A 63,515-nucleotide genomic window follows, 5' to 3' on the forward strand; every position below is an offset into this window, starting at 1 on the left:
ACGGATTCCTTGTTTTGCTTTGTTTGCGTGCGCGGCTTTTGCTTTCCCTCTTGAACTGTCTTTATCTCAACCCATGAGTCTTCTCACTTTTACTCTTCTGATTCTCTCCCCTGTCCCACCGTGGGTGAGTGGGCAAGTGGTTGCGTGGGGCTGAGTTGCTGGCTGGGGCTAAACCACAACACCCCCTTCATAGGACACCTTCACAGGGTTCATTAAGTCCAACAGGGAATATAGGAAAAACCAGTCTCCTTCCCTAGGGAAATGCAGCACTGTGACCTTTCACACCAGTCTGGGATGCAAACATCTGGATGAAGACTTTTTTTTCTGTTCAGGTAACCAAATCAAAATATTATCATTCAGTTCATTCTGCAGCTGTAGAGGCTAGAGAGGGCTAGAAACTTCTTCAAGTTGTTGAACTGTCATTGTTTTAATATTTCTTAGTATCACTTCACTGGAGTGACTGACCAGTTGAAACTGTTCACCACTTCACCAAATGTTTTCAGAAAAAAAAAAAAGCACTGTGAAAAACTTCTGTAACAAAATGAAGGCTTTGGGCATCAAAACATGCCCATGCTCCTCCTGTTTTGCTCCAGACCACTAGAATGTGTTAATTTCATGAAATAACAGAAACTAATGTTATATAAAATCAATATGTGTTTTCTTAGAAAACGCAGTTTTGGACCAAGTAACCTGTCTTAAAAATATAGATGAAAAAGGAGTTCAAAGAACACAGCTTGTTGTAGTACTCAATATAACAAATTTAGAAAGCAAAACAAAAAGCCTGAGATGAAGACACATCTGATGCTATTAAAGTTGCACTGTTGCACTCTCTTTCCCCCGAGATGCTGTTGAATCTCGGCTCCTAGATGACTGTAAGCAGGAATGGTCTCTTAAAATTAAGACCAAATGTGAAAGAAATGCAAAGCAGTTCGTGAACTCTTTCCGTCCGCAGAACCAATTACATCATTAAAGACTGCCAAAACGTTCTGTATTTTAATTGTTGTTCAAGATTTCACTGCAACCTGAAAAATAAAATCGTTTCCTTTTCAATTAGTGCCCAAGAGATATTTAAGAACAAACCCGCATGAAAACAGTGATAGATACTATAGGTTTTACTGAGAAGAGTGCCACTTAATTTCCTTAATTTTGTGCATTTCCCAGAAGAGCATAACGTCTAATTCTTTGCCCATCCCATGCTCTTGTACAATTCACAAACATACCCCATTGATTTTCAGTCTGCAGAGCGCAGGGTGAAGATAAACAATAACTTTATATAGAAAATATTGATTTAAAACCATTGATTCAAAGCCCTAGGGTATCAAAAGATTAGTTACTTTTAAGGAAAGTACTAAAGGTGACTTTTGGCTACTTCGTTATTGAAAACGCAAAGCAAATAAACCTGCTAGTCAAAGCAGCGAGATACCAATGCAGAAGCTGTTACAAAGCAAGCCAGTTTGACACACAAGACCAACAGAAAGAGACCAAAACAGGTATTGCTGGCAACTGTTTCAGTGATACAATATAAACGTTACCTCTTCCAACGTAAAAAATCCCAGCAGTGTTTTATCATAATCTCCAGATGAGAAAGGAACAGCACAGAATAAAACTCGGTTGTGATGCGAGATCCCACAAGGATGTCTTCAAGCATATGACGGACCAGATAAATAGGACCATGTGGCTGCACGCTGGTGGGTATCACAGCCACCTCCTGAAGTCGCTAGCATCCAGGGACCCTCAGGACCCACAGCCATGATTTGCTGTCGTGGTTTAACCCCATCCCAGCAACTAAGCCCCACGCAGCCGCTCGCTCACTCTGCCCCAGCGGGATGGGTGAGAGAATTGGAAAAGTGAGAAAACTCATGGGTTGAGATAAAGACAGTTTAACAGGTAAAGCAAAAAGCCCACGTGTGCAAGCAAAGCAAGACAAGGAATTAATTCGCTACTTCCCACGGGCAGGCAGGTGTTCAGCCATCTCCAGGGAAGCAAGGCTCCATCACGCGTAATGGTTACTTGGGAAGACATTGGGAAGACAAAGGCCATCACTCTAAATGTCCCTCCACCCCTTCCTTCTTCTTCCCCCAGCTTTATATTCTGAGCATGACGTCATACAGTATGGAATATCCCTTTGGTCAGTTGGGGTCAGCTGTTCCAGCCGTGTCCCAAATCCTTGTGCACCCCCAGCCCACTCGTGGGTAGCGTGGTGTGGGAAGCAGAGGCAGCCTTGACTCTGTGCAAGCACTGCTCAGCAAGAACGAAACACCTCTGTGTTATCAACACTGTTTTCAGCACAAATCCAAAACGCAGCCCTGTACTAGCTACTGTGAAGAAAATTAAGTCTACCCCAGCCAAAACCAACACAAACACCGACTCCTTAAATACCCTGCCTCACACCTGCACGGCCATGTGGCCCATGCCAGGTGCTGCTAACAGGCAGGCTGGCAGGCTCATGCTGAGGCGTGGTCCCGGGCGAAATGGGGAGAGGAGCCGGGGCACGAGGCGTGTTGGGTGTGCAGAGCTGCACGGAGACGTGTGGCCACGTGGCAGCGGCTCTGCTGGGGCAGGCACTGGGTGCGCCTCACCGCTCTGCGCTCGCTGGAGCTGGCCCTGGGGAAACAAAACTCCTGTTCAGGACTGGAATAGTGAGGGAGGGCTACCATAACTAGACCTTGTGTTGTTCTTTAACATAGGCATCTGCTTGCTCAGTTTTAGTGAGTCTTGCTTTTGTCAACATTTTCCTTTTCCGGGCACATTCTGATGTCAGAAAGAAGTTCCAGATTTCAGCTTCAAAGGGAATCCGTGCCGAGAAGAAAAATGACCTGAAGAAAAGCAGCCTGTGGTAGAGTGGTAATCTCTTCTCAAAAGTACCTTTTCTTCAAGTACAGCAACCTCACAAGCATTTCCATCTGTATCAGCAGACTCCTTTAAATGCTGAAAGAGGAAGACAGCTTATCCCTAAACGGATGTTCTTCACAGTCTATTTGCTGTTTATATTCACATTCACATTGTGCCAAGAATACAGACATGCTTAAACTCACAGACCTTTAAACATCTCATTCCCCCTGCACATGGCTTGAAATCTGTTGATTCTCCTGGGGGAAATCTCCTGTACCGAGTTGGTTAGCCTGCTTCATATCCCGGTGTGCACACACAGTGTCAAAGACTGGAAGCAAAGGCATTATCTTCTGGAACAGTTCATTACAGTTTTGCCCAACCTGGAGGTGAAAAGACGCGGAGAGTAACGGCAGATACGCCAGCTTTGTCCAGTACTCCAGCTGGCAGACAAGCATCTTGCAGAGTGACACAAAGATGACTGTGCCACGGTAAGTTTCAGCAAGATAAAAATAACAAAAGGTAAAAATTACAAATTACTAAATTTTGTAGGAATTATCATCATGTTCATACTGCAAAATTGACAAGTATTACATCTGGGGGGAAAAAAATCCCTGCAGCTGACAGGACTAAGGATACAATGCTGTAATTTTTGGAATAAACTATGAACAAAAGAAATAAACCTGGTTTCGCTACTACTAATAATGTTGTTGATAATGCAAAAACATTCAATTCTTCTGCATTCAGAAATAAAATACGTTTGCATTACATGAGGATGTTGAAATACTTTCCTTTCCATTAGCAAACCAGAAGAAAGATAAACAAACATTGACCAGGTATAAATATTTCAAAATCAGCAGATCAGCTGATCATATCAGCTGATTATAATATTCTGATCAATTTACAGTAGGAAACAATGAAAGAATTTCATGAAGAATGCTGCTGCTACTACAATAAATCTTAGTATTCCCAGAAAATTCCAGAAGATAACCTAAATAATTTTAGTATTATTCAAAATACTAAGTTATTTGTAGTCAGACTACTATTAGACTATTCCCACAAAAAAATAATTACACAGGTTGCAACACAATTAACTGGAAGAGAATTAAAAGCAAATACTACAGTCAAAAGCAATCAGTGTGGTTTCCAGGAAAATAAAGCGTGCCAAAAATATCTGGTATTTATTCCAGAATTTATTTTTTTTGTTGTTCCATGAAGTTGAATTTATGCTATGCAGAGAAAAAACAGAAACGTCAGACTCTCGCAAGGTTAATTCTCAACAAATAAGCTTTTACAGAAAAGTGTTATCAAAGAGCCGTTTCCGGTGATGTTATAAAGGACGTAACATTATTAAAAGCTTTCATTGGTGATCTGGAAGTAAATAGAAAATTGTGGCTGCTGAAGTTTGCAGACGACAATACCTGGCAAGATGATAAACTGTGGTAATGACATCAGTTGCACCGATGAATCTGCATTATTGTGGTGAAATGGCTGAGCTCATTTTAATGAAGACAAATGCCACCACATCAAGGAATGTAGATCTTATCCCAGGAATGGAAAGTGAGCTAACATGAGCATTCAGTATATAAAGTCACAAAGGACTAGGAAAATTTTACCTATGTACCAAAATTACCAAGTCTGTAATTATACTGTACAGTCCTGTACACTGTCCTGGTGCCCATATTTTCAGGGCGACTCTGGAAAATTGATGTAGTTACCAAAAAAAAAAAAAAAAAAAGGAGCCACAAAACTTGGAGGACACATGTTTTAGTGAGAGAGAGTTCATGAGCTCAACTTGTTTGGTTTATCCAAAAGGAAACCGAGAAGTGATTTGATCACATCGAAGTACCTCCATGAGGAGAAACTGCAGGATATTAAGGAGCAATTTCCCCTAGAGAAGTGAGGCATAAAAAGAGTCAATGGCTGGAAGCTAATGCCAGAGAAATTCAAATGAGACGCGAGGCACACACTCATCACCGTGAGAATGATGAAGAACCACCGCAACAAAATGGCAAAGGGAAGTATTTTCCGTCTTTATGCCTTCAAACCAGGACTGGACATTTCTCTGAAAGGTATGATTTAGCTGGACACAAGTTATGCTTTAGTCAAACAAATTACTGGGTTCAGTACAGAGGTAACAGGGAGAAATTTAATGGCTTGTGATATATGACACATGAGACTAGATGAACTAACACACACCCCAAGGCTAAACTCTATTAATCGATTTATTGGTGCTTTATGCTGCCATCCATTGCTACAGTATCTGAGCACTTTCATATTAAATCAATAGCAGCAGCGAAATCCCTCATGGACTTCAAAGAGCTTCTGGAACTTTTGCTTTTAGGAGTAAAACTAATTAGGGGAGGATTTTTGAGGTTTTCTAGAGGTGGTCAGAAGGTCCATATTTATCCTTCTTGTTATAGACTCTACTGTATTTCTTCTGCGCTTACATAGTATTTTGAAGCAGTGAGCTAGTGATTTCGGTCAGGCACAGAACTGCTAAATGCCTCTGTTGAAGAAACAGGTACGCTTGTCTCCTCTAATGCTTACAAATGTGCCAGTGGGTGTCATGACAGAACCGTCTCAGAGCTCTGCTTTTCAGCGCTGTTTAGGGTAACGGACACTTGCTTTGCTGATACCAAGAAAAAATGTTTGCTCCCCAAAGAGTCATAATTTAGATGAAAAGGAAGGGTAGTAGCGGGCCCAACACACCATATAATCTAATCCTTTAAAATTACATATTTTCAGAGACAAGATACCGCTCTAAGAGGGTAACGTGTCTGTTCTACAACAATTCTCATTCCAAAGCAATTGGATTTTTATATCTAACAGTTACTGTAGACTTACGCTATAGGATGTGGTGTTCTCAAAACACATGTATTTTGCAAATAGGAATTAATTCAACTTTAGACTCTATAAAATACAAGTCTTTTTTTGTACAAAAGTACAAAAGTTCTTCCCAGTGTACTACTTGACAAGTGTACATTAACAAAGCAACTTCTAATTAATTTAGATGCTGCTTGAGGTCTAACACACCAAAACTTCTCTAGATGTTTCATTTTTCTTACAATTGCAAACTGTTAACACTTTATTCTTCAAGCTAAATCAATTTTCATTAATTACACTCTATCCTTCTGGCCAAAAAAAGATCAAGGTAGGCAAATAGGATTACTGCAAAAATACGATATTGATCTATTTTGAAGCAATATCCTACCATTAATTATTTTTGCTGTTTTATTCATTGTTTATATGAACCAGAGAAGATACTTCTCAAAAACCTGTGCATTCAATGGGCTATTTGCAGCCATTAATTTTTCCGCTAGAACAATTTTACATACTGTGCACTCTCTATTGCATTCCATAATCCCTCTAAAATTTGTTTGGGCTTTTTGATGTCATAAGTTAATTTTCTCTCTTTGTACGCGTACAGAAAGAAGAGTTGACTGAAGATCGCTTTTCCCTCCAAGGTTGTCCAGCACCTACCAGAACAGGGCAGAGGCCAAGCCCCTCACTGCACACCAGGTGCCCTGGCACTTGTCGTTTGTTCACGCTCTTCTCCGAAGCCCGGCTGAGCCTGCGTGCCTCAGGCAAGCTGAATAGCTCCATCATCAGCCAAGCTTTCTTCCTGAAAGGACGCCTCTAGTAAAGAAGATTAAAAATTTTGTAATAGTCTACACAAAGCTGAAAGGAAAACCAAGTTTATTCCCTGGGCTACAACCAAGAAACACATGGCACTTCTTCAGACCTACTTTGGGTCAGTAACATGCTTGCATGCTCAGACACGTGCTCATCCATTAGCACTGTGGAGAAAGCAGCAAGCCCACACCAGGATTCCCTTTTGTCCGGAAACGGTGCAGTTAGCTTATCACAGCAAGCAGCCCAGTTCTGAAAGCACATACCTGGTGGCAGAAGCAATACCTGGCTAATGGGCATACCAGCCACCAAGATCCAGAATGAGCATCATGAGAAGCGCAGATGGACCGACACCAACTCCTGGAAGAGATGGGCAGCAAGACGACCGGAGGGGTAGCGGAGAAAGGAGGCAAGCAAGAAAGGGCAAGCAGGAAAGACAAGTACCCCAAATACATCAAGTTTACCCACTAGACTAGTAAAAAATATAAAATCAAAAGACAAATATAGTATATCACACACCCTAGGTAGTAAAAGTGGGTTTTATTTCTTTGGTTTAGACCTATAATCCCGATTCACTTTGGATAAAACTAACCATGCCATAAAAATATAAAACAAAACAATAAGACACAACAGAACATTTTCAAATTAAAAGAAGCACCAGTGACTAGTCAGAAACTGCATGACATCATAATTCTGTAAGTTTCACAATATCCAACAACCAAGCAGAGTGTCTTCTAGGCACCAGCTGCTCGGTGAGACACAGTAGGTTAGCATTTTAAGGCTAGACCATCAGTTTTAATTAAACTTAATTTCCTAGTCTTAAATCAGGAGTTAAAACTGATTATATTGCTTTCCTTTTCTTGGAGGCCTAAATACTCATTAATTCAACCACAAAGATTTGCAGTTTAGGGTAACTTCTACATCTACTTCTGTATTTCAAAGCAATTCAATATGAATGTTACAGACTGATTTAATGTGAATTGCTCTAGTAAAATGTGTACACAAATGACTGGCAGATCATTGAGATTCATACGACATAGATATAAAAGAAAAAATGAACCTGTTGTACACAGATTATAATTCTGAGAATGAGGATATGGTATTAAATGACCCAAAGAAAGAATAGGAGAGAATGTGACCTCTCAGAATATGAAGGTAGTAGGAAATACATGAAATTATTCTAATAAATTGTTCATCTCAGTTGGCTTAATACAAATAGATAAAATAGAAAGGCCCCTTAGGAAGCATTTTTATAAATCAGTGTTCGATGCTAGAAGTGAGGAAATTAAAGACAGCACAATCTAGCAGCACTTTTCCAAGCAGTGAGGAAGACACAGGCAAGTTCCATGTTTGCACTCCATGAACTTACAGAAGTCTGAAGCACAGAAACAATTTACTAGCAAACAAACTTCACAGTCCCTTTCCTTCCTAGCAAAATTTTGTTGGTTTCAAGTGGACATTTATTAAAGTAAACTTCCAAATTTTTGCTTTGCTCTAAAAAGACAAATAAATCAATAAGTTAGCTGTGGAAAATAGTATAGAAGGAAGAAAGGGGAATTTGAGTGAGAATATCAGTTCAACAAGTACCTTGAAAAGCAGTCACAAGACTGTAGACTTAAGATTGATTATACTGTTACAGGCTTCTAACAGACTTACTTTGGGAACATAATATACCTGTATCTTACAAGTTTGGCACTCTTAAAACAGCAATAAACTGTATCAAAACCTGACTAGTTCTGCTCTTGCAGACCTGTTTTGATAAACAGTGCAAGGAAAATGCCTTGACTTAATCTATGAGTGAGGGCCAGAGCCAGGGAAAGTGCATTCCTAAATGAAGGTGTTAATGTGTCAGGAGAACCTATCAAGTTTATTCTCTTCTGGCTTTGACCCAGATGCAGAAAGTTGGGTTTTGGTTGGTTTTTCTAAGTGTCATGTGGAATTCTAAAGACAGCAGGGCAGGAACTAACAAGGAGATCTAAAGAACTTCATCATTTTCCCTCCCCTTTCAGCATGACCATTAGAAAAAACACTAAAAACAATGTTACTAAATAGCAGCAGTGGGACAGTTATTACTGGATTCAAACAGTTTAGATAGGATACAGAGGATCTACAGCAATGACTTAGAGTTCAAGAGCTGCTGTTCCTTTCCCTGGAGTTCAAAGGAAACAAGGAATCAGTCTTTGAAGAGATATCCGGCTGTCCCTCTACGTAAACCCTGACACAGGAAAAGTCAAATGATTTGACTGAACGAAGGATGCTAAGCCTTACATCTACCAAATCAGAAGTTAGGCTCAAGGATAGAATACTATTTCAAAATTGTTGATTATTTTTCAGAAATCTAAATCTCAGTATTTTAATCCCTGTGGGCCCAGCTGGAAACTAAAACACGGAAATGAAATCAAAGATGGACATCTAGAAGAGGAAAAAGGTTAGGTCCCTGGTTTGTGCAATTAAGGTGGCGCCCAGATATGGGATGAGTCTTTAAAATCCAGATCTAGAAGTGACAGTCACCGTTTTGATTAAAGGAACTTGCAAACATATAGATCAAGTAGGCAGACAACAGCCAAGCATCTATCATAGAGGACAGCGATATTCATTGATTCAGGGAAGAAACTACTACTTGATCACTCAAGAAACATAACAACTTTACTAAATGCTCAAAAATTCCTCCCACCTGAACAGCCTCAAATAGCAATACGAAGGAAAAAAAAAAAAAATTCAACCACAGTAGGACTGCAGGTCCTCCTTTAATTACAGGTCTCTGCAAAGAGACCTGTAGTAACATCTCCTGTCATTTTTATAAGCATTCAAATGAAAGAAGAGCTTAGTGATTATCTTTTAAAAAGCAGTGCAGGGAAAGGAGAGAGGGGAGAAGAAAGAAGCCTTGTACAAATTTGCTAGCAAATATACAGGAAGATGCACATTCGTAAGTTTAATTGAGGACTCTAAAGAATTGAATGCAGCTGTGCATAAAGCAACTGCAAAACTGAAGAGACACTACTGGACTTCTTCAACGCAAGAATTTCTGATTGCTTAATATTCCTTCAAGAAATTTAAAATTTTAATAGACCCACAGAGGCTTAAAAATGCATTGGAGAAACACAAATCTTAAATTTTATGACAACCTTGGAGGACAAGCTGTTCTTACATAGATCCACTAAGTGGTTACAAGAGAGACATTTTGAGAACTACTTAAAAATTATATTTCCCCTCACTTCCTGAAGTGGAAAATTCACTATTACCTCTGCAAACATCTTCTGTTTTTAAAACCTGAGTAATAGTTTCTAGTAGTCTACTGGGACTACAAAGCAACTGTGAGGCAACCTGCATTTCTATAGAAAATTATCTCGCATTAAGATGTGGCAGTTAAATACAGTAAGCAAGTTGTTAAGTGTTTCTCTGTAAAGCTAAAACTTGTATCAAACAACATTTTTCATTTTTCTAAGGGACTTAAAAGTATATACACTATTTAGTTTTTTTGAATTTTACTTGCTGGGTTCATGCCTTGCCCACTTGAACAAATAACTTGGCTGTTATTTGTGCAAAACTTTGTAGAAATTTAAGTTATTCTTCTCAAATATATAGATAAATTCAGCTGGATAGAACTTAAGTGCCAAAAAAGAAACAGGACAGAAGATATCCAAAGAAATTAGAAACATGACAGAAAAACACCTAAGGTTCCTTTTGAAAAATACAAGTTATGACATCACTGAGTGTTTCTGTGCACTGAAGTACTTAGACTGACAGCAACAACCACATAAGATACATCTAAGTTCTGTTCCAAGATCCTTGAAGTACCTTCCCATTATTTCATACTTCTACTGTCTATGCTACAGAAGAATCCACTTCCTTCTAATAAAGAAAAAGCAATACCCTCACATCATAGTTCTCTGCAACTTACTTTAATACACAAAATTACTGGAGCTATCCCAAATGCCATCCATTCACACAGTAGTGAAGTGTGCAGGGAAGTAATGATAATTATGGTAATCACATTAGATACCACAGGAGAGAATGTAAAAAAAAAACTATTCAAAATGGATAATTTATTTTAAAAAAATAAATGGAGACACAAACAGCCTACATTCACTTAAATTATACTGAGTATTCCACTTAACCAGGTTAAAAAAAATTATTATACAGTCAGTAAATGGGTATTTTTCAACTATCAAGCAGGTTTAACACCTTTTAATTTGAAACAGGAACTGGACAATGAAAAAGAACTTAAGATTTCTAAGAAATGAAGATTCTAGATATGTCCATGCATTCGGAGACACCTTTATAAACCAGGTAGAAGAAACCAGAAGTCTAGTGTTTTCTACAGATAAGCTAAAAAAAGTAGAAGCCTAGTTTTACTTCTCAGTTTCACCCTATTTAATCCACCACATTCATATAATCATATGTCATAATACCATCACATTCATAAATGTGAGCAAATGAGCAGCTCTGCTTCATTCCTATTTTCACTCAGAGCCCCCAGTAATGCACATACAGATAATTCATTATACATTCAGCTTTGCCTCTTACATGTTCTGCTTCTGAACATCCCAAGCAGACCCAGACCCTTCCCTCCTCCCACAACTACATGGCAGTTATTTCCTTTTCCATGCTGTCTATATAGAAAGTACGATTTGGGAGGAGGAAAAGACAGACAACTGGCTTCTCAGTCATCCTGTTATAGAAAGTGCACAGTCAGAAGTGTGGAAAGCCTGTGTGGTTGGAGTATGTCTAGTACGGACAGAAACCGGGTACAAATCAACAAAAATGCTGACAGTTCAGTTTTCCAAACAACATTTTGCCAGAAGTTTATAGATTGAGCAAATTTAGGTCAAAACCAGCAAAAGGCAACTCCATATTGCTTTAAAATCTGTTTAAAATCAGAATAAGGAAAAATATTTTTTTTCTTCCTTCTAAACCTCTTTTCTTAACCCTTCTAAATTTAAATCAAAAGCTTACCAGAATCAATTCAACTGGCAGTAAGGTCACCTTCAGTCTAAATTTTGGAAAAACTACAAATTACTTTAGAAAAATATTTTTCTAAGGCTTATACAGGCAGAGGTACAAGTACCATACATAAGGATGTTTCAGTCTCATTAAGGGATAGCTGGCCTTTTATACCACCTGCAGAGAGAGACAGGATTTCATACAAAGGAGATCACACATCTTCAGTTAGATCTCTTCTACCATGAGACTGTGATCCCTTTAAACAGAGACAGAATAACAGTACCAATATAGACAGAAATCAAGCATTAAAACAGATTTGTCTTAACTTAACCTGAATGTATGTTTCCTGACGTTTACATTTTTCTATGAAACTTTACACTTCTATCAGCATTAAATAATTTTATAATAAATAAATCATTAAAAATTGGATTTCTTAAGTTATGTAATTTTCATATCTGTATTTTATTGGTTACTTACTGTGTCTGCAGAAAAAGCAATGTTTCTAAAACTAGAAGCAATTAAAGATTCGCAGGCTAGATGTACGTTTATACAGTTATATGCATAGAACTTTACAAATCAAGTATTGAAATGTTTGGGAATATCTGGTTTTTATCACATTACTTGGTTTTCCAGTCTTCTTACTGCCTCCAAATTTTTTCTTTGTAAGACAGATTTGTTTTTAAAGTTAGGTCTTCTTTCTAAATTTAAGACATAGGGATTTCAAAATTTATTTGAAACAGGCAAATACTCTGGAGTTACTTAATGGAAGACAATAAACACTTGATTCTTTTTTTTTTAAGTTTTCTGAAGTGTTCATGAGTGTTACTTGGGAATGGATAGTCGAGGTGAGTTGTTTAATTTTATATTAACAAAAACTAAACAAAAACTATGGCATAAGGCAGTATACTTTGCTATTTGTAATATGCTAAGTAAACTTCTACTGAAATAAGCACAAAGTAAGAATTTTTATCGTATCATAAGCTTCAGTATTAACCCTTTTTTTCCTAACCCCCACGAAAACTGAAATTTAAGTGGAAGGGTTGCTGCTAATGTTCGCATTCCACTTTTTTTTTCTAAAATGGCTCATTGGGTTTTAAGCAGTATCTTCACATGCACACCACATGCTCAAAATGAATTCAAAACTGAAAGCTTCTGCAAAGACAAACACAAAAAAACAGGCTGAAAGAAAGAATTTTTAAATACACACAGTACAAGTAAAAAAAAGCTCAAGACAAATTGATATAAAAATCAGTATTTATGTAAAAAAATAATGCATTGCATATTGTAAAAAATCAGTCAATAACAGTATTCACCTTCACACAGATTTCTAAATTTTCAGACTTCAAAAGGTTACATAGCAAGGAAAGGAGACCGTAAGTACATGCAAGGCCCACTGCTTCCTAGCTTCCATCCCAGAAATTTACACCCTGAGCCAGCAGGGAGATTAGGAGCAGAATATAAACTCTGCTTACAATGGAGTGTGTTTTTCTGCTGCTAAAGCATTCATCCAGCTCACATGGATCTGGGAGTCAGAGCCAGCCTGCTTTTAACAAAGAAAGAGCCACAAAAATTAAGCTTCTAAAATTGGGTTGGGATGAAGGTGCAAGTCAGTGAGTGGATCCTCCATGTTCAATACACAGGAACTTTCCTGAAATCCAAAAACTCACTTTATGAAGACTTCATCTCAGTTAGACAGGTTATCCAAGTTCAAATATACTTTACAAATACATTTCATACCATGCAAGTTTAAATAATATTTTACTATAATACCAGAACTCAGCCTTTTTCTTCATCTTTTTCTCTGAAAAAAGTTTGTATTACATAAACAGATTTTTTTTTCCACTAAGGTAACTAAAGAAAGTTTAATTCTCTACCTGTTGTAAATCACTATCACCCTACTGACAGTAATGCATTCACGTAGTTGAGGATCTGCCCCAAAACTACTTTAAAGCCACGTTATTAAAAACATATGGTAACAGGATATATTCTCTAAGAAACTCATCTAATATAGAGTCTGATGAAGCATCAGAACTCTTATACAGCTCTTCACGTTTAGGTACTAAATACTTTATAATAATCATTAGGTAATAATTCTTAGGAAGGGAACATAACAGCAACAGCTTTCCACTGTTTGTTTTTTTCTACTTCCAAAATGCCCTATAAAGCTGCAAAACTTGAGTTTCCCAAAAAATCGTAATTGTAGTGTGCAGTTGACATCTAAGATAAGCAAAACAAGATTGTCAAAACAGTACTTCAATATTTAAGAGATGAACATATAAAGGCACATACAGATTGTCAATGATTATATCACATTTCTTTGAAAACAGAGTATTTTCTGCACTTGTAAACAACTTTGTTTACATAAAGGCTCACACCTTCAAAGTGAGATTAGTGCTGCTGACTCAGTTATTGCTACATTCACAGTTTTACAGAATTTTAGACAACATATGAGGTACACTCCCAAATAAAGCCATCTTCATTTCTTCCTTGTTCATTTCATCATTAGATAACTGAATTATATAGACTAAAACTACGGACCACAGAAGCCAGTAACACCCAAATCATTGGATCCAAGATAAATGTTAGCAGTGATTAAAGTTCAAAACAGAAAAAAAATCACCTTTGCATAAAAAAGTTCCTCTTCTTCATTACATGAGTATTTTCTTCATTTTTATGTATGCTAGTAAACTTTTATCTGGGTACATTAAGAGCTAATTCAAGCCATATTAGAATTTTTGCACCTTTTGACAAGTATGTTGATTCAGTCTCTTGATTTAACAGCTTGGAGTAAAAATCACCTTCCCTTTGATCCTCTGGCATACAAGTCTCTTATGCTTTTTGTTAGCTGCTTTATGAACACTTTGTATACTCTTCCACAGTATGTATGCATGGTTTTCCTTAATTCCAGTTCCAGGGGCTGCAACAGGGAACGAACTAGATCACCTCTAAAGGAATACTGTAAAAAGGTTAAGAAAAGGAGATTTAAGGTCAATATGGAAGTGTGTCATCATTCAGAATTACTAAAGCGTTTTATAAAAATGCCTCTGAACATAGTATTTGCTTTCTATAGGTTTATTAAATGTTTACTTTTGGGGGGGAGGGCTGTTGTTTTTACTTGTTTTTTAAATGGTTTTATTAAAGAACTCAGAGCTTCTGAATACAATATTAGAAAAACACTTCTAAATTACAGAAATATTCTCTAACACTTTCAATAACCTTAACAAGCATGACTTTTTTTTTTTAAAATAAACAATGAACACATCCAGACAGGCAAGGAAGTAATTTAAAATTACCTTATTAAATTGAAAATTTACAGATCTAAAATGATTTCTGCTTGTTTATTGAACAGTGACTTTCTTGAATGACATATAACTTTTAAGGAATACAATTCTTACCAAATTACAATGAAGCAACAGTATGAAAAGTGGTACTACTGAAGTTTTATTAAACTGAATGATGGTCAAACACATACTATGTTTAACATGGACATGAAATAAAGAAGTCATTAATGCAACTGTGCAATATTTTTTATAAACAAATGATAAGCTAAAACAGCATTTCAAAGTAACATTATTTTGTTCATCTTATTACCACTGAATCAGCAGTGTTTTACATACTTTCTCTGACATCTTCATAAACCAAATGGGATCATAAATAAAAAGAAATAATTTTTTCTTCGGTTTTTGACAATGCTCAAAGGAAACAAAGAAATCGTATTTTTATGGAAACACATTCACTTTCCCTGCAATGTATTCTCAGACCCCCAAAAGTACTTTTCTTCATTTTTATATCCATATGACAACATGTAATAAAGTACCATTAAAATATACTATTGATTTTGGAAGGTTATACACACACAATAGCCTGCTACATTAAAATGTGCATCAGTGCTAAATTTTACAGCTCTTCAGTGAGTATACTGATGTAGTGATAAATAGTTTATTAGATGACTTATTTGCAGAATGAAAAGTCACTGTGCTTAGTACTTAAAGGAACAGCAACATGTTAATACACCAAATTTCTAGAAAAGGTCAAAACAGTGTAAAAAAAAATTTTCTACAATCCAAATCTAGCTACAATTACATGTTAAAATGTTGCAGTAAACACACACAAGCCTTGGGAAGAAGCAGAAGGTTTTTTCTGCATTTTAGAATCTCCAGAAAAATGAAGCGTTCTGGTGATCTCCAAATGCTCACAGAAACCATTTACTAGATGTATTTATTAAAGGAATAAGAATAAAGCCTTTTAAATAAAGATTGACAACTATAGGCAATATTTTAGAATCCTAACCTAGACATCATCTATACAATGTTTCAAAAGATGCTTGTCACAAAAGGAATACACTGGAATTGTATCCAAGCAGTAAATGAAAAATTGGTGAAATACTTAATATTACTTAAAAAATAAAAAAAACTACTTTGTAACACAAAACCTCCAAAATACATGCAGCACTGTAGATAAAAATACAATAATACAAAATAACTTTGCACAAGTACAATGCTGAAAACACTTACATTTCTTATTGCTTCATAGACAGCCCTAAAAGTTGGTTGTTTATCATCATGGTAAACACCTCTGTTTCCATGAAGAATAAATATACCTTCTTCTTCAGCTTCCTTACAATTGCTTCCATAGATGCAGTGGTCAGGCCGATAATTCCATTGGCAAGGAAAAACATAAAGACTTTCTGTGCAGAAAAAATGAAACTCTGGATTAAGTATCAAAATTGTTTCAAGAAATACATTAATCTTCTCACGGCTGCTTTATAAATTTCAGTATAGTTGTTTTGAAACCTAACAGCTAATTACACTCTAGCAAGCTCTAACACTGCCTCTCAAAGTAAAACACTTTCAGAAAACAAAAGTAATGAAAAGTCCATCGAATAACTTCATTGAAAAGCCTGCTAAAAGAGTATTTTCTTGGAATTTTGAACATCATAGAAAACAATCAACTTTGTCATGTTAGAATCAATGTGGACTTACCTGGATTGTGAAAAAACATAATGTTCAATAGATCCTGATCACCCCATGTTATGTTCAACTTGTACTTCTTCAGCAGTGGCATAAGAATTTCTGCCCACTGTAACCTGACTGGTGTCATATCATTCTATTAAACAAAACAAAGCAAAACAACACACATTCAGGATAATTATACCTATAAAGGAAGAAATGCCTTATGGAATCGCAGCAATTTGCTTTTCAAAGTCACAAATGTCAAAAGTATAGATGATTTCTTCCTTTTAAACAAATCAGCACATGTAAGGAAAATAGTTATGGACACTTCCAATATTGTTTATTTGTCAATTATTATCTTATGATAAAGAAAATTATACGCAGCTCCTACTTCTATTTAACTGTGACATTAAATTTTTATCTTCAAGATTTCTCTCAAACATCTTAAACCAAGAGTTCTAAGAAATAACAAGGGGTTTTTTTAATACACCAGAAGGATCTAGCACAAAAACTGCATTTAAGTGATGCATGCAAGTAGATGGGCACAATTTAAATATCTACACCTCATGCAAGTTCTCTGTCTTTATCACAGAGGTTTTAAAGTTACCTTCAAAAATTTCAAAACAGATCAATATAAAATTAATTATTAAATACTTCCAAACACATACAGCTAAAAAATATTGGCTACAAAGCAGTGTACAAAATTACGGAAATCCGTCAAAGGTTTTAAAAAGAATTTTCATTAACTAATTTTTTTAGTTACTGAACTTGAACTTCCACAACAAAGGCACAAGTTTTCACCAGCAAAAGGCAGTAAGACTCTAAACCAACAGCTATTACTTCTCAAATTCTTGATTTAGCAAAATCACCTCAAAGGAGAAGGAATTCTTCTAAAGGTTTGGCTGAGGACGTGCTACTTGGGAGTAAGCTGGCCTACACTGAACTCCATGTTACCAAAGGGGTTACCATCTGCAGTATAACAGGTTACATATTCTAGAGCTAATTTCTTATCTTTACACCACATTTAAGCTCTACTAGAACAGAAAAGGAACAAGGCTGCTCACTCCGTACCTTCTACTTGAGCTAGGAGAGTGAGGATGGAATAACACTAAGTCCCAAAGAGAGAAAATTCCTGAACAAGGACAGGACTGAATCCTTGACTCTTTTTAATCAAGTTGCCAAAAATAAAAAATTAAATTGGAACTCAAGTATGGTTTGGAATCTGTATGCAGAAACACCATGTTAAAAAACAGAAGAGATTACCAGGAGCAAAATATTCAGTTTTAGAATTATAGTATCAAAGACTTTCTGCTCGAAGCTTTCCACTGACAAACTAGAAAGTGCAAAAATAATGCAGTTCAGTTTTTAGTCTTTCCTCAAATCATTTCAGCTATCAAATCTGAAGGGCTTTCAGAATTGAAGACTAAAAAAAGAAATACTATCAGATTTCAGACAAGAATTAATACAAAAAAGATCTATAGCTTATATTATATAAGAAGCCAAACGGAATATTGCAGTCCCTTCTGTCCTAAAAAATTTATGACTATGATTGCTTGCAAGTATTCGATGAAAGCAGGCATAAGAAATGCACAAGAGAATTCTTCTCTAGCAAGAATTATCATTAGGCTCAGTGCAATGTGATTAAACAGAAGAAAACACAGGCTTAACACCAAGCTAAAACCTTCCAAAAAGCAAATCCATCAGACTAAATCACAGTGGATAAAGATTACGCCCTCACCTGAACTTTGTCATCCACAGAATATTGACCTAAGGTTTAAACATAAGACTCAGCACTACGAATTAAAAACAGAATTAAATTAGCTCACTGATACCAGGATAATCATTATAAGAATATACAGTAGTAAATAAAGTTTTGGAGCAACCCATAGAAATACTTTAAATTGTTAAAGTAATTATTTCTTATAATTTTCATTTAACTTGTGTAGTTTTAATAGCAGTGAAATCCAGAGTATATCCCAAGAAGATGTAAAGCAGGTAACAGCGTATAGCACACTGCCAGACATCTAGAAGCAATACTACTTGACAAATAACGCTATCAGAGTTAAGTATTGGAAACTGTAATATTTCAATAACCTTTGCATAAATAAAAATAATTATATATTAATTTATTAATACTGATGTATAAATGAAACCAGTGTAGGAAACACAGAGCAAGAGAGACTATTTGAATAGTTATACAACCTCCTTCTTTAAAATTCTACTGTAACTTGTAGTGAGGTCAAACAGTGTGAGAAGTAGAATGTTCAAGTTAAATCAAAATTTATGAAAGAATTGCTTTTCAAAAGTTACTCAAGTAAGTACAAGAAAAAGTAACTCTGTGATAAGTAAAGGATTTCCAGAATATAAACCTCATCTCCAGTATTCAACAAGTTGCAAAGAAGGTTAAAGAGGTTGAAGAATAAAATCCACAATGGTAGTGGGCATTTCTGTGATGCCATCAAGTTGATACAGATGGCATTATGAAACCTCAAAATTCCAGGTTTTTTTGAGTGGAAGAAAATGTGTAAGAACAAAATATACATAAGGACAATAAGACATTCTCCTAAATGTTTTTATGGTTTAGATGCTGTGCTTTAATTAGTTTGGTTATTACTGATTTCTGTCCCAGAAGACTTCTGCCTGGCCAAGGCAGAAGTCAGACTTGTATGAGCTGTCACATTTAGCTTGTAGCAACCTAGTATTACCTCTCTTAAATCTAGTAGGAAAATATAAAGCTGAGGAAAAATACTCAAATCATACAGCAATATCTAAAGAAACTGCAGCTGTGTACCACAAACAGTTGACCAATTTAAATTTCCTTAACGCCAAATGAGAGCAAGCCCTCCTCCTTCTGGTTACATGACTCTCCTGTTTTTGCATTAACAGAGTAGTGCTAACACTTACTAGATGTTTCTGTGTGCTGATTTACTTCACTAACCCTACAGAAGGATTTCTTTTTTCTACTGTTACCAAATTTAATTGAATCATAGAAGGGACCAAACACCAGAGGCTAGGACAAAGTAAATAAGAAAGGCAGGGAAAAGAGCTGGTAAGAGATGGGAACCTTCCTTTTTGAAGCAATTAGCTTTTGCACAGGCTGACCATATTTCTTGGAACTATAGCCTTAAGCAATACTGAATGGTAAAAAAACAAAGCATATAATGGCTTAGGTCACAGAAACTCTCTGAACTTTGATCTTTTTTGGTCTAAAGCATACCCATGAACCTCTGGTTTGCACACACTACCTGAAGTTATTTTGTTTGGGGCCTGTTTGATTTTCTAGTAGCTCATTCCTTTCCATGACTGCCCACGTCTCAGGCATCACAACAACTGAGTTTCTTAATAAATTTGATAAAAGTCATTGTTCTCTATTCACAAAGCCTCACTGGTCTAGGACTTTTGTTAAAACACCATATCTGCAGTATTTGCTACATCTCTTCGCGTTTAAAAGTTTTTTATATTCACATACATGTAGATAAAGTCACCTACTATTACTTCTTTCATCTCCTAAATACTGTTGCATGTTTTACATTCCCATTTTCTAATTGCTGCTTAGCAAAGCCAACAGGCAGGCACTATCAATCAGAAGCTTCATTACCAGTTCTAGTCTTATGTCCAGTTACGTACTAATGACCATATATATGTTATTGAATAACATATATATGCATGCATATGTATCTGTTCATATGTATACACATGTATGCATATATATGTATATATGCACAGAGTCTCAAAATGCACACGACAGGTAAAACAGGACCAGCAGTGACAACTTCCATTAGGTACCATAAATAGCCAAATAGCTAGAATGCTTGTCTGAAATTAACAGACCTGACAGTCCTGAGAACGTTGAGGCTTGAATAAATACAAGGATAAAAGACTTAATCCTGGATCAATACATGGAACTACAGGTTTTCTGCTACCCAGGTGAGCACTGTAACCATTGGCTAAAGTCTCCACTTCTTTTTATTTATTCATCTTCTAGTTCCTCCTGACTCTTACAAATCAATGTGACAACAGAAGAAAGATGCTTAAAGGCCTCAAGCAGCTCAGCCTGTAATTTTGGGCAGAAGAAACTACAATAGACAAAGAACATACAGTTTTAAATCCATCATATTGGAGCAATACCCTGATTCAAAACTTCCACTGCTTAGACAAGTGCTCTTAGCCATTAGACAGTCATACAAAAAGGTCTACAGGCAGCTTTTAAGAGACACAAAAATTCCCAGAATTTATATACTCCTTGATGAATTTGTTGATTCTCCTGAATGAATATATGAACAAATTCAGACCTTCCTATAAGATAATGAAGCATTTTCTAGTTCTACTGTATTTGACTGCAATAGTTAATGGGACACGACATGGGACAGTACCTGTAAGGTCCAACAGCATCTGCAGTGTTGCTGGCAAGGGGCATTAGGATAGTCTCCAGCCCTGAATTTGGTTTACCTCTGCTCTGAAGTTTTCAGACTAGTAGCTCCTTTGCCATCAGCAACAAGGGAAGCCATACACTCTCTCAGGCCTACCATGTATAGTCTCAACTACACTAAATCCTTTTCCAAGTTTTGCTGTGAGGTTTGCAATTTTTCACACTGACCAATCATCCTTTTAAGATATTCAAGGAACCTGAAGACGAAAAAGTTTCTGCAAGTCTCCATGAACAGCAGTTTCATAACAGAGCTTGTGCATCTTAGGGCTCTGTGATGCTCCTCAAGCTTGTGGGATCACACTCTAGGTACTAGGGGAGCATAAATTAAATGGTTCCCCTGCTGAGTGCTCGCTAAGCCAAGATGTCAGTAATCAATATTGTATATGAGAAACTCACTTCCTGCTTAGTCACTAGCCAGGCTGCACTATCTAGCTATGATATGAGAGGAGAACAATGAAGCACTATCATTCCTAAGTTTGAGGTAACCTAGAAGCTCTCTGATTAGACATCCTCAAACTGTTCTGACTGGGATGAGCATGCTACCACAAGCCTGATACTACAGGACACCTCTCCAGCGTGTCCAGTAGGTGGAAGGACTAAGTCAGCAGCATGGGTTAGAAATCATGAGGTAGTCTCCAGTCAGAAACAATTCTGAGACTTCCAGTACCAAAAAGTGTCCACTGCAAAGTATGTTGGCCACTGGCAACAAGGTCTAGCACAGAGTCTTAGCAAGCCAGTAACACTGGAGAAAACATCTATCTCTACAAATTTAACCTTGAACAAATAACAAACATTACACTTGCCAGAAACATACCAAGACAGAGGCAAAACACCTAGATGCTCAGAATTTGTTATACAAGGGCCTCAGAGGGTATCCAAAGAGGGCATTTCAAAATGCTTCAGCTGAAACAGAAAATCCATGTATGTCAAAACATCATGTATCCAAACATTCTATCTGTGTTTATTGCTCAAGATAATCAGACTAAGACTCCAGTAAAGATGTACAGGATGATGAAAGCAGGGGGGAAAAAAGGTGTAGGAATGGAATAAAAAAGAAGAATTTAATGAAAGAAGTTCTCATCAACCATGTTAAAAGTTGCACACAAAAAAAACATCCCACACCCAGGTATACAGAACAGACTGTCTTTTTTGTTTCTTTTTTGCTTCTTACTATCAAGCAAAAGTGAAAGAATATTTATTTATGTGCACCACTAGTCTCAAATGTTTGAGGAATAGCCACAGTGTGCACACAAGCATTCCTGGACAAGTATGCAAGTTCACAAGACATGTGAAAGCAAGGGCCAGAAGTATATATGCAAACACCAAAGGGGAAGTCTAAGTTTGAAATGACAGTAAAGCCCTGGGAAGGATGCCAAAGCATGATGACTAATCATTAAGGGCAGAAAATGCTATATTCCTAACATTTAAAATTACTAAAGTGGAGCAGGGGAATGGGTTGATTACATGTTTTATTTTTGTTAGCTGAAGCCATCAAAAAGGGCTTCGAGTCATGTGCTTTGCTATTGGGAAGCTTTGCTCTGTTTCTGCTTCCCTTTCTCAAGTGCCTTTTTGTAATTCTGAGTATATAGTATACTTGCACAGCACTGGGTAGCTCACTCCAGTCTCAGTTGCTTTCCCTTAACTGTATGAATGCTAAGCCTGCAATTCATCAAGCAGACTTGCTTAGTACAGTACATACCGAACAATCTGAGAAAGAGCATTAAGATGAATGTTTTCACGACAATTTAAGACTTTTTTTCATTCTGATTCCCCATGTTATGACACACAATCTTCCTCACTGCAGAAAGAAGTCCAGTGGCCCACTTAGCCAGAAACTGTGTATCATGTTAGGTATACTGAAGTTTGCCAGCAGGATCACGAGAAAAGCGTATGGATTTGTTCCTTGCCTTACAGTTGAGGCATTATAAATCACAGATACTCACTCCCATAATGAACAGTGATTATTAAAGAAATAACTTCCTCCAAGGCTGGTTTTGGTTTAGCAATCTGACATGTTTCCTTGCATAATAGATATACAACATGGCAACAACAGGAATATGTAGCAGATATTTTCCGGACCTGGAAAATACTCTAGCCCTCTAGTACCAAGGGAAAGCAGTAATATTCCATTTTGAATTTCAAAATATTCATGAATGATTTCACCTACTTAATTCTGTATATATGGACTTATATTTTAAGAAACCACCAGCTTTAGATGTTAAAGAGAAAGGACTTTATATTGTCCTCCAGAAAACTGCAGTTAATTTGAAAGACAATTTCAGCATCCTACATAATCTGTATACTTTTGAAAATTTTAACTCTGCTTTTAATAAAAATGCATAAAGTTTCCAACAAACTGATAACCTAAGTTGTACTGAGAAGCCCAACCAGAATTCTGGCACAGTATGAATAAAAGACCAATCTTATCTCAGAGTTTACCACACTAAAAATAATTCACTACACAGAAATGCATTGTTAGAGGTTAAGATACACAGTTTTCAGTCCCATATTTTTCTTGTTATACTTTTCAATATTTTCATTTCTCCAGATCCTATAATCAGGAAAACAAACAAACAACAAAGTAGACAATGCAAGATTCCACTGATATACACAGAGGAGTTTTCTTCTTGGGGAAACTACAACTATGTACTGTAGCTACTACAACTTTCTACTTAGCTACAACTGATAATTCATTCTCCATTTTTCTTAAGTGCTCTGTATCTCCATAACAAAAATACGTAGCAAGAATGTTAAGATGAAAGCTAAATTTTTCTTAAATTGGAAATGTAGGAGAAGTAGTGACTACTGCAAGTTTATATTGCTCCTCTTATAGGTGCACTTTCCAATAGTTTCTGACTGCATGATTATTTTTCCCTAATCAAAACAGAGAAGTACTTTTTCCCCTACCATAATCACATAGCCCTGCTTTTGTACTTGTGTTTCAAGTATGTAAGAAAAAACTTCCCACCTGTGAAGCAATGACCATTGCTGCTGCTGCATGCACCGCTTTAGAAAGTACTTTCATGATCAACCTACTTCTCTACAAAAACCTATGACCTCAAAGTAAATCAAAAGATACTTAAGGTGATAATAACCTGGTTACAATGTAAAAGATCAAAATTTGGAAACTGTACAGTTAAAATAACTTACTAAATGTTTTAGCACCACCTCCTGGTCATACTACTACACACATTTTTAAAGTTAGTTTACAGTATACATTAACTGTTTTCTGGGATCTCTACAGTGAAGAAAAAATACCAGAACATCTACTGACAGGTGTAATTTACCGCAGACTGGAACGAGTCACAGGATCTCTGAGAACTAACTAAAATTAAAACAAACAGGCACACTTAAAATTCAGGAATTCCAAGTCTTAGAATGAACGTCATTTAAAAAACACAAGTTAGATACCATTTTAAACACAGCGTATTTTTAGAGCATTATTCTGATTACAAGAAAAATATTTTGAAAAATACTGTCCCACATGAATTTGAAACAGGATTAGAATTAAAAGATATAAAACCACAGAAAATGCAACAAAAGCAACATACGTACCTTGAAATACTTTCTTCTGATACGTGTCATATTCATTAACATGACTCCAGAATTTATTCCAGTTACTCCATAATAGGGATGTCTAGCAAAGCGATTATACCACCCAATACGAGGCTCTTCATGTTCCGGTGCCATTGCAGCAATTTGTGTGGAGTTAAACTTTCCCAGAAAAGACCAAATATCATCAACAGGTCTCAAAAACAGGATGTCAGTATCAACATACAGTAGTGAATCCACATTTTTGAGGATTAACTGTGAGGGAAAGAAATTTAAAACCAAACTTACAAGTTTTATTGAGATTCACTTCATAAAACAGAAGTTGCTGTAATTACCCAATAAAGTTTAAATACGTTTTTGTCATGTGCAAATACATTTACTTTAGACTGACAGTTTCCAGTCCATAAATTTGTCATCATTCCTTCTTCTCTCATTTTGAGAATTTTTGTAGAGTGAAGCAGAGGTTTTATATAGAATAGTAATGCAGAGGCACGCAGTCTACATTTTATACCCTGGGCCTCCTCAGGAGTAGGTTGAAGGCCAGGTGAAACATTACTCCTATCTTCCTCCTGTTCCCTTGCTTTCCTATGCATCTAATCAAACAAGGGGGAGGTGTAAGGGAGCCCCAGAAGAGACAGTATTTGGGAGACAGCTGCCACTGCTACAATTCGCCTAGCCTGAAGTATGATTTCTGAAGTGTCTTACATGAACAAACAAAAGGCTGCACAAAACACTCTGGTAACAATAGTCTTGCTTCAATTTCTTTCTGGTAACAATTTCTTGCTTCATTATCTCTAACACTTCTCAGACTCACACATGCAGGAAACTTTACCTCTGAGAGGATGGGGGGGGTGTGTGTATATATATATATATATATATATATATATACACACATATATATATATACACATATATATATATACACATATATATATATACACACACACACACACCCCCCTCGCCTTTCTGAGGATACTGTGCCATAATGCAGCAAGTGAGAAAAGGACTTTTTTTCCATAGTGTATTAGTGCCACAGAAGAAGGTTAAATTCAGAGGGTTTTTTAGGATGTCATAAAACTAACTTTTAGGAGTAGTAGTAGTTCTTAATTTGAAACTAAATAAACAGAAATTAGATTAACAAGGACAGCTTGATTCTTCATAAACAGACTTCTGTATTGTCCTATTACAGAATAACTTACTGGCAAGAATAGCCTTTGTGAAGCACATGGTTTAAACAATTTCTTCCATTCTGCTGCACTCTCGGTTGGAAACGTTATTGGATATAATGTGTAATTAACTTTTCCTTCATAGGGGAAGTCATCAAGCTATGGGAAAAGAAGAGATCACAAAGATTACTTCAGTTCAATTCTATTACATAAAAGAAATCAATCCCCCATTCAAATTGATAATTGAACACAACTTCAACACCTCTCCTCCATAACAGAAATATTTACTGAACTACAAGAATCTGTCAACTACTTGAACATAAAGTGGCACCTGTGGGCCACTAAGAAGAAAACACATCATATCAGCTCACATACAAAAGTAAGAGCAATTAAAATAAGTTAGTATTTACAAAAAGTAAATACATCCAATAAAACTTTTCCACCTCAACTAGTTTCCACAGGAGAAATACCAAATGAAGTCTTTCTCAATTTAAAATAACCTTACCCAACTTTTGCCACAGTTGCTGTTTTTACGACATTAGTGTATATATATTAGTATGTATAACATACTAATGTCATAGTTAGTATGACATTTTAAGCACAAAGATAGCAAAACCCTTCACAGTTGCATACTAGTCAGGTTCTAATACTGCTACTCTAGTCATAATGTTATATTAATTAACTGGAATTTACTAAAATGAAACATAACCATATCTACCATTTTCAAAGACTAATGTTTCACTTTGTTTAGACAATGTAAGGCTGACTCATACTGTAAGCACAGCGACAAAAAAGGACAGTTCTCTATTTCCTCTTGTAAAACCAACTTTAAACAAACTCACACAAAATAACTGGTTTGTGTTCAGAACATCAGGTTTGCATTTAACAGATTCAAGGTGACAAATCAGGAAGTTTTGGTCTGTGTCTATGAAATGCTTTGGTATCAACAACTGGCACTTTTTTTTCCAGGAAAAATGAAAAATCCCTATCCAACATTATTAAAGACTTGCCTTTGCATTTCTGCCACTATGTCCAACAACTACTACCCAAGAAGCAGAGAAATTGCTATATATTACTCAAATTGTACTACAAATTGATTATATAAATTATTTGGGTACTTACTATGTCTCTGAAACTCTCATGCAATTGGTCCTCAGCAAAAATATGAAACTGGAGAGGTTTGATGCTGAAAATAATGGCTGATCTCAACATAGTAACAGTCTCCTCCAGTCTTTCACCACAGGCAACCACTGCTAGATGCATTTTCTCAGATGGATGTGTTTTCATATAGTCATATCTGATACAAAAATATTTTTTCATTTGACATTATTTCTAGAACAGGCTTAAAAGAAAGGCTCTACTATTTACTGCAGCATGTAATTTAACAAAATATCCTTTATCATATTTAAACCAGCAAACAATAACTCAAACAGAACATGCAAACTACAGCATTACATCTCATATGTAGGCTTATGTTTAATCTGAACTATTCTCATATTCACTCCCACCATCCAGCCTATGAGGGAAAAACAAGGTATGGAAGATCTATACAGAAACCAAACAAACATTTATTTTCTTAGTAATCTTACTATCTATTACTAGCAAGGAATTCCATCAAAATAGCTATGTTAAAAGAAAGATTACGTGAAGTTATATCGAAATGTGAAAAAAGGCTGACAGCACATTAGGTCGATGCATGATCCCATTTTCTCCTCTTCCCCTGGACTCAGCACAGAGATAGGTAAACATGATAAATACAGCAGAGTTAAATTCAACAACAAAAGTGAGATAACCCCTACTTTTAAGAAGTTCTGTTAAGAACAATTTTGAGCGATCTAGGCATTTTGTCCATTTTCTGCTCCAGTGTTATGCTTCAGGGCTTCTCCTAAGCACTGACAAAATGCAAAAAGCTTTCTCCTCTCCTTCCATCTTGCAGGAGTACAACTTGGTTTGGAAGGGGGTTGGGGAACTAACAGCTCAAATGGCCTTGTGGGATGTCCTGGTGCTCCCAGTGGTTCTGGAAAATCCCTCAGGTACACTGACCACATGGCACTGTCCATGTCTGCAGAGCTAAACCACTGCAAGGTGTGGGGATTGGGAATTCTTTTCTGCCTGAAGATAGCTGTCCAGCAGTTATGGTAAGAAGTGCCTGGTATGTATTACACAGCGTACACTTAAAAGTTATTTCACTATTTCAATAAAATAGGCTAAAATTATCATTGGGTAAATACCATTAGCTTGGTGGCAAACACAGTGGACATACTAAACCTAAAACCACATTCTCCTGGATTTCATATATTTAATTAGTCATAAAACCTTTCAAAGTTTTTAAACATATGTCAACTCAAAGCCAATCTTCAAAACAATATTCTGCACTTGAGCTATTTGCACGGACTATGGGAAGAGAGGGGCTAACAGAATTAAGAGTCTCTGAAGGTTTAAATTACAAGTTTAATTCCAAGTTATGCAGATAAAACAAATTCTGAAGTTACAAAAGACTTTCCAAACTAGTCACTGTAGAGAAATGCTTGGCAAACATACCATCCATTCTTAGAAACTTGCCAAAGAGAGAGACACTTCAAAACAGAAATGAACAGATGTGATTCTTAGCACATAACCTCCACCCAATTTATATAAGTAAAACATTTAGATGCATACAAGTTTTCTTTTAAATTGACAAAAGATACTATGCAAAATTGCTCTTCCATGCCTTAAAGAAAAAAGGCAACACACATTAATTTGAGTTCCATGAGGCAAAACATAACAAGAGATACCACTGTAAAACTGCTGAAGTTTAATGCCATAAATAATGGTTGCATTTAAAAAACATTCTGAGTTTTGGCAGAGTTTAATGTCCTGGAACTAAAGAACTCCAGCATCCCAGGGATTTAAGACAGAATTTTGGTTAGGACATGCCGACATTCTTAAGTCAAGGTCTGGGGCATTATTAAAAATCACATGAATAGAAGACCTCATAGTAGGATTCAGATCCAAAATAGGATACCTAAGTGAAGATGCTAACATAAGAGATTGTGTCCAAAGTCTCATCTCCGTCTCCAATGGAGATCTGGTGAGCAGGATATGGAGTGTAGACAGCAATTCATCTTATTTCAAAGTAAATACCATGGGCTTGAGACAATTTTTTAACATGGGTATAGTGCCATTTAATAAGCTCTAGAATATCCCACCTGATCTCCAGATGCCAGTCCAAAAGGACTGGGTGTCTCAAAGATCATGTTGTATTGACTAGTTCTTAGGAGCCATCTAGGATACCCAAGTGTTTCTCAACACCACCCATTTATTTCTCAGCAACTTAATGGCTAGTCACCTGGATCATTCTCTAAGCTCTTTCAATTTTAATGACCACTTAAGACCTACTCGACATAGACACCTATATGCAGATGTCTATATTCAGATGATTTGATCCACAGACAAACCTTTTTTAAGTGTTGCAGCAAAACCTGAAAAATTAGTTCAGGTTAGCAGGAGGGAAAAAAAATAGATTCTTTAAATGCAACCAAGGCATGGCCATTCAGACCTTTATACATAAAGCTAATTTAAACATTACACCATGTAGTCAGTAGCTAGTGTAAAAAACACAAAGCAAGCTGAATGTGATGAGGGTAGCTGAAACCCACAAACAAGTACACTGCTGCAGTCTGAACAAGCTGCAAGCAGCAGATTAGCCTCGTCACTAATCCACTGAAAAGGGAATTACAATAATTAAGCCCTGAAACCATGAAAGCCTACAGTGATATTGCAAGGTCATGTGATAAGGGCACAACCTACACAAACTGCATAGCTGAAAGCCAAGTTCCTGAACCACATGTAACACCTGGCTTTCCATGAACAAGGTACGATGAAAAAAGCAAGTTGCCAAAGCAACTCTCAAATACATTGAGATTCAAAGACTGTATTTTATTATTTCTACATGTAATGACATCTGCAAATAAAAGAACATATCAAGTCACACAACAAAAACCAGACTGATCATATTATAATGCTTTTACAGTCACTTCGTTCACACAGTCTCTGTTCTATGAGTTTCTTAACTTCATGAGTTCAATTTTTTAAATCTGTGCTTAAAAATAGTTTTCTGAAAAGGCAAAAAAAAATTTAGAAAAACCTAATAACAACTGAATTTCAGCTTGCACAATATGGGGAACAGCTGGACTCAGATCTGTAAGTCAACAAAAAAAGCTTTATCCCTGAAGCAGATGGTGCAAGAAGCCATTGCAAAGAACAGGCCATCATTCCTTCTGGGGACTATCCACTAAGAAGGGGGATGAGACTATTAGGTGTCAGAGACATATTATGGCGGGAGAAATTATGAGACTCCAGAATGGTGGTTCTTACTCCACACTCCACAAAGGGACATCCTTTAGTGATTATAAACTGCATTTGACTTCCCTGCATTCAGACCACTGGCAATCACGGCCTCCCTTTTAATAATCAGGTCTCAGTGCTGCTCCTCTCCCTACATATGTATCTGTCCACTCCTAGGGGGAAATCACTGGCCCATCTTCATGCAGGGACACTAACTACTTAACCTCTTGTGCTAATCCTCTGCTGCCAGCATCTTTCATCACTTTTTCCTCCTCCTCCCACTAGAAGCTGCATAAAGTTCAAGTTGTCCAGCAGAGCTTATCAGCTTCAGCTCTGCAGTCTCACCTTCGATACTAACATGCCTCACCCACCGAGCCAGTTATCTATGCCATGACTTGTCTCACTCCCTTCTTCAATATTATGTCTACATGACTTTAGTCCTTTCCCTAATTCCTTTCAAAATTATCCATCCTCAACTTCTTCCTTCTCTACTTCTCCTTCTTGAATTTTCCAGCCTCTGTAACCCTTTTCTCCACCTTCTCTCCACTGCAGTTACTCATGCAACTACTTCATCAGAAGACAGGGAAAGGGAAACCTTGTTCATTTAGACAGCCCTGGGTCTGGCATGACCTAATGACTCAAGATTTTTCAGCAATACAGATTTATTTTTTTTAGCAGGTCAGTAGCTGAGTTGACCATGAGCAAAATAAACGTATTTTACAAGAACTGTAACTTTTCTGAACCTGAGCAAGTTTGGTATCAGAGTATCACAGCTCTGCTATTAGAGCAATACACTTAGTGAACCTCAAATCCACATTCTGGAAGTGTTAAGACACTTTCAAAAGTGAGGAGATACTTCGAAAAATATGTTCAGAGGCGATGTGGAAAACACAAATATACAAGTGCAGACTTTTATATGCACATTTCTAATTACTAGTAGCCTGATGGTTTGGTGTGGAGAAGCTGAAAAAAGCAACAATAGAGTGAAACACAAACTGTATTTTAGTAAGGCTTTTGGATAGACTAACAAGGAAAACTTTTCAGCCCTAATTTCTAAAGAAAAAAAAAATCTTCAATAATGTGGGAGTCCTAGCTCCTGCAGGGGAAAAAAAACCCTCTGGTAAATTAAAATGGAAAAGAATGTACTTGTAATCCAATACAATATAGTGAGCAGGAAGCCATGACAGGATTTGAGTGTTTAGGGGCAAATAAGAGAACTCCATTTGTCTGAAGATACTAATTACACGAGTGGTAGGGACAGTAAGAATAAATGAAATATAATACTTGAGAGCACCACACATACTCCCATGAGTTTAGAAAACACACTTAAAACAATCCACTTTGACACTGTGAGAGCAAAAACATATACCTTAAAACATGCTGCTCAGCAGCAGCATGAGGCCAGGTACAAGCCTTGCCCTGAGGTATTTCTGTGCTTAAGTGTAGACCTTCATTCTGTACTGATTAATTCTGCTGTGGGGTTAATAACCTCTGGCAGAGGAACATAGCTGGAGATGCTCAATGAATCTGCTACAAGATTTTCCAAAGCCTGTCTGTCAAAAGACTGCCTTATGTTTAAAAATGTATACTGTGACACACTGTATATTAAATTAGCATTTTTGGGTCAATTAAAATTATGACATAATAAATTGATAGTAAGCTACTGTTGCGTTAAGCGGCAGAGCAATTTGGCAGAAACTAAACCCTCTTGCTTTCCAGTCGATCCTCAGATATCAGAGGGACTGGGGGCGGCTGAGCTTAGGTTCTGAATGATGCCCAAAGTTAGCATTAGTAGTCCAGTCACGCCCAACACCTTCGTTGGACTATCACGGGTCTGGATGCACTACTAACATCACACTACCTGCTCAGCCGGACACCTCCTGAACTCACATGGCCGCGCTCAGAGGGACGGTCGCGTTCAGGAACAACACACACACGGCTGAGTCAATCAATAGTGCGATTTATTGAAGCAACAGATATACAGGTTCTTTGGATTGCTGGTGATAAATTCACTGCCTACAAAGCACATGCAATGCCAAAAGTATGAATAACACTGCTTGGCTATAAACACGTTAAAAGATGTAAAGTGACTCTATAGAGATTTCTAAGTTTCCTGAGGAGGCACTTGGTATGACCAAGTGTTTGAATCTTACCCAACGGCGTCCCGATGGGCGGGAAGAGAGGCTCAGCCCGTCGACTTATCCCAGAAGTTAGAGCAGTACACGACGATGGTATCTTCCCTAACATCCAGCTCTTAAAACACTATTTTATAGTGTTTTACTTTGCAGGTGGAGCTTGAGTGACTCTAGTCATACATACCTTTATCAGGATTGGTGCAGAATTCTCTCGCTTCGCGTTTAAAGGTACAGATTAGGAAAAATTCAGTGTGCACGCTCATTGAGGAGTGGTCACACCTTGGGAGGTGTGCGTTTTAGTGTTATAATGATATTATAATAAGCAAAGTTCACTCCAAGTACAGCATTTCATCAAAGCTGACAGGTCACTGACCCAGGGCATCGCACGTGCAGCTTATTAATGTACACACTGTGTACCTTTAAATTCCCCTGTTCACAGAGCATGGCCGCGATGTCTCCACTCTGCTCCACCCTCCATGCAATCTCTCCCACAGTCAGCACACCAAGTGCCCCTGATGTTGCCAATATCTAGGGTTGTCTAGGGAATCTCCATGGTACGGACTCGTTGTACACTAGTGCTACGTTCCACCCGGTTTCAATGCTGTTCTTAGAGGGTAAATTTCCAAAGTGCCTCTCAGCAATTACTCCACAGCTACAGAGGTATGTTTTGATGGGCTGTAGTCTTCTAGAGCCTTCACTGCGTGTCAGCTGAACTTCTTGGGGAAAAAAAACAAAGCCCAAATGATATTATTGCTAAAATATTCATCAGCTCCATGAAAATCTTAGCTTGGCCCTCTAAACCGGGCACAAGGTACTGCAGCAGGGGCTCTCCTGCACACATTTACAGTAGGTAAGAATAAGACAAGGAGAATCCTAACACATTAGGAGCACAGGTGAGAGGGTACCAAACCCTCAGGAACACCCAAGCGAGCCATAAGGAATCCTGTATTCAACTCCCATTTCATCTGTGATCATTAAGCCTGTCCCAATCCTAGCCTGCTTTGTTGAGGTCACAGTACAACAGCTTCTTCCGCTGCACGCACACACTGACGCCTTCCAAGCTCCAAACCTTCTGGAGCAGCCGCACTGTTACAGCATCTCTAGTGTGACCTCGGAAACGTTCAAAGAGTTGACAGTGTGACTGGGGGCAATTTTATTTTCCTGCTTTTTTTTAAGCCACATTCAAATAGTGTGGCACTGTTATTACAGAAAGCCATGAAGGAACCAGTCAGCCTTAATTCTGTGACAAACTTTGTGCACTACAGTTCCTTTTCCCCATCCATTGATGTACTACTAAGAACACGCCAAGGAATCAACAGGAAGGTCCCTGCCCAAGGTCACCGACAATCAAGCTGTCCTCTCCTATTCCCTTAACATGGCTGGGGAATCCAAGGAAGGAAAGATTAGCATCCAGGTACTGAGAGCACAGAGAATAACATGAAGTAATAAATTGACCTCAGTTGTCCTTTCAAATTTTACTCTGGCCCATTGAGGAGTTACTGTTTTTCATTTAACTGCATGCATTTTGAAGAATATAAAAATATTTGTCATTTTCAGAGAAAACTGCTATCATCTTAACTTGCATCACTAGTTTTTATGTACAACCACCACAGTATTACATAATAGTAATACAAGGATGTAAGAATTATTTTGTAGGTTACAAAAAGCATTTCAAAAATTATTCTACATCAAAACAGCTCATAGAGCGACAGCCTTGTTTTCCTTTGATCTTTTCTCCATATGGTCTGTAACACACACAAGGCATGCAATGTTCAGCTTCTTAAACAAGCTTGCTTAATAAAGCCTCTCAGTCCTTCCTAAACATCATTAAACTACCTTTCCTTGACATTATAACCAAATGGACCAGGTTGCCAGGCTCAGCCATGTTGAGGTTGTTTACACTTACAAAAAAACCAAACAGAAGCCTACCACAAATGTGTTTTCTTCTTCAGTAGAAAAAGCTAACCACATTACCAGTGCAAATATTTGACCCATACAAGTTTTTGGATAACTAGCATGGAAAATGCAAATTATATTCATTAGAATATGCAGGGAAAATATTTTCATGTAGTGAACCTGTATTATTTCAAACCTGGCACCACTATGCACCTCAGAAAAACAAATGATAGATACGTAAATACAATACAGATGTCTTACTTATTGCATCCTTTTTTCTTTTAATGCTTTGTGTTTGATCTAAATCAATCGATCATTAAGTAGCCTAACCCAGCAGCTTTTAGTCACCAGAAAAAGAAAAGCAAATAGGCAGAGGGAGAAGGCAACAAAGCCTACACTGATTAAAATGCAACTGTTAAATCATTCCCACACTTATTAGAAGTAGGATCAAGGTAACTACAAAAATTACGTGGATTTGAAAGTGATGAAAATTCTAGGTTTTACTCAGCTTCTTAACTTTCTACTATTGCACTGAATTAAAAATAGGTCATAAGCAGAGCTTATTTTGTAAAACTATGCTAATTATACCAATGCATGTAATGTCCAAATGTCATATATTCAATTACAAACTCAATTAGTAGATTAGGTTTGAAATTACAATACATTAGTCATTTAAAAATTTAGTGTAAAAGTACAAAGCCCCATCCTCCAATGAGCTAGCTAGTTTATAGAAGTGCTGTTTCTCAAGATAGTCACAATTCATCTCAATATATCCATACCACCAGGACCTCAATATATTCAAAAAATAGTGAAACTTTTTTTTAATAGGCAACACAAGTTAAAATCTACACAGAAGCAACATCCAACAACTGAAATCAGGCAGGTCAGATAGCCATAGTCATGAGCCCTAAGAATTTCTCCTCAATCAATCTCAGTAGGAAATAAGCAGCCAATTAGGCTGGTGACACTGAGCACCTTGAAAGGTGTACTAGAACAGATACATCTAGATCGTGTGAAACCTGAGCCTCATGTTACCTTTATCACCATTTTTAAAATTTTTATTAAAATCTATACCACTGTATGTAAAAGTGATCTCATCCTTCCTCTATCAATGCAAAAGCTAGCAAATATTCTGTACCAAAAGCATAACACAAGACATTCCGCCTCAATAATGTTGATAATCAGAATGGTGATAAAAAATGTGGGGGCAGAATAGCTCCAAAATCCTTCCCACATGCAGCATAGGCAGCAGCTCTTACACTGATTAACTTAAAGAGACAAGATCCTTATTATCCATTATTTGAATCAGCAACTGCTCAAAGCTCAACGATTTCAAATGATGTTGAATTAGCTATAGCATGAGTCATACTGAAGTCTATATATACACCTCTCTCTGAAAAAAAATTCTAGATTCCTCTATAGTCCTCCAACACTTCTATTATACTAACTTGAGTCTTACAAAGCCACAGAACATTAGTTGTCACTTCACGCTTTATATACTTACAGCTACTCAAAGGAAATGATACGGCAAGCTGCATTTCAAAAATGTCTACGCCAAGTTCTTTCTCTCATGGATAAGCAAATCCCTGTGGTTCTGATATCCAGGAGAAAAAAGCCAACTGGAATTTCAAGTTAGAAAGAGAAAACAAGCTAAGTTTTTTCAAGGAAAAGACTTAAAAATCCAAAAGCTGCAGGACTACCTTGCAATGTTTGAAAAGCTTCACTGGTAAAGGGAAAGGAGACGTTCTAACATTGAGATAAATGTTATTTATCTACCATTGGCAAAGAAATTCTGGCTATATGATCTACTCCTCTGAACAAACTAATTTGATTAGTTTATTGAAACAGCAAGAATAGAACACCAGGAACTCCATTCACAAACTGATTTACAATCTGGATGAATAGTGGTATTCTCTTTTTATGGAATAAACCAGGTCAAATAGAAGATTGAAGTAAGTGTTACTGCAGTTCAATGACCAGAGTCTGCCATTTCTATTAAAAGCAAACTCGTTGGAACTCCCATTATTTTCTTGGCACGTCTATAGGCAGTGGAGTTAGCTATCCTAAGATTTCAATCAGATACATAACTCAGTTTTTTCCTCCTATCCCTTCAGTCTCTTCAGAGGCCAGCTTTATTCTGTACCTCACTACAGCTGTATTTAACAAGAACACAAAGGCTTAGTCAGTCAAGCCAGGATCAAATTACTTGGAATAAGACACTGTGGTAGAACTCTTGCCCCTTTCTATTTCAAAAGACACGCAGTAGAGAACCACAATGTTGCCTCTTTACAGAAAAAGCTTTCAAGAGGCTTTATCTTCATGAAGAATCTTGAAGTGGTCCTACACATACAATCTCAGAAAACAAGAATGCTAGACTTTTCTGTGATTAATAAGCTTGCATTGAATTAAGTTCATTCCTCTTCCTCCAAAAATCTGACTGCAAGCTCAAGAACTACTAAGTCTCACTTTCGAAGCACAAGATGGTATCAAAGGTCTAAAGCTTTCAGCTTCTCAGTGCACCTAGTATAATGCACATATTTTGTTTGAGAGTTAAACAAAGTTATAACTCCTACCCAAAGCTGAAACCCAGCTGCAACTATCTTCTGTGTAATTCCAGCACATAGAAGGAAATGAGGCTTAGGCAGCAAGTTCAGACACTGAGCCATTGTAAGTGCTTGCTGCTATTCAAAGAGGGAGCACTTTCTTCTCCTCTCTGCCATCTTCCCCACCTCTTCTCTTACACAAACTCACTGCACACCTCTGAAACTAACTGAACTTACTAAACAGAGCAAGAAATAAAGTTCGTGGGAGGAAGGGGGCCCCCTCTGAAGTTACAGCATCTCACACTGAGGAATTCAACAAGCACCAGAGTCAGCACAACATATGGGGATTAATTTAATAGTAATATATTGATAAAATAATCAAACTCAGTCTGAAAGTATTGATCTGAACACCACATCCCCTTTACACGGCTTTTTTCCTTTCAGTTTCAAAATGTATAAACATGAAATTTTGCAAATATTAGGGATTTAACATGACAATTTTTTCACCATGAAAGAAACTACTTGCCCAGTAATGTCATAATCAATGCATACTTCAACAGACTTGTCTTCACAGCCACATGCAGCATTCTTAATAGAATAACACACATTACATCTTAAGTATGTGCAAAGAAACTGCATGGGGTTTCTCTGTTTCTGGTTCCAAGTTCCCACTTGCCTAAAGCCTGGCAGAAAATTCAGAAAGTAAGTTTTCTGCTATTTTAGTGCATTACATTGTGTTGTGGTGAGTTCATGGACATCATCACCGTCAATAGGGTCAGAAGACAGTGAGGCCCCCTCCTCTCTCAGCACTACACAACTGTTAGACTGTCTCAGAAGTCCATGGATGAATGAAGTCTACAATCACATCCTGTCCCTCCACTAAGCATAGGCTAAGCCCCTACGCCCTCCACCACAACAGCACTGACATTTGGTTTACCCCGTCGTGCTAAAATTCATAAAGCTAAACTCCCAAAAGCCAACCTGTAAGGGGAAAGAAAAACAAAAAGTAAATTGAGCCCATTCAGACAGCTAAATCTGCCAAAGGGAAAGTCAGATGAATCCCTGTGGATTGACACACTGGCTACCAAGGTCAGCGAGGAAGACGCAGCAGTCCCAGATTAGAGGTGCAGTTCACTAACAGACTAAAAATCAATCCAAGCCATCTCCTTAAGTAACTTCTTGGCAACTGATGAGCTTAAAAAGCACTGACAGCCCACAAAGAGAGGGGAATAAGGGGCAGATCTAAAGTCTTTCCCACAACCATAATTTTCAAAAACACATTAAGTCTTGTGAAGTTCTCTTTTTTTCCTTTACTTTCCTCCAAATATTCAAGCTTCAGACTAAGAGGAAGAGATAACCATATCAAAGGATGATCAGTAAAATTTTAAATATAGGAAAAAATGCCTTACAACTTTGATTATATACTGAAGAGAACTATGCAGGTTAAAGAACATATCTATCAAGTAGCTTAAGGCTTCTTCCACTTCTTTTCAAGCTACTTCCATAATCTGATGGCCTAAAGCATCTCAACAGCCACATCAAAACATTTAAACTTATTGTTAAAGATGCAACTTTAAGGACGCAGTCTATACTTTAGCATACTGTACCTTAAAGCACATTCTAAAATGGTTGTTTCAGTGCTTTTGGACGAAGTATTCTATAAAACACATAACTTGAATTAAAAAAAACTCCAAACTTAACTACTAAGCATATCTGCTAGTTATTATTGCAAGTTACATCATGGGTATTACTGTGTAGCAAATTTTACTTATCAGAAATAAGTAATTCATCAGAAACTTTTCAGACTATATTCAGATAGACTTTTTACCAATGTCAGCAAGTCACTATTTAATGAAGCAACGTAACTCCAAAAATCTACTCTTTGTAATAACACTTGAGTCTACAATTTTAAAAACATAATAGAACTGGAGAAAGCCCAGCTAAAGACAACCATAACATAAGCAGATGAAATGCATGTGAAGCAATCAAAATATTTTGCTTTGTCACCTTGCTAAATAGCCAAAAATAGTTATCAGCTACACCTGTCTGATATCAAATAACAAAGTACTATTTAATAACAGAGCCTACCTAAAAGCAGCTTCCCAAAAGCAGTTCATTCCACAAACATCAGAGGGCAGCATCCAATAGGAATTCCAGAAAGATACAGACAAATTCTTACACCTAACAGGATAAGACAAAAATAACCTATGTAAATGTTACTGATTTTATGGCAAAGTTAAATGGATTATTTTCTAGCTCAAACAGAACTTGAATAGTTAATTACCTGGTAGAAGACTGGCTATGTAACGGAACTTGGATAATACAAAAGAGGAGATATTAGGTACCAACCAGGAGGATTCTTTTAAGGAAGAATGGTCCCCATCCCTTAGCCTTTCCTCTCCACGTATTTTCAGAGTGAGAAAAACAGAGAGGCTTGAATTTTTAAGGGTCATTCTATGTTCTTGGCTCAGTATAAATCCATAGGTAATAGAGTGAATGGCAACACTTACTACTGGAAAGAACTCCTTCACCTTTGCAATACCTTTGCATACTTCAAGCAAAGGAGCAAGTAGAACATTTCATTTTCCAAGTCACATTGTCCATTTAAACACAATCCCTATTCATCCATTACTCTATTCAGTGCAAACCTGCAAAGTTATTTCTAACAAAAAACAGGGCTTTGCAGCACCAACAAATGCCATTGTTTCATAACAAAAGGTTAACACAACACAGAAATAACCACCACATCTGGTAAGTCTTCCTTCTCCATATAGTACGACAAGGCTAATAACTGACTTGTGCTATACTAACAACTAAAAAAGCAGCTTTTGCTAGTCCACCATTACATTTTATGCAACAGTAATATAGGAAATATTTAAAAAGAGCAACAGAAGTGTATTTTCAAAGGTTCCAGTGAGGAAAACAACATCAAGATTTAAAATCTTAAATAAGAAAGCAGAATATTGCAAAGCAATGGGTATACTCCAGTGACCCGCTCTGCTCCCTCTTCCTGCGCTGGTGACACAATGCCAATAGTGCTTCTCCTCCTCTGAAAGTTGGTATCTGTGAATGAAAGACCTGTGCAAGAAGAAAACCCACACAAAGCCTGATGATGAAAACATATTTAAGGGCTACAGCTCAGAACTCTACTGGAAGTTGGCTTTGCAAGTCTGAAATGAATCAGCATCATCTTGGCAGGGTTATCTGGTATCTGTAAAGGCCAATGTTTTGTGAATATCAAATTTAACAGATTAATGTAGCATCAAAAATGGCAAGCTGTGTAAGTTCTTTTTTCAACACTTGAGAAAAATGACCTGACAAACACACTGTTTCACAAAGCCTCGTTAAGTGTTGGAGGGTTGGAGCAGTTCTTTGATAGAGATCACAGGAAATCCTGGTATCCTGTAGATACATGTGTTTGCAAGAATTAGTCAAGTAATTCTATGTCATGGTTTAAAAATGGTCTCCACAAATAAATATCCAGGTACAAAAAAGGATAATGTAGATTGTGACTGGGACACCTGCACTCCTCTGGGGAAAGTAAATGGTATAAACCCACAAGTTCTCTCTGCTAGATTCCTTCTTAATCTTCATGGCTTTTGAAGTTTCTTAAAAATTTTAAGGCACATTAAGACCTTGCGCTTACCTGAAGAACAATCTTTACGATCTCTACTGTGTAGCTTTTTGCAGTAACTACTCTCATCACTTTTAGGATAAATTAATCGACTGTTTCTCAAAAACAGTTTTCTGGTTTGGAAGATTATAATCTTATTATTATTACAGGGGATTCCTCTTCAGCTGTCAAGAGCTGTGTTTTCTTAGCTGCCTTGAGCTACTATCCTAACCAGACCAGCAAGGCAGGAGGCAAGCTTGAATTAATGGCCAAGTCATTTCTCTGACACATTAGGCCTTTCCAATATCCATTTAGCACGATGACAAGGTTGTCAGCCTTGGATTTGATTCATAAATTTCATGTTTGAAACAAAAATGTTACTAGGATACCTACATATGTAATTTACCTAATGTTAGACTAAGGCTTTTTTCCTGCCAACAGAAGTCTCTCTCAACTGACCATATGATACCATATTCCGTAAAACTTTCTTATACAAAGGATCAAGAGACTGGAATCACTGGACAGCATTTTCTTCCTGTTATTCAAAAGAAAATTATTCAAAAAGCCACCCATGAAGATTTTTTTTTTACTTGAAATAAAACTTGAGGAAAGCTTAGGCTACAAATAAGCACCACAAATGCTTTACAAAGTCAAGGAGATGCATTGTATCTGTTCATCAAACAGGCACAGTCATTGTTACCTGAGCGAGGTTACTAGTCAGACAGGAATAGTCACCTTCAGCATAAGGGAGGGATATTTTGTTCACATCTATTATAGGTTATGTGATTAAAGGCCAGCCTCCACAAACAGAAAGCAGAAAATAACATCAGGTGATGGAAACCCAGCAACCTAACCCAGGCACATGGAGCACCCTGACCCAGCCCCAACGCAGGACAGCAGTCATCCCATGGGCCAGGTAGAAGATCCACCAGATGAGACAACAGGAGAGGCTCTCCAGACCACCTTACCGACTGCCTGCAGAGGTAAGGGGCTCACTGTGGGATCAAGGTGGACTGAGAAGGAATGAGAATGCAAAAAGAGAGAAGATGGTAAGAGGGTCCAGTCACATGTAAGTAAGTTGCCAGTCAGTACAACTGGCCATGTTGTGTGCCTCATCACCAGCCTCCTTATTAAACTAAATTTCTGTTTTCCTGGGTGATGGGGGCTTCATGCCATATGCATGTGTGTGCACAGAGGTCAAAGTGACAGCAAACAAAAAGGTGGCTGCAGATCACAGGGACCCATGAACCTGCAGTGTCAGAAACGGGAGACGTGTGTGCACATAGTGCGTGGGTGCGCATGTTGGCGCACATAATCACTAGCAAGTATCAAGCCAGACTAGCCCACAAGTCGAACAAGAGGCTTGGGAGCCAGTTATCAGACAGGCCATAAGGCTGGGCCAGCCTCTGCAGAGATCAGAGGGTCTGAGCTACTGAAAGAACCTCTCTCAACCTAGCCACTAGGGTCTGAGGGATGGCTACTGGAAGGACCAGAAGGTCTAAGCCAGCTGTCAGAGACGCCTTGGGGTTTGAGGGTTGGCTAATGTTACGGTCATAGGTCTGGACCAGCTATCCAAAAGACCCATTTGCCTGAGGCAATCCCATGGCCAGCTGCCGCAAGGATCCATAGTGTATTCATCCCTGCATGTGTGCGCATGTCCAGGAGTACCAGCAACTGAATTGCAGCTGCAAGACTCATGGTTTTACATGCCCAGGCCAGCAACAGGGGAGACCAAAGGATCAGGAACCAGTTCCTGCACAGAGTGTCTGAGGCCAGTTACTGGAGGGATCCACACTGTACACATCAATATATTTTTCACTAAAAGTCTTTCACTCTGATCAGCCAGAGAAGAGAACAGGATGAGACCGCTTGTGTTGTTTGTGGTTATGCAAGTGCTGTTTCCTCTGCGTTGATCTCTGTGGCCAGCCATGTATGTATGCACTGTGGGCACATGCACCCATTGGGAATAAACGCTCCGCTTTGCTCCTGGCTAGACCCAGGGACACGGAGCTGCAGCAGCCTCATCTCCATCACACTACTGGGTTGGACAATTCCTAACACCAAACACTGTCAAAAATATAAAAAACAAGAAATATAAAGTTTTTAAAATAATTTATATCATAGACAAGCATTGTCAAAGATCTGTTTGCCAGGATAAAGTATTTCTCCCTTAGGCAACCAGCCATTACCTGATAATTATCTTTATTAGGTAATTTAGTTTCAACACCACTGGAGAGTAAAAATTTTAGTCTTAGAGACATAGCAAAGGTGTCTGTATTGTGACCTGAAAAGAATACTTTTCAGAATTAAAGGACAATTTTAAATTTGTGTGCAAAACACACAGCAATGCGCAAGTCTCATTCATGCAAGTTTTAACATAAGGAATTCCCCAACAATCAGTGGTAAAAAAAAAAAAGTCCTTCTGTTAAGTGCACTGGTGGGCTCACAATTAATGGAGATGACAGTTTTCAAGTATACTTTTCAGTCCATGTGGCACCTTTTGTGCTACTGTAACATCACACAAATTTAGCAGTATGCCCAAATGGTGAGGGCTGCAGTCATGACTACTGCCTTCCTGTCAGTATCGCACTAACAACCTAAGCCTAATCAACTGCAAGAATCAACTAACAGAGACAGACTGGTGTCTCTCCTACAGTATAGCCCACAACATGCAGCAAAACAGGAAGGCCACATTTTTTAGTTCCTTCCTGCTCATAATCACAGGAGTAAAAATTTGGGAAGATAAGAGATGCTGGATTCAACTCCCAAATGAACAGAGAATTTCTGATTCTTCTGAATAGCTTTTCCTGAACATTTGCAGTAATATCACAAATTTGTTAGGATGTATTTTGTCAGAGAAGCAATGGCTTTAATAGCTAGGAGATAGCAGACGTTAAAAGTTTGACACCCAGGACAAACTTTTTAACTGGAAAAATCTTGATCATGTGTCATTAATTTACAACATTTCTATATAAAATAACATTTGCTAGGCAACTGCTTGACAAATTAAGCAGTTTTTTTTAAATGAAGTTTCAACTTCAAATTGTTCAATGTTATATCCTTTTGAAAATTTTATTTATATTTTGAAATGCTTAGACAGTTTCTAGACCAATTGCTTCTCAGCTGCTCTTGTGCCTTAAGAATACTGGCAAAACTGCTGGTTAAGTTCTAACACAGATGAAAACATCTGCGTACAGTGCAAGGGAAGAACAAATTTACAACCACCCTCCTCTGCTGTCTAAGCCTGCGGGTGTACTTCCTACACTTTTCCATGCACTATAATCCACTTAACTCTCCTTTTGCCAAGATAGTCAGGGAACAAGAGACAGATACAGGCAGATATCAGTGTCACACACAACAAAACAGCATGGCTCACTGCATGAAAATGCTCAACTACAGCATAATGGAAAAATGTTTCATTTTAATAGGGTCAATGTCATTGACCTCACTGAATTCACAGAACTGATGACAGACTGGCTCTTGCTCTACTTCTCAAACTTGCCATTAGGATAGCACTTTTTTTGGACCTGAATAGAAAGATGAACATTATGTGCCTAATTGAAATGGCAATATTGATAAAATTAACAGAAGATTCACTTCTCATAAGCAGTCTGCTAATGAACTGATCTGAAAGCATGAGGAGAAAGACTGACTTGAAAGGATACTCCACAGACAGCAGATTATAGCACTATTAAATGACATACATGTGGCAAATATGCATTTATTCACTCTATGTTTGTTTTTTTTTTCATTTTTTCACAGCCTCCTTCATCCATAAATGATACCAGCAAAGGGAAAAAAACAGGTTGACTAAATATATTGGCTTTTGACTGACTTTGTATCTTCTGGAAGCAGATACTTCAATATTTTCTTTTTTTTTCCGAATTCAGATCTATTGTTCATTTAGCTATTATATACAACAGTACTAACTATTCATTACTACTTTTCTCACTGGAATGAATAATCTGGAGGGCAAATTTACCTTCAATGTTCATCTTTCTTCACAGCTAAAACCCAGCCTTAGGATTTAGCTAATTCTTGAAATGTTTTTCAGCTATTTTTAGCAAGTTTCAAGATACAAGCCTTTAGTTTCTAGTCATCTTGTTCCTCAGGCTACTGTAGCCTTTGAAACAAACAACTCCTTAACTGATTACCCAACAAGCTCCCCTGAATTATTACGTTTATTGGAGGAGCTTGCCTCAACCTGTAATTCTAGTTTCAATATGGTACTTCCTTTTTAATTAAAAGATTTTATACTTAAAAGCGTCATCACTATTGCAAAATTATTCCAGGTGTGGTATGCTTAAGCTTTATTCAAAGGTTGCAGTTTTCACATTTGCATGCTGCTTAAAACTACTGGAAATCTCAACCTCCCTCCCCCCACCACAGAGTACGATCAAGCTCTTTCAGTCCTTATGTCATATACTAAACTAGATTATTCAGGCACAGAAAACCCTTCTTGGCTAAAGAGAAGGGGAAATCACTGCTGAGTGCATAAATGCCTTCAGACGGCAGTTATATTTGCTTTGTCAAACTGTATTTTAAAGCTATCAGTGACAACAGCTGAAGCAACCCATTACTGAAAGTTACTATTAATGCATATGAAATGTTAAACTTCAAGAAGGATTAGACGGTTATCTGAACACAATTTACTCTATCAGGTTATGAACCCTTTAGGATATTACACGATCACAAGATAGTTAGAAATGGGCATAAAACAGCCATGTGGCTGTCATGCTCAGTCTCCCCTAAAGAAACAGCTGACATATAAAAACTGGAAAACACCAAGACGTTCACCAAGAGGTGTGCATCAGTTACATGAGTGAACTTAACACAATACTTGAGAATAACGGAAACATGCATCTAAAGGAACATTCAGTGGGGCATTTCTTAAGAGATTTTTTCCTTAAACAAAGGCCTTTTAGGAACTGTCCTAAGGGACTGACTGGCACTTGAATTTTGCACACGCTGTTGGTACAAACAGCATATAAAACTTCAGTAATTTACAACAGGATGGTGTTCATCCTGAGCCTTCAGTCTGACAGCAGTTTGTAGATAAAGAATTCCCCACACAGGTGTCAAACACTGATTTCACAAGGAGATATGCCCCCATGAAAGTGTACGTACAAGGAATTATTTACAGCACTTAAGACCTTTGGAATATAACTTTCTCAGTTTGTAAAGCTTTTCCACATTGCAACACAGGGCAGATTTATATCTCATTCCACCTCGCTCCAGCAAGTAAGAAGCTTCTTGCACCTTGTTGTGGTTCTCCCCCACCAGTATCTTTGACTTAAAAACTACACTTTAGTACAAACACTGAAAAAGAAAAAAGTACAGCTTTTAACATAAACTTGTTTCTCCTTTTGCTAACCAGGAGCATGATGCACCTGAAAGTAATTTCAATGTTTACTAGTACAAATTATTTAATTATCATCTTCTACTCAACGTAAAATTTCTTCATGTAAATTGCATACTTTCTTTAGTAAAAAAAAAATCATACATACGATTTTTTCCCCTCACATTTCTATTTAAAACTAATTTATTAAACCAATGAAATCTTACATAAAACTGTTAAAGTTAATTCTTTTATTCCAGTTATCTTCCTTAGAACTGGTAGATTTCAGCTTCTCATAATGAGTTTTTAATCGTGAACTAGAAGTGAGGAACAAGCATCCCCATATTTTTTCAAGTCATAATCTGTATTAATCTGAACTAAAGGAAAAGCATGAGAGGGGAAAAAACCCAACACATTCTCTGAAGTAGTTACACCAGTCAAAAACTGGGTTTCACATTTCAGCTGACTCCACCCCTAGCAACTCAATGCTGTTTCATGGTATTTTAAGATGATTAAGTCAGAGCTTCTGTCATCCTGCCGTCCTCCATAACTCCTTTGTAGGAGCAGCACCAGCATTTTTGTAATTAGATGACGAGCCAATTCAGAGCGCTGAGCTGGCCAAACACTAGGTAGTTTTCAGGAAGGTCAGCATGCCAGACCAACTCACTGATCACACCTGATCAGAGGAGCACAAGCGGTGTAAGGAGTCGGAGGTGCCAGAGCCTTTGCAGCCCTGGGAAGGAGCGACAGTCACCAAACGTTGCTTTAAACTGCTGTGGCAGCTAAGCAAAGTTAGAGGTAGGCTGGCCCAGAAAGGCCTGGTCCTCATTTCTCTTCCAGCTTTAGAGACAGATTTCTTGTCACCTCTCTTTTCCTGGCATTAGCATGCTGGTAGTCACACTAACCTGAAGGAAAACTAGTATTTTTTTCATTCCGTAATCTCACTCAGTGCTTGACGACATAAAAACTTCTGCTGACAGGAGGCAGGCAACCAAAATATGCAGATACACCGAGTGGGAGCTGCTAGGATGTACACCACTTTAACTGCAGAACTGCACTCACAGTTCACTGCTTAAATAAAGTTCTACTTGAAAACCATAAAGTTATAAAGTTTCAGAACGGAGCAACACCCTGAAAGTATCTTAGCTTGGAAGAAGAAAACTCACCCTCCTCACTTCACCTACCCTGTTGCAAGAAGGAAGCAGCCAGCGTCTAATAGGGGAGGACTGCAAGGCCGCACGCCAGCTCCCTCCAGTCCGATGTCACCCTGCCTTGCAGCGTACCCGCGGCGGGGACGTGCACGGGGGCCGGCTTCGGCCACCGTCTGGCCTGCAACACCACTTTTTAAAGTTTTCTTTCTTTGTATCTTTAAAGGCTTTTTTTCAAACTGCTGTTTCCCCGTAACCGGCCGGCGGGAGGCCAGAGCTGCTCGGGACGGAGCACACGGCCACACCACCGCCCCCGCTCCTTCCCAAGGCGCCTTCCCGCCCCCGCGCCGCGACGGCTGCCTCCCCGCCGCCCCGGCGGAGCTGCCGCGAGGGAGCTACCGGCCGGCACCGAGCAGCCGGGGGCGCCCGCGGGCCCCGCAGGGGGGGCGAGGGCGGGCGCCGAGCCCCGCTCCGCCCGCCGGAGGGCGGCCAGCGCTCTCCCGCGCTTCCCGGCCCTCCCCGCAGGAATGCAGGGGGAACCACCGCCCGCCCGCCCGCGCCCCCCGCCTGCTCTCCACGGCCCCAGCGCCCCATACCTGCCGGCCCCCGCCTCGACTCGGCCCGCGCTCCCCGCCGCCGCCCGGCCACCGCCTGCCTGCCGCCGGGCGTCGGGCGCGGCGGGGTCTCGGGCCTGCCGCTCCCGGCCGCCGCCGGGTTCCTGCTCCAGGGAGAAGGCCAGCTGGCTGAAGCCGTAGAGCAGCGAGCAGACGCCGCAGCCCAGGCACAGCAGCGCCACCCGCGCGAACCGCCGCATCCTCCCGCGCCGGCCCCGGCAGCAGCACCAGGCGGCGGCCGGGGCCCAACCGGCAGCGCGAGCCCCAACCGACGCGGCGGCGACGCGAGCCCCGGCATGCGAGGGGCGGGGCCGGGCGGGGGCGGGGCGAACTCTGAGGCGCCCGGCGGGACCCAGATGTCGCCGGAGGGGCGGGGCGGGAGGCCGGGCCGGGCCCCGGGGGCGGGGCGATGTCGTAGTGGTGGCTACAAATCCCCATTTCATTGCCCCAAACGCGGCGGAAAAAAGGAAAAAAAAAAAAAAAAAAAAAAAAAAGCTGAAAGTCCACTTTCACCGGGGGCAGGTAGGACGCCGAGGGGTGCCGGGTGGGCCCGGACTCACCGGGGAGGGCCCATGAGAAGCTGCCTGCCTCCACCGGGGCCCCTCTGGTCAGCCTGGTCTCGCCGTCCACGCAGACCTCTGGAAAATGCCTCCCTGGGAAGAAGTCGAGAGAAGAAATGTCCCAGGCAGGGGCAGTGACCAGTCTTGACAAGCTAGAAGTCCGCAGGCTCAGTACAGAGGCTCATGTCTCACCTTGTCTTCATTAAGAGCAAAAGTGAGGCTAAAGCCCCCTGAAAATGACACTTTTTTACCCTCACACTCAAGGTTTCTGTTCTGGTATCTTTGACTTTCTGGTGTAAAAGCTTCACAACAGCCCCTTCGCAAGGATATTCCCTGGTGTTCGTTAGGCAGCCGGGGTTACACGAGCATTACTGTGCGAGAGATGCAATCTGAGCGTGCAAACCGTCTCGGACTCCAGCCCCCTTCCCTCCTCCGGCCTCGCCACGCAGGCGACTGTGCAGCACCCTGCCCCGGGGAGCAGGTCCCGGCTGGGCCGTGGGCTGGATGGATGCTGTGCCGGACAAGCTTGGTGAACCAGGCCTGAAGGAGTCGTTTGCGGTCGCTAGCAAAAAGGGGGTTCATCTTGGCTCACCAAGTCATACTTCTGGAGAACAAAAAGTAGGTGTGGGCAGCAGTGCGCTGGGGAAGAAGAAATCAGAGGTGTGTGTCCTGCTGGACAGGGGGAATGCTGGTTGGGTTTCAGCTGAATACGGTACAGCACCACGTCCCCTCACTCTGGCCCAGTCTGCTGAGCAAAGGCCTAGCAGCCTAACCCGCTGTTGACAGGGTGAGTGCTTTACAGTCATCAGCCAGTGCTTCGCCCTCAGCTCCTGACATCAGTTTAAAAAAAAAAGACAAATTTGAAATAACTCTGCTTTCTTTTTGGTCCTTACAGTGCATTTGGCTGGCATTTTCCTTTACAGACTAGGAACATCCTTTTTTATAGTCAGTGATGATATCCCCACTTAATCACATGAATTCAGGACCCTCCATTTTAAGAAGAATGCCAATATGATTTACAATAAAGCTTAAAAAAACAGTTCTGTTGTAGATTCTGGGGCCTGAGGGTGTATGTCATATGTGAATGCCCATAACACCTGAGCCATAGCTTACTGCTGCTCTTGGCTGTGTTTAAAAGACGGGGGAAAGCAGAATGCCAGCTGGCAACTCTAGTAGCTGGAAGATAAGTAAAGCCAAAATTGTCCTGCCAAAATTGTTCATCTTCTTCCTCAAAACAAAAGTAGAAGTGAGGAAAAAAGGTGGCCTTCAGAAAATACTGGATACTCAGCTATATTTGCAGTGCAAATACCAGGATGATTACTAAGGGATACAAGCAGGGAATCTGGGACTGAGAAAAGAAGCAGCAGAATCCAAGAGAAGTAGGGAACTAGGGAGGATAAGGAGCAACAATGAGAATTTAGGGCCAAAGATGGCAGGGCGATGATGGGAGAGTCACAGATGAAGTGGGGAAGGATTTGTAAAAGGTTTGTAAAAATTCTACAATTCTAGAGAATTTGTAAAAATTCTCTAGAAAGAATTTGCTTAATGAAGTAAGGGAAATTTATGTTAGTGAGATTCATGTGCTGGCATGCATCACAGAAAGAACCAGCTCTGAAAGTGCTACTCAAAGTCTTAGCTGGGCTTTCTGCCCTTCTGTTTTCTGTTCCTCCACGTTTTTTGCCACAACGAATGAACCCGCTGTTCTGCCAGTTTTCCTGAATTTATGTTTGTGTTCAAAACCCGGCTTACTGCTCTCATTGCGTATCTGCCTGCAGACCTGTGTCATGAATTCGCTCACTGTTCCATTTCACAACTCCTTACATATACTATCAAGTTCATATGGCAGGGAGTAAGTAACATAGCAATATGAGAGTTGGAGTGGAGAGATATGATGGAGTATTTACAGAATCACAGAATCACAAAATCATTAAGGTTGGAAAAGACCTTCAAGATCATCAAGTCCAACCATGAACCCAACACCACCATGCCCACTAAACCATGTCCCAAAGCACCACATCCACACGTTTTTTGAACACTTCCAGGGATGGCGACTCCACCACCTCCGTGGGCAGCCTGTTCCAATGCTTGACCACTCTCTCCGTAAAGAAATTTTTCCTAGTATCTACTCGAAACCTCCCCTGGCGCAGCTTGAGGCCATTTCCTCTCGTCCTATCGCTAGTTACTTGGGAGAAGAGACCAACACCCACGTCACCACAACCGCCTTTCAGGTAGTTGTAGAGAGCGATGAGGTCTCCCCTCAGCCTCCTCTTCTCCAGACTAAACAACCCCAGTTCCCTCAGCCGCTCCTCATAAGACTTGTGCTCCAGACCCCTCACCAGCTTCGTTGCCCTTCTCTGGACATGCTCGAGCACCTCAACGTCCTTCTTGTAGTGAGGGGCCCAAAACTGAACACAGGATTCGAGGTGCAGCCTCACCAGTGCCAAGTACAGGGACACAATGACTTCCCTACTCCTGCTGGCCACACTATTTCTGATACAGGCCAGGATGCTGCTGGCCTTCTTGGCCACCTGGGCACACTGCTGGCTCATGTTCAGCCGGCTGTCAACCAGCACCCCCAGGTCCCTTTCTGCCGGGCAGCTCTCCAGCCGCTCCTCCCCAAGCCTGTAGCGTTGCATGGGGTTGTTGTGACCGAAGTGAACCATTTACCAATGGTGAGCATAAAAGCGAAGACCAGTTAAGTCCCTACTGAGGTGCAACACTTGCCTTTCGTATTGAAGAGTGTTCCAGTGAGGGAAAATGAGGTTTGAAGGGTGTTACAGAGGGACCAAGAATGAATGTGGCAGCTGGGCAGCAATAAATGCTTTCATGCTTCAGAAAAAGAACGTATATTCTTAGATGAGAAAAGAAGAAATCAGGCGTGCTAAAGAGAGATGACATCAGGAAAAAATTATACAATTTTTTTGTATTATCAATCATACCATTTCCAAAATAAGAATTTACAGGATTGTCTTCATTCAGTGCTGTCCAATAATGACTGAATAATTAATAAGCGAGACTCTATCTGCAGTGCTCTAAAAATATAACAGAGGCAAGGTCAGAGAGAAAGAGTATTTTTTGCTAAGGTATCCGATGCGACTGGGGAGAAAAAACAGATGAACTTACACACACACAAGCCTTTTTCCACACTGCAAAGTCTGTCCATTTAATCTGTCAGTTGGTCTGATACAAGATAAACTCCTTCTCACTAGAAAACTCAGCCTTGTGAATAACAAAGATAAGCAGAAGTGACGGAAATGTCGTACCTAGGTTGTATCACTGAGAAAAAACACTATAGGATGGTACCCAATTAGCTAATTCAGCTGTTGAAATTCTTTAAAGAGAAATAATTACATATCTTTATTACTCACCATAAACAGTTAATGAACATTATATAATATATATAACATTTTATGCTAGTAACATTTGCTAGTCTTTAATAAACTTAAAACATGAGATGCAAGGTTCTCGCTATTTATTACCAATTTTAAATCTTGAAACCCTTTTCTCAATTGCAATTTAGTTACTTAGCCATGGTAACTTTTGTATCTTTAGGATTCAATTCTATTTACTATGTCCAGAAAATAGCTGAAATCCAGAAAACAGTAATCTTAGTGAACTACAGATGTTAAATAAGTAGCTAGGACAATTGATTTTTTAAAAGAATCAGCATCTTATACTTCTGCAAGTGTGTTCAAGGGTCATAAGAGCAGTTACGGTGTGCCGGAAAATGAAACCAAAATTCTAACAACTCATTAGATCAAGAGATCAACCAGATCAATCAGATCAACCAAAAAAAAAAAAGAATTCTTCACAAATATGGAAGGGAATATCTGATGCAACACAGAGAAAAAAGAGATAAATCAATTTCCACTCCAACTTTCTGCTAATTAAAAAGCCCAGTCCTAATCAGATGCATTTGTATCATTCCTTCTGGTTTTGTTCTTTCAGGAAGTTAAACCATTATTTAAGTTGGCAAAGCAGTAAGATTTTGCGCTGACAGATTTGTGTCAATGCTGCCCTCGTGTGCAGACCGTTAAGGGTTTTTCAAAGGCAAAGACAACTCCTTTGATGTTCACATGCCCTTTTGTACAACCTGCAGTGTCAACACTTTGCATGATCGATTGCAAAGTTGGGTATGCAAGGGGAAACTGCTTTACTACCATGTGTTGTGCATATGGTTATCATCAGACTTCTTGGTGCAATGTCCCTTTCCTGTTTCTGCCAGACATCATTTTTCTTTTCTTCCAATTAATTTTTAAGACAAGGACTTAGTTTGGTACAACTGCATTCCACTCTTACTGTATCTACTCTTCAAATTTCCCTATATCAGTCCCCCGATGTATAAACATGATAATAAAACCTCTCAAAATCAGTTTTAATTGATGACTAAAATATTATTGCCTCCACCCATTCCTGCCCTTTTTAGATCTCATTGTTTTGCATTGTAGTGTGTGTTGAACCTATTTAGACTATAAGCAGGAGCTTACAATACTTTGCAATTACTCTTGGCATCAGCAATATACACACCTAAGGACAACAGTACACAAATTTAAGTAAGCAGCATTGTAAGCAGTGTGGGAAGTGGTGTGATACTTGGCAAAATTCCAAGTTTCTTCTAATTTGAATCAATTATGAGTTCATCAATAGTACAATTTACTTCATAGTTTATTTAATGGATCCTTGGGGAATAATTAGATATTGAACAGTAGAGAATGAAATATTTGTACAGTCCCTCTTAAGTAAGTTCAATTTTCATGTCCTAAAAAAATAAGTATGGCTGTATATATGTAGACTTGCACAATTTTCAGAGCTCTACTACATTAAAAAAGCAGAAAGAATACTTTCTAGGAGCACAAAGAGCATTTTCTTTTTATCTCTTTTTCTGTATTTGTGTGTCAAAACATATTTTTTTTTTTCTGTAAAGATTTCTAAGTATGGAGCTCCAAAACACCAGTCCAAAGGAGATTCTCAGTATTGGGTTTTTGGTTTTTTGCATCATCTGAAGTTCTCCAAGGACCTGGCAGAGGTATTTGTGTTTAAAGTATTCCTTTGAAGGAAGGAGTCAAGGCAAACTTACCTACTTATGCAAATATGTACCATGTACAAAAACACAGAAATAAGGCAAATAGGCCTGGCTGTTTGTTTATATATAACCATACTCAAGTTTAGAAGTCCTTATCTTGTCCTGCTGTTGTTTGCTACAGCATCAGGTGCTTTGAGTCCTCCGACACCCAGATCAGAGTCTTTAAGTTTCTACAATACAACACCATTTTTTTCTTGTAATAGAATAACTATTTACTAACAATAATCATACACAATAGCAACTTTGCATTATGGCTTGAAAGTTCGATTTTTAAGATGAAGGACATTGACTAATCTGAAATTATCCTGCAAGGCATTTTCTAACTTTTCCACTTGAAAACAGTAACAGTGCAGACTCTACACAGTGAATTTAATACTACTTGTAATAATTACGTTCATCCTAGTCGCTTTTTTGAAGACTCTTAGAAGGAATGCATTAGCTCACGAGATCCTCAGACCACAGGCTGAAAACTACTGCTTTTTTTTAGTATATTTTTTCATGTTTTAATTTAAAAATGTATACATTTAATGTATTTATTATTTCCAAGTGCAAAAAGCCTGCACAGCTAGGAGAGTGAAACTGCATCTAGTAAACAGCTGAAACAAAAAATGTTAGATGACAACTGCCAGCTGCCCTTGCAAGACGAAACAGAGGTTTAGGAGAGTTGTCAGGGACTCTGAGAGCTGTTCAGCAATGCAAGCCAGGTGATACACTGCAGGAAGTGAAACAGGTAGCTGTTGCCCCTATTTTGAAACAGCAGCACAGCCTGGAATGGAAGAGATGACGGACGGTCATTCAGTAAGGAGAGGATTTGGAAAGCAGTCAGTCAAACCAGGTAAAGAGTAGATTTACTTTGCCAATTCTAGTAAGCCCACTTGCTATTTTACCTTTGTGTTTTGTTTATCCATACCCCGCTTTTGCTCCCTGGCCCTCCTCAAGTAGGGTTTAACATTGTAAACTCATGCAGAGATGTGTCAAGGATAGAGAAATAAAGTCCTAATGTTTGTCTCTCCACATCCTTTTCTCTAGGGTTTGGTTTATTTCCATAATTACTAATTAAAAAAACAGATTAGAGCCATCAAAATGCTAGCTGTTTAAAGCATTTAGTGCTTGAATTATCAGGCAGAAGAGATTAGACATTAATGCTTTCTTTTGTACTGACTGCCCCTTTTAAAACTGAATAGAACAGCCACAGAACAGACGAAAAGGTATGCAACAGGCTCAGGTACCAAATATCCTTTCACTTGGTTAGTAGGTGTAATCATGTCTGAAGTTCACAGAATTATGGTGAGCAATCAGCTTACCTTGCACAGTCCTGTGCCACACTCCCTGGAGCGTGCAGACATGATACCGATTTGTCTAAGGCATCATTACAATTGTGTTCTCAAACTATTGGACTGCATGAGTGGCAGCAGTCGGTGAGTAGTTGGGATATTGTGTTGTACCAAACTTCGAGCCTGAAACATCCAACATAATTTGAAGTGCTGCTGACTCATGATTGCACTTACACATTACTCAGCCTTCCTTCACCCACCTTTTACCTCTAACTTTAGAAAGATTTTTTTTTTTTTTTACTCTTTTATTTTCTTTCAGTTCAAGAAAGGCTAAAACAAAATTGGACATTACCCTAAACTATCTGCAGGCACCAGGCCCATTGTGGAATGCTGGAATCTCCCATGGTTGCCAAAACATTTGTGTGGAATTTAAGAAATTTGTTTTGATCTTCAGGCCCATAATTGTGTACCAGACCTACCAAACAGTCAACAGAGGAAAGAAATTAATAGAAGGATGATAGAAAGGCTTTACAGCTTGCTCTCCTCTTTTGAATTCCTTCTGTTCTTCTAAAATAGATGAGTCAGTAGATTAGACTCCCTTAATTAGTGACAATAGCCCCATTCTGCTATCTGATGCTAATTTAGTATTGTACAAGTCAGTGTTTCTGCGAGTACCAAGCCTGGTAGTTCTGTCAACAGCTTGCTACCACTTGCTTGCCCGCACTTCCAGATCTATGCCCAACACTTACAGGGTGGCCTTAGAAGCATTCTGCGCCTGATGATGTACCAGCCTCACGCATTGCCTCCTTGGAGCGAGGATGAGTTTACACACTTATGGCCAACGCTGCAGTCACCTGCTACACAAATGGGAAACTCCAACTGTCATTACAAGGGAATCAGATTCTTTCAAGAGTGTCGTGTAGGATTTTAGCCTTTAGCAAAGCAACACAAACAGCAAACAATTCAGAGAGAACTGAACACTGGAACTGTACATAACTTGAAGATAACTTGAGCCAACCCACAGAGACTATTTTTTTTTTTAGCACCTGCTTTAGTAACAAAAAAAGTAGCTGTATATACAATGAGATGAAGCCTTAGACTAAGCCTTCTTCTCAAGCTTCTTACCTCAGTTGTTACTTTAATTTGCAAGTATGGAAACTTATATGCATGCAAGTTTCTTGCCTTGGAAGCAGTACTCTCAGGAGTATCTCAACTTCCATCATAGCTGAGAGGGGTAATGAATCACAGGTGCCAAAAAATTAGCAGAGGCCTCTTGACATTTTGAGATCAAATTCCCCAAGTCTGCTGTTTATCCCCAAATTGCCCACTTTTCTCAGGCTTCTTCCTAGCCAGTACAAGTAACACATTCAGAGAAGGGTTCTGAACAACTTAATCATTTTATTTACCATTTTATTTATCTTAACAAACCCTAAGCATCACCACTGCCAGTCAAGATTGAATATAGTGCACCCACAATAGTTTTCACCAGAAATACTTTCTTGTTAGATTCTTCTCAGGCAAGATGTATTAATTTATTCCTGGAGAAGGCATTTCAACACGTCACTATTCTGGACTTCAAACACATCCATTTATGCTCATCTGAAACCAGCTGTATGCTTATCAAACAATGTGAAGTAACTATACAGTTGTTTCATTTTAAAACAATTCTATTACCATCAATTGTGTGGCATTTATTCTGGGTAAAAAAACCAAAAAACCCCAAAAAACCACACCTTTGCACTGTGATTCCTACTGTTTCTGTCTTTCCAGCCACTTCCCCATAACTTTTCTGCCAAGCTTTCAGAATTTTAAGTTGTTTAATAATGTCTTTGAATTGAGGTCAGGAAGAGGTCATTTTAAGGCAGTGTCCCAACAGGCTGCTATATACTTGGCTAAATGCAGTGTATTGTGACCTTTATCTAAAAGAGTGCTTAACTGCAGTTGAACATAGTTTATCAGACTGAAAATTTGTAGCATCTCATGATGCAAACTGTATTTTCTGACTGCTACAGAGACATTTTAGTGTAGACCAATATAGTGGTTACGTTCTTCTTAAGAGTACCTTTAGAATTTTTATAATAAACTTGTATATATCAAAAAATTACAACCACACACATTCTTTTGTTCACGGAGATGTTTATTTTTGTCTTCAATGTTTGTAGGGAATATGATTTCACTACAAAAGTGTCTCAGAGAAACTCCATTCAAAGTCTAGGCTTAAGAATGAAGGGAAAATATACTTTCAGCTGTACCAGTCCTGAGCAAAGTTTAAAAAAAAAAAACGTAATTAAAAAAATCCTCTAGAGATAGGAAGCAGCACCAATAAAACCAGAGGGCCTCTTACTGATATCTGCTCATGCTTTCTTTTCTGCTTGCGAATTGGCAAAAACTTAGGCAGGAAGAATTACTTTATTAGAATGTAGACCTAAGATTCACAGTCCCAATCTCTCACCAAATACCCCGCATTCTTTTACAGTTTGAGTTCAGGGCCTCAGTTTTACTTTCCACTAAGTAGTCAGGACTGCTAACAGCAAGACTGTTACCCCCATGGTGTAACATTTTCTCTTACTTAAATTGGTAAATAAATATTTATTTAATATACTTCTGTTAATAAATATTTATTTCCTATCAATACCAAGTTCCTGAAAAGTTACATTGTTCTTAGAAGTATACTACTCACAGCAGTTATAAAACTTCTGATAACATCAGGTCTCAAAATAATTCAAGTGGCTTACATTCTGTCTCTCATTCTTTCAGTGAAAGGATTTCAAGCCATTGGTAACACTCAGTACTTAATAGTTGGTTGATCCAGGACATTCAGATTCAATCTGACAAAGTAAATACTTCTAAGAGTCAGAACAGAAAAGGCACTTACTCATTTTGGGGAAGACACCTGGCAGGTAAGATTTTTATTTTCAAAATAACAAGCCCTTTGTCTGACAATAAAATCCTTTAAAACTGCTGTTGAATAAACATAAACCCTATGAATAAAACCAACTTACGTACCCCTTCCCAGGAAAGGTAATACTGTCCTTGACTGAGAAATGGCGAAGTGTGAAAGCATACAGAAATACTCAGAAGTTTCATTTACTTCCGTGCTATTCAAGTAGGCTGTCACAGCTGACTAGAAGAAAAAAAAATCTCCTCCAAAGAATGTATGTTTTACAAACTGAAAGCCTCAGAAATTTCTGGACTGTTTCTTTTTAGGTACTTGCATCAGCAATAAAATACAAGATTCTGGTGTGTTATAACAAGGAACATCACCTTGGTTACAACTGATAACCTGTGACTCCATCCAGAGGAATAAATCTTTTATCAAACTTCCTTTCAACTGAACCATTGCCTCAGTGATGCTCTGTATAAGGCACTTAGTAAATTTTAAGAGCATCTGACAGTGCTGTTGGTAGTTTTGATTTGTCTGTGGGGATGTTCTACCAACGCTTCCGGATTTAACGGGCTAATGTACGGAACAATCACTGAAAACAGCCATATGAACTACTGGCCACAAAACTCTTTTCAGAAGCCACATCCATTCTAGTCTGGGTTATTACCCTTTCAACCTAAAGTTACCCTTTTTCTAGCAGTCCAGGAATCAGACCCTTTAAACCTGGGTAATGTCTAAATGTACAAGAGGAATCTATTTTGTTCCTCACTAGCTCTTTAATCAAAACTACCACCTTTTCAGTAAATTACCTGTACCCAAGAGAGAAATGTTCATGGTATTTACTATGAAGTTCACAAAAAACTACACCTATCTTTAGGCCTAACGTCACTGAACCAACAGGTATCAAGAATTACAAAGCAACACACACCTATAAGAAGTATGGGATGCTGCCTACTTCCAGTACAGTACACAGAGACAGGAATACTAAACACACAAAGAAGCCATTATATAGCGGCTTTTCTAGGTATTATTCCAAAAATACATTTTCTTTGTTCTTTTCCCCCCTTACCCTTTTGTTGTTGGACTGAGGGTTTTTGAAGGTGTTTGACATTTTAGGAACAGAAGCTACTCAGAATTTCTGTAGGAAAGCTGAGAAAGTGCTCAGTATCTTGTGCATGCTCCTCAGATCCCTTTCTCCAGCTAGCACCAACAGCGTTTGCTTGCACCTTTCAAAAAGCCTCCAGGTACTGCAAGTTACCTGGCAACATCACATCTCCATCAGTTGGGAAGCATTTTGCTTATTTTTCCATGTTTGGAAGCCTGCCAGCAACAGAATGTATGTGTATGTTTGCTCAGCAAGAATCTGTTCAGTAAGTCAGTTCTATAGAAACAGGGACAACGGTGACAACATTGATAGATGACCTCTAAGCTCCACATACCATTGTTGGTCTTACAGAAACGAAGATATAGTTGAAGTCAAATTCCCCACTTACAAAAGCAAGAATTATAAATTATTTCAATCTCACTGCATCCACTTATGCTATAAATGTACTTTAAAAAAAAAAAGAGAAGGAATCAGAATGTGTTTCATTCAGAGGCGATACTCCATTCAATAGTGACACTCCACAAATATATGTAATGTTAAAAGATTTCCCTTGCTTAGATTAATTCATAGCTGAAGGCTGTTACAGTAGGAGATGATGAGTCCCACGGCAGATTTTCTTGCTCAGACCTGTGCTGTCATAAAATGGGCTTGGCATTGAAGCATTTTGATTTATTCTGTGCAAAGAAGGATCAGCTTGAAATATATTATTCATGGATGGTGGTTATGTATTAGATCCATACAAATAGCAAATCTGATTTCTGTATTCCCAAAGTGGGTATTCAGAAAGTAGAATCAGCCTGACCACTCGTCTTAATTAACAGATGCCAAGTGACTGAACAACTCCATCCTTTTCTAGTGACAAAGTACCTGCGACTGCCTTTGAACCGAACAGAATTTGTAGTTTGTAGAATCTAGTGAGCATGCGAAGGGTTAGAGAGCCAATTTTCATTAGCCCTGGTTACATATATTTCCTTCTTCTATATACTTTTGCTTCTCCATACAGAAGAGGGAAATTATGAGCACATAATTAGCGGGTTATCAAAAAAACAGATTAATAATCTCTTCTCCTCAGCTGTCTTCTCAGTAACTGCATTGTACATTAGAGCTCCATTGGTCTAAGCCACATTTCTATAAATCTTAAAGTTTAAGGGAGCTTGTTCACTTTGCAAGCACTTTGACTAAGATCAGTGTTTATACACAGAGAACAATGTAATGAAAGATTACACTTTTCCAGGTAGCCTAGATCCTGAAATTGTAGTCCTGAAGGACTTCTTGCTTAGATATTCCTAACTGTGTCAAGATATGCTGTACTTCTCACAAAATATTTAACATTTTAGAACTATTCTTTAAATTATTGTTACTGGAACAATATTTTTTCTGGTGGCAATTTTCTTTTTGAACATAAGAGGACAAGGAGTGATTAGATAATGTTACCATTTTGTCTTTTACAAACCCCAAACAGTACAGCAATGTGTTGTCATCATTCTTAGCAATATTCATTTGAGCTATGCAATATTCTTTTGCCCTTTATCTTCTATGTTTAATTCCTTAAAAGTCCAGCTGTGCACATTAAACTGTCTGCTTTTAAAATCCCCTCTGTCAGTGGACAGAGCAAGTTCTTTCAGATGATTTTTACCTGTTTCCCATAATAGAAGAAGCAAGATTAGGATCAAAAACATCTTCTGAGGAATTAAGTATTATACAGTGGTGGTTCATTTTAATTAATTTTCACTGATACAGTTAAACAGAAGCTGTAAACAGCTCCTGCATTACTAAGACTCTAGGATCTGAAACTAATTTATTTATTTGCTGCATTTTCTTTCACTGTTTGAATCCAATCAAATAGTTTAGGCAGGAGAGGTGGGGTGGGACACACCTGGACTCCTAGGCCTTGTTCATAGACATATCACAATCTTCTTGTATAATGTCTTAGGAAAGTCACTTAAACATCACTTGCTTTTGGATAATACCATTTACTAGCAAGTGTGCAGCTATCCATTGCTGTTGCACCATTTACTCCATTTGTACACACCTAGACAGAAAGTTACAACAATGTCTGTAAAGCATTGATTTGTAATTAACTTCTGAAGTACTTCTACGATTTTAATTTAGTAGTTAAGTCCTGTTAATACTTATTAAAACATGGGTTCTTCTCTAGATGTCAAACTAAGCTCAGTATCTGATTGTTATCTTAGACAAATCTCGTAAGTCTCTTAAGAAGAGGAGACAGTTTCTCCTCTTGCTAAAACTTTGACAGTACAATAGAAAACCAACTGAACTTCCACAGTTTAACTGATTTTACTGTACAGCTTCTGCTAGTTTGTGAAGTTACACCCTTTCAGGCTGAGACTGCTTTGATGTAAGTCAGGGCATAATTTCAGGTAAGAAAAACCTTCAAAAGTGCAAACAGTATTTTCAGCACACCCAAATCTCAACACTGATAGAACTACGCATTTTCAAATTATGATAGCCAAAACCAGCATTAACTTTTTATCTTACTTCTCTTATTCCCGAGTAAGCACAGGCCTATTTTACTACAAGTATAGCACTTGCTGCTGCCTTTGGAGAAATTAAATTAAATTGCATTTCTATTTCCATATAGTTTCTGACATTTGAAAGGAAGCATACCCAGACTCCCTAGTAGGGAGCAAAGTCAAATAATGGCATGTGACAGAAAAAAACCAAGCAGATACAGTTAAAGAACCCTGGATGTACATAAGAAGTACACAATAGACAGTTCCATGTCAAATCCACCCTGTATAACAAAGTAACATCTATTAGCATCATGTGGGAAACTGTCACACTTCTGAGACAGGAGAGAGAAAAATGAAAGAACCTAAGATGCAGAGCCATACATTTGTGTCAAGTTTAGAAGACTTGTCTGAATACTATAGTGAACTGGTGGCAACAAATTATGACAAGTATTCCAGCTTACATGGCTACCTAAAAATGTACTATCCATAATATTTAAAAAGTGCATAAATTATAAAATCAAAAGAAATTTTTAGATTTTACAATCTATGCTGCAAAACATCAAGTATCTAGAGAAATATGTAATAGGTTAAAATGTCAGTCACAGTCTTAATTTCAAGACTTTTAATATAAAGAATTTTTAAGGTTTTTTTAATGTTGATTTTTTTTTTTTTTTAACTATCACTTCTGTTAGTTTATATGGCATAATTTAACCTTACTAAGTAGAACAACTTTCGTTTATCTCCAATACACCTACTTAATTTCAGGGAAAAAAGGATTATCGTCTACAACTGTATGTTTGTTCTTTTCTTTATACCACATATAATTAGTGGCAAATTTAGGAAGATAAGAGACTGAATTATTGTACATTTTATCAATGAACTATTTATACTTCATTTTTCCCCATTTCTCCCCCTTTTTCCTTTCTGAAACCGGACAATCAATCAGCACATAAAGGAACTCATTTACATGGAACACTATCACACTTGTCTTTGTTGGGTCACCTTTTCATGAACTACCCAGGATGTATGGCTGTTGAAGACTGGTGCATATATAGAATTTAACAAATAACAGTTCTTATGCAAAGAGCAGTCACAGAGAAAAATAGCTAATCAAAACACATTACAACATTAAATTTTCACTTTTTATAAGTGGAGTAAAGATGCTTTTAAATATATTTACAGTTAGAAAAAGGACTAAGGATTACTACAAGTCAAAATTATTTAGAAATTATGAAAGTGAAGTTCATTTAAATTAGAACATTATGAAGAGAGTCAAATGCCATATTCTACTTAGAATTTGTCTACTCTGCTGTCAGTATTGTCACATCCCTTTAATCAAAACCAGGCAAAAATCATCTTAACTTTGTTTAATGCCAAAACAGGCATCATTGCAATGTAAACACTGGCAATGTAATAGTTCAGTTAAAACCACCACAGCTCAGTTTTTAGATCCTAGCTACTTGTGTTGTATCTGTGGTTAGAAATTGCTTTTCTGTCTTATTCCATAAAGAACAGTGACATTTTTCTGCATTCTTTTTGATTATAACCATACTTGTACCACATTTTTGAGATTACTCTCTAGAGACAGTTGAATCATAGTAAACCTTCCTTCCAAACCAAATGGCTACTTATTTCCGAAGATACAAAGAGACCTCTTGTTGGCAGTGCTGGGTGGTTTATTCACATAAAGTTAAACGAAAATACGTTTCCCATTTAGTGAACTACTGGTAATAGATTATTATTTGTTTGCAAGGAATTCTGAAATGTGTTAGCATTCATTACATTTTAAATTAGAAACACATTTCATAAAACATCTTGCAATGAGATTTGCTATCATTAAACTGCTTACTTTAAACAGTTTCAGCTCTCTTGTAATCCATTACATCAGTATATTCTGCAAATAGTCCCACCTAAAAATAAAACATAAAAAAATAAAGTTGAGACGCCTGTATTTTTCTTTTAAAAACTACTGTATGTTATTCTGAACACCAGCCCAGCCCCAAAAACATTTAAGAACCTTAAAATGCGTTGTTTTACAGATACTAAGATTTGGCCAGGTAACGGCAATGAACAGACATTCTATTTAGTAAGATAAAGCAGAATACATAATAAACAGGTCAGTAGTTATCCATCTGATAGCCTATAATAGCCTATAATTAACATTTGATGTCTAAAAAGTTTAAACAGCAACACCAAGGAATGAGGTATGTATGTTCTCAGGTATCACATCAGACTTTCATTTTATGCAACTAACTGTATTTCACAACTAGCATCTTACAAAATAGAACAGTACCATTGTGCCTGTAGAAGTACTGCATTCAAAACATAAAAATACATTACTACAAGAAACCACCAAACATCACAATTGTCAGGGGCTACAAAAATCCATTGTTTTACCTGTTAGGAAAATGTATCATACGTTGGTAATAATTTGGGGCTGGATTCACTAACAAGAAGGTCCATCCAACTTTTAAATGGGCTTAAAAATATATTTATTTTTAATGAAAAAGAAAAGAATCACAGGAGCGTACATGGACTACCTCACTAAAAGGAGCTAAATGGACTTCTGAACTGAACCTGAACCTGTAATTTAAAATCTATACATGGATTGTATGTGTGTATCAAAACACTTATTGGTTGTGAACAAAAATGCAAAATCTGTATTCACAAAAATATTTTATTGGTAATTTTACATAATACCAAATGGGATTGTAAATAGTTCTGCCCTACATCAGTGTACTGCTAAGTGCGTAAATGTTGACAGTTTATGCCATAAAGTGGGGTACTGAGTTTTTTCATATGATTTGTGACATAATCTATTCTAATAGGCCAAATCAAAGTTAAAGAAGTTGATTCAGGAGCAAAAACTTAATAGTATTGTTATTTCCTTATTCTTGTGCAATATCTGATATTCCTGTAATGAAACGGTAAGTGACTACATGACACTAGATAAATCTGGGGCAAGGAAACAGCACTTAAGCAGAAATGAGAACTGCACTTCTGTTATTTTAAAAACT

General features: G+C 38.3%; 1 protein-coding gene across 2 annotated transcripts; it reads right to left on the reverse strand.

Moving 5' to 3' along the window:
• Nucleotides 1–14,200: 14,200 nt before the first annotated feature.
• On the reverse strand, nucleotides 14,201–47,459 carry GXYLT1 (glucoside xylosyltransferase 1; the record flags this gene model as incomplete). Of its 2 annotated transcripts, none has more annotated exons than XM_082013880.1 (8): nucleotides 47,101–47,459; nucleotides 38,494–38,586; nucleotides 26,628–26,802; nucleotides 25,539–25,664; nucleotides 24,343–24,594; nucleotides 16,389–16,512; nucleotides 15,921–16,093; nucleotides 14,201–14,362 (listed from the first exon to the last, which is right to left on the reverse strand). In XM_082013880.1, the coding sequence occupies exons 1-8, from the start codon at nucleotides 47,316–47,318 to the stop codon at nucleotides 14,201–14,203; spliced, it is 1,323 nt and encodes a 440-aa protein (XP_081870006.1). In that variant the 5' UTR covers nucleotides 47,319–47,459. The 2 variants fall into 2 exon arrangements, with proteins under 2 accessions (XP_081870006.1, XP_081870005.1); XM_082013879.1 differs by having other exon boundaries at nucleotides 38,494–38,610.
• Nucleotides 47,460–63,515: the final 16,056 nt, after the last annotated feature.

This window comes from Phaethon aethereus (assembly GCF_964289735.1).
Source record: "Phaethon aethereus genome assembly, chromosome: 1".
NCBI classification, from domain to species: Eukaryota; Metazoa; Chordata; class Aves; order Phaethontiformes; family Phaethontidae; genus Phaethon; species Phaethon aethereus.